This window comes from Coregonus clupeaformis, chromosome 8 (assembly GCF_020615455.1).
Source record: "Coregonus clupeaformis isolate EN_2021a chromosome 8, ASM2061545v1, whole genome shotgun sequence".
Taxonomy (NCBI): Eukaryota; Metazoa; Chordata; class Actinopteri; order Salmoniformes; family Salmonidae; genus Coregonus; species Coregonus clupeaformis.
This window is the reverse complement of record NC_059199.1, coordinates 29,608,977-29,681,065: the sequence shown is the minus strand read 5'-3', so window position 1 is coordinate 29,681,065 and position 72,089 is coordinate 29,608,977. Positions and strand designations below refer to the sequence as shown.

The 72,089-nt window shown below is 42.7% G+C and overlaps 2 protein-coding genes and 1 long non-coding RNA gene across 3 annotated transcripts in view; 1 reads left to right on the top strand and 2 right to left on the bottom strand.

Moving 5' to 3' along the window:
• The window catches only part of LOC121561702 (histone H4), a 311-nt gene extending 75 nt beyond the window's left edge, over nucleotides 1-236 (bottom strand). The window contains 2 exon segments of the mRNA XM_041874225.2: nucleotides 1-204; nucleotides 207-236. The exon segment at nucleotides 1-204 is cut by the window's left edge and continues 75 nt beyond it. Coding sequence (XP_041730159.2) covers nucleotides 1-204; nucleotides 207-236 — 234 coding nt within the window.
• Nucleotides 237-32,571: 32,335 nt separating this feature from the next.
• On the bottom strand, nucleotides 32,572-43,601 carry LOC121571373 (zinc finger and BTB domain-containing protein 22). The gene is made up of 4 exons (XM_041882780.2): nucleotides 43,567-43,601; nucleotides 36,962-37,179; nucleotides 34,647-35,418; nucleotides 32,572-34,016 (listed from the first exon to the last, which is right to left on the bottom strand). Exons 2-4 carry the CDS (start codon nucleotides 37,172-37,174, stop codon nucleotides 32,920-32,922), a joined length of 2,082 nt encoding a protein of 693 aa, XP_041738714.1. The 5' UTR covers nucleotides 37,175-37,179; nucleotides 43,567-43,601; the 3' UTR covers nucleotides 32,572-32,919.
• A 610-nt stretch (nucleotides 43,602-44,211) lies between these two features.
• LOC121571374 lies at nucleotides 44,212-56,028 on the top strand. The gene is made up of 5 exons (XR_006001708.1): nucleotides 44,212-44,253; nucleotides 49,317-49,530; nucleotides 50,793-50,877; nucleotides 54,557-54,678; nucleotides 54,858-56,028. It is a non-coding gene; the product is annotated as an uncharacterized LOC121571374 (long non-coding RNA).
• The last annotated feature ends 16,061 nt before the right edge of the window (nucleotides 56,029-72,089 follow it).

Here is a 72,089-nt window from a genome sequence, read left to right as displayed (position 1 = left end):
CCTCTTGGCGTGCTCGGTGTAGGTGACTGCGTCATGGATCACGTTCTCCAGGAACACCTTCAGGACACCACGGGTCTCCTCGTAGATCAGACCGGAAATCCGCTTCACGCCGCCGCGGCGAGCCAGACGGCGGATAGCGGGCTTGGTGATTCCCTGGATGTTATCGCGGAGAACTTTGCGGTGACGCTTGCGCCTCCTTTTCCGAGTCCCTTGCCGCCTTTGCCTCTTCCAAACATGGTGTGTTCGCTAGTTGAGTTCAAGTGAATGAATGACTTCAGCGCCGGTGCATGGTGCGCTATTATCTGCGTTTGGTCGACCTGATTGAGGCCAGCGGCACAGAAAGCGCGCCTCTGTTATATGTTCGGAGGCCTTGCAAAGGGGTATGCCATACACATTGTATGCCATGTCAAAAAAGGTATTATTCTTTAGCCTGACACATAGGCCTATAAACTGAAGGTAGGAGGTGTGTCAAACTAAATCTGCACATTGCTAATTGTTCACTGCATGCTGGTCATAAGAGTCAAAACTCCATGAGAACAACAGACTGTGGCTTGCACAACAGTTCATTCAAACTGTTACAGTTCATTCTATAAGGACCAGACTCACTGACATTGTAGAACAAACCACATAGGAATCATGAAGGAATGTGAGGAAGCGTTAGAGAATTCGATAAAGTTATGCTATTCCATAGTTATGATGTTCATGGGTGAACGCGTTTCTTCTTTTACTACACATGTGCCTCCTTACTATGTGGCCTAGATGGTGCCTAAATTTTTTTTTTTTTATTTTATTTTTTTTATTTAACCTTTATTTAACCAGGTAAGCCAGTTGAGAACAAGTTCTCATTTACAACTGCGACCTGGCCAAGATAAAGCAAAGCAGTGCGATAAAAACAACACAGAGTTACATATGGGGTAAAAAAAACATAAGGTCATAAAATACAACAGAAAATATATATACAGTGTGTGCAAATGTAGCAAGTTATGGAGGTAAGGCAATAAATAGGCTATAGTGCAAAATAATTACAATTAGTATTAACACTGGAATGTGCAAGAGATTATGTGCAAATAGAGATACTGGGGTGCAAAAGAGCAAAATAAATAACAATATAGGAATGAGGTAGTTGGGTGGGCTAATTTCAGATGGGCTGTGTACATGTGCAGTGATCGGTAAGGTGCTCTGACAACTGATGCTTAAAGTTAGTGAGGGAGATAAGAGTCTCCAGCTTCAGAGATTTTTGCAATTCGTTCCAGTCATTGGCAGCAGAGAACTGGAAGGAATGGCGGCCAAAGGAGGTGTTGGCTTTGGGAATGACCAGTGAGATATACCTGCTGGAGCGCAGACTACGGGTGGGTGCTGCTATGGTGACCAATGAGCTAAGATAAGGCGGGATTTGCCTAGCAGTGATTTATAGATGGCCTGGAGCCAGTGGGTTTGACGACGAACATGTAGTGAGGACGAGCCAACAAGAGCGTACAGGTCACAGTGGTGGGTAGTGTATGGGGCTTTGGAGACAAAACGGATGGCACTGTGATAGACTACATCCAATTTGCTGAGTAGAGTGTTGGAGGCTATTTTGTAAATGACATCGCCGAAGTCAAGGATCGGTAGGATAGTCAGTTTTACGAGGGCATGTTTGGCAGCATGAGTGAAGGAGGCTTTGTTGCGAAATAGGAAGCCGATTCTAGATTTAACTTTGGATTGGAGATTCTTAATGTGAGTCTGGAAGGAGAGTTTACAGTCTAACCAGACACCTAGGTATTTGTAGTTGTCCACATACTCTAGGTCAGACCCGTCGAGAGTTTGATTCTAGTCGGGTGGGCGGGTGCCAGCAGCGTTCGATTGAAGAGCATGCATTTAGTTTTACTAGTGTTTAAGAGCAGTTGGAGGCTACTGAAGGAGTGTTGTATGGCATTGAAGCCCGTTTGGAGGTTTGTTAACACAGTGTCCAATGAAGGGCCAGATGTATATAAAATGGTGTCGTCTGCGTAGAGGTGGATCTGAGAGTCACCAGCAGCAAGAGCGACATCATTGATATACACGGAGAAAAGAGTCGGCCCAAGAATTGAACCCTGTGGCACCCCCATAGAGACTGCCATAGGTCCAGACAACAGGCCCTCCGATTTCACACATTGAACTCTATCTGAGAAGTAGTTGGTGAACCAGGCGAGGCAGTCATTTGAGAAACCAAGGCTATTTAGTCTGCCAATAAGAATGCGGTGGTTGACAGAGTCGAAAGCCTTGGCCAGGTCGATGAAGACGGCTGCACAGTACTGTCTATTATCGATCGCGGTTATAATATCGTTTAGGACCTTGAGCGTGGCTGAAGTGCACCCATGACCAGCTCGGAAACCGGATTGCATAGCGGAGAAGGTACGGTGGGATTCGAAATGGTTGGTGATCTGTTTGTTAACTTGGCTTTCAAATACTTTCGAAAGGTAGGGCAGGATGGATATAGGTCTGTAACAGTTTGGATCTAGAGTGTCACCCCCTTTGAAGAGGGGGATGACCGCGGCAGCTTTCCAATCTCTGGGGATCTCAGACGTTACAAAAGAGAGGTTGAACAGGCTAGTAATAGGGGTTGCGACAATTTCGGCGGCTAGTTTTAGAAAGAAAGGGACCAGATTGTCTAGCCCAGCTGATTTGTAGGGGTCCAGATTTTGCAGCTCTTTCAGAACATCAGCTGTCTGGATTTGTGTGAAGGAGAAGCGGGGGGGGGGGCATGGGCAAGTTGCAGCGGAGGGTGCAGAGTTGGTGGCCGGGGTAGTGGTAGCCAGGTGGAAAGCATGGCCAGCTGTAGCAAAATGCTTGTTGAAATTCTCGATTGTTGTAGATTTATCGGTGGTGATAGTGTTTCCTAGCCTCAGTGCAGTGGGCAGCTGGGAGGAAGTGCTCTTATTCTCCATGGACTTTACAGTGTCCCAAAACTTTTTGGAGTTAGTGCTACAGGATGCAAATTTCTGTTTGAAAAAGTTAGCCTTTGCTTTCCTGACTGCTTGTGTATATTGGTTCCTAACTTCCCTGAAAAGTTGCATATCGCGGGGGCTATTTGATGCTAATGCAGTACGCCACAGGATGTTTTTGTGCTGGTCAAGGGCAGTCAAGTCTGAGGAGAACCAGGGGCTATATCTGTTCTTAGTTCTGTATTTTTTGAATGGGACATGTTTATTGAGATTGAGAGGAAATTACTTTTAAAGAACAACCAGGCATCCTCTACTGACGGAATGAGATCTATATCCATCCAGGATACCTGGGCCAGGTCAATTAGGAAGGCCTGCTCGCTAAAGTGTTTTAGGGAGCGTTTGACAGTGATGAGGGGTGGTCGTTTGACCGCGGACCCGTTACGGACGCAGGCAATAAGGCAGTGATCGCTGAGATCCTGGTTGAAGACAGCGGACGTGTATTTAGAGGGTAAGTTTGTCAGGATGATATCTATGAGGGTACCCATGTTTACGGATTTAGGGTTGTACCTGGTAGGTTCGTTGATAATTTGTGTGAGATTGAGGGCATCTAGTTTGGATTGTAGGATGGCCGGGGTTTTAAGCATATCCCAATTTAGGTCACCAAGCAGTACGAACTCTGAGGATAAATGGGGGGCAATCAATTCACATATGGTATCCAGGACTCAGCTGGGGGCTGAGGGGGGTCTGTAGCAAGCGGCAACAGTGAGAGACTTATTTCTGGAAAGGTGGATTTTTAGAAGTAGAAGCTCAAACTGTTTGGGCACAGACCTGGATAGTGTGATAGAGCTCTGCAGGCTATCTCTACAGTAGATTGCAACTCCACCCCCTTTGGCAGTTCTATCTAGACGGAAAATGTTATAGTTGGGGATGGACATTTCAGAATTTTTGGTGGCCTTCCTAAGCCAGGATTCAGACGCTGCTAGAACATCAGGGTTGGCGGAGTGTGCTAACGCAGTGAATAACTCAAACTTAGGAAGTAGACTTCTGATATTTACGTGCAAGAAACCAAGACTTTTGCGATTACAGAAGTCAGCAAATGATAGCGCCTGGGGAGTAGGAGTGATACTGAGGGCTGCAGGGCCTGGGTTAGCCTCTACATCACCAGAGGAACAGAGGAGGACTAGAATAAGGATACGGCTAAAGGCTTTAAGAACTGGTCTTCTAGTGCGTTGGGTACATAGAATAAAGGGGGCAGATTTCCGGGCGTTGTAGAAAAGATTCAGGGCATTATGTACAGACAAGGATATGGAAGGATATGAGTAAAGTGGAGGTAAACCTAAGCGTTGGGTAACAATGAAATAGATAGCATCACTGGAGGCACCAATTGAGTCGGTCTCCGCGTGTATGGGGGGTGGGACAAAGGAGCTATCTAAGGCAGGTTTAGCTGGGCTGGGGGATCTACAGTGAAATAGTACAATTAGAAATAACCGAAACAACAATAAGCTAACCATATTGACAAGGGAGAGAGGCATAAAGCAATTAAGGTGTAATTTGAGAGCTAAGACAACAGCTGGTAATGACGACACAGTTTGGGCTGAGGCTAAACATAAACAGGATGCAGTACCGTAAAAAGGAACAGTCCAGCAGACATCAGCTGTATAGCTGAGTTACCATAAGGTCCGGTGAACAGCAATAGGATAGTTCGGAGGTAGTTCGGGGGCTGCTAAAGCACTAGCGAGCAAGAGGGCACGGCTAGCGTGTGCTAGCAGGCCGGGGCTAGCAGATGGAATCTTCGTGGTCAACGTCGTAACGGGAAGCCTGTTGTAAAATCTACCTCATCAGACGATTTCGTCGGCAGACCAGTCGTGTAGGATCGGCTGGGCTCCGTGTCAACACTAGGTGGTCCCGTCCGGTTGACAGAGAGGTAGATAGCCGGGAGATGGGAGATGGGAGATGGGCCTAGCTCAGGATGATTAGCCAGACCTCAACGTCCATTTTGTTGCAGCTAGCTGGTAGCGATGAATCCGGAGTTAAAGGTCCAGTGATTCAGTGATTCCGGCAGAAAAACTGATATGTTCTGGGTCGATAACGCGCTGTGCAGACAGTGCAGACTGGCCGAATAATAGTCCAGACTAGAGCTGGCTGGTAGGTGGTGCAGGCCACGGACAATGGTGAAAAACCGCTAACGGTAGCTGATAGCAAGTAGCTAGTTAGCTGGCTACTCCCGTCCGGTAGACCTAGAGGTAGATAGCCGGGATATGAGCCTGGCTCTAGGCTAGCTCGAGGCTAACTGGTGCTTGCATCGGGGGCAGTGGTGATTAGCCAAACAGCAACATCCATTCGGTTGCGGCTAGCTAGTTGCGATCCGGTGATTAATGTCCAGTGATTAAATTATTTCGGCAGAAAATCCAATGTTCTGGGTGAAATAGCAACTGTGGCTAATAGCAAGTAGCTAGTTAGCTGGCTAGCTAGTTTCAACTGGAGATTCTAGATAAAAGGTAAGTCAATAATAGAATCCGTTGCACATCGAGTGAGGCGGGTTGCAGGAAAGTATATTTTGTAGAAGGATGAAAAGTCTGATAGGAAAATATGTACGAAAAATAAAAATAAAACAGGGTATTTACAGGCTATTTACAGACACACGACAAAAACAGGACTGCACTACTACGCCATCTTGGATAGAAGGTAATAGTAGCATGGTTTGAATGGCCTTTGGCCACTCTATAAATGGAGTACACTTGGAGGGAGACATGTTTGTCCAATATGTAATGTCTACAGTAGTCCATCTGTTTTGTCAGGGAGGGTCTCTGAACAGCGCCCACAGACCTGACAGAGATAGAGAGCAGGAATGCACAGAGTGGGTCGACTGCCCTGGTATCCAGAAGACTCTTGTCCCTCCATTTTGAAAGTTGAGAGACTGCGGGGGAAACAATACGGGCCATGGAGGAAGATAACCTTGAACCACGAGAAGAATGTAGATCTAGAGACCAAGACACCCACCTAGGGTAGCAGCTGAGAATCGGAGAATCTGCTACTTCACAAGGCATTGTGTTGCCACTGTGCCTTAGCAGCCCACCAGCCAGGGAGACTCCTCTGTTTCATCACGTGTGGCTGGGGAAAGAGAATATAGGAGGTTGTTTGGTTGGCCTCTTATTACAACAGCAGTTATACTGGTTGTAACTTAAACATACTGTATCACTACAGAAAAAATAACTCAAACAGCAGCAAGGCGACATATTTGGGGGCTCGTCCATTGTAACAGGTTAGTTCGTGGAAATGATTAAGTAGCCCAGTGTAGCTCAGTTGGTAGAGCATGGCGCTTGCAACGCCAGTGTTGTGGGTTCATTTCCCACGGGGGGCCAGTATGAAACATTTATGCACTCACTAACTGTAAGTTGCTCTGGATAAGAGCGTCTGCTAAATGACTAAAATGTAAGTTGTGTCACCAAGATCATAAACTGAAACACATTATCATTTGAAATTCAAAGTCTTGACTGACCATTAGGTCTGTAATTATAACTGGGATTTCAAATGATAAACTTGATAAGAGATATTCATGTACTGTATAACTGTCATCTGTCTGTTATCATGAGTACGATAATGTCACAACTCTAAGAAGAGTTTAGGATTTTTTTTATTAGTCATTTATTTGCACTGGGTTTTTTTCATAGCGTCTTGTAGCAGCAGCACAAATATATTCTTCAGCTTTTGGTTAGAAACAAAAGAACATGATATTGTTGTGACAAAAAACAAATGGCAGCATTATGCTTGGGCCCGGGCAGTGGCCGCTGCCAAGCGTTGATGGAATCGCTGGCTTTCTTGATTTAACCAGCCAAAAGGATCTGAGGACACTTTCTGGGAAAAGCTAAAGTCTTACAGCTGATCTGATGAGTTCAAAGGTCTTAAAGGAAAATTCCACCCAAAAACTATATTTTGGTGTTTGTTTCAGTAGTCCATTGTTGATATACAGTACCAGTCAAAAGTTTGGACACACCTACTAATTCAAGGGTTTTTCTTTATTTTGACTATTTTCTCAATTGTAGAATAATAAAGAAAACAACAAAACTATAAAAATCATGTAGTAACCAAAAAAGTGTTAAACAAATGAAAATATAGTTTATATTTGAGATTCTTCAAATAGCCACCCTTTGCTTTGATGACACTCTTGGCATTCTCTCAACCAGCTTCACCTGGAATGCTTTTCCAACAGTCTTGAAGGAGTTCCCACATATGCTGAGCACTTGTTGGCTGCTTTTCCTTCACTCTGCGGTCCGACTCATCCCAAACCATCTCAATTAGGTTGAGGTCAGGGTATTGTGGAGGCCAGGTCATCTGATGCAGCACTCCATCACTCTCCTTCTTGGTAAAATAGCCCTTACACAGCCTGGAGGTGTGTTGGGTCATTGTCCTGTTGAAAAACAAATGATAGTGGGACTAAGCCCAAACCAGATGGGATGGCGTATCGCTGCAGAATGCTGTGGTAGCCATGCTGGTTAAGTATGCCTTGAATTCTAAATCAGCAAAGCAACCCACACCATAACACCTCCTCCTCCATGCTTTACGGTGGGAAATACACATGCAGAGAACATCCGTTCACCCACACCGCGTCTCACAAAGACACGGCGGTTGGAACAAAAAATCTCAAATTTGGACTCCAGACCAAAGGACAAATTTCCACTGGTCTAATGTCCATTGCTTGTGTTTCTTGGCCCAAGCAATTCTCTTCTTATTATTGGTGTCTTTTAGTAGTGGGTTCTTTGCAGCAATTCAACCATGAAGGCCTGATTCACACAGTCTCCTCTGAACAGTTGATGTTGAGCTGTGTCTGTTACTTGAACTCTGTGAAGCATTTATTTGGGCTGCAATTTCTGAGGCTGGTAACTCTAATGAACTTATCCTCTGCAGCAGAGGTAACTCTGGGTCTTCCATTCCTGTGGCAGTCCTCATGAGAGCCAGTTTCATCATAGCGCTTGATGGTTTTTGCGACTGCACTTGAAGAAACTTTCAAAGTTCTTGAAATGTTCCATATTAACTCACCTTCATGTCTTAAAGTAATGATGGACTGTCGTTTCTCATTCCATTTTTTAGCTGTTCTTGCCATATCACAACACAACTGATTGGCTCAAACGCATTAAGAAGGAAAGAAATTCCACAAATTAACTTTTAAGAAGGCACACCTGTTAATTGAAATGCATTCCAGGTGACTACCTCATGAAGCTGATTGAGAGAATGCCAAGGGTATGCAAAGCTGTCATCAAGGAAAAGGGTGGCTATTTGAAGAATCTCAAATATAAAATATATTTTGATTTGTTTAACACTTTTTTGGTTACTACATGATTCCATATGTGTTATTTTATAGTTTTGATGTCTTCACTATTATTCTACAATGTAAAAAATAGTAAAAAATAAAGAAAAACCCTTGAATGAGTAGGTGTGTCCAAACTTTTGACTGGTAGTGTAGTCCCAAAATGTTTTGCATGTCAGCAATCTACTTTTCAAGATAAACTGAACAAAAATATAAACACAACAGGCAACAATTTCAAAGATTTTACTGATTTACAGGTCATATAAGGAAATCAATCAATTGAAATAAATAAATTAGGCCCTAATCTATGGATTTCACATGACTGGGAATACAGATATGCAGCTGTTGGTCACAGATACCGTTTTTAAAAAGGTAGGGCGTGGATCAGAAAACCAGTCAGTATCTGGTGTGACCAGTCAGTATCAGTAACCAGTCAGTATCTGGCCTCATGCAGTGCGACACATCTCCTTCGCATAGAATTGATCAGGCTGTTGATTGTTGCCTGTGGAATGTTGTCCCACTCCTCTTCAATGGCGAAGTTGCTGGATATTGGCGGGAACTGGAACACGCTGTCGTACACGTCGATCCAGAGCATCCCAAATATGCTCAATGGGTGAGTATGGGACATTTCCAGCATCCAGGAATTGTGTACAGATCCTTGCGACATGGGGCCGTGCATTATCATGCTGAAACATGAGTTGATGGTGGCGGATGAATGGGCCTCAGGATCTCGTCACGGTATCTCTGTGCATTCAAATATTGAAATGCAATTGTGTTCGTTGTCCGTAGCTTATGCCTGTCCATACCATATGGACAGGCACCATGGGGCACTCTGTTCACAATGTTGACATGAGCAAACCGCTCGCCAGTGGAGGCTCCTCAGAGGAGGAAGGGGAGGACAATCCTCCTCAGTGAAACATTAAAAAGTTATCATTTCTATAATAAACTATACTAAATATATGCACGTCACCAAATAATTGATTAAAACACACTGTTTTGTAATGAATGTCTACAATAGCCTCAGCAGCACTCTGTAGGGTAGCACCATGGTGTAGCTGGAGGAGAGATAGCTTCTGTCATCCTCGGGGTACATTGACTTCAATACAAAACCTAGGAGGCTCATGGTTCCCACCCCCTTCCATAGACTTACACAGTAATTATGACAACTTCCGGAGGACATCCTCCAACCTATCAGTGCTCTTGCAGCATTAACTGACATGTTGTCCAGCCAATCAAAGGATCAGAGAATGAATCTAGTACTGAAAGCGTAGGCTACAGCTAGCTAGCACTGCAGTGCATAAATGTGGTGAGTAGTTGACTCAAAGAGAAAGACACAACAGTTTTGAACAAATTAATTTCTTCCAAAATTAAGAAGAAGCAAGATAACTTTCATTTACTTAGCTAGCATCGAATGCAGCTAGCTAGTTTAGGCTATTCAAACACCTGGCTCAAACAGAGAGGGATGCTATGTTAGCTAGCTGGAACTCTTCCAAGTCAAGGTAAGCTTTTGGTTTGATTAATTTAGTGCCTCTAGGGCCTGCCGGTGTAACTGCTAAACTGCTTGCTGCTGACTGTACAATGTATTGCATGATTATAACGGATTTACTAACGCGTTAGTTCTAGTAGCTATGTTGACTATGACATGACAACGATGCAGGCTGTGTATAGTGGTTAGTGCTCCTGATATGAAGGTTTGGCTTGGAAAGGTTTTTTCGCCTGGTCACAGATCAGATCAAATTTTATTTGTCACATGCGCCGAATACAACAGGTGTAGACCTTACCGTGAAATGCTTACTTACAAGCGCTTAACCAACAATGCAGTTCAAGAAATAGAGTTATGAAAATATTTACTAAATAAAATAGAGTAAAAAATAAAATAAAAAGTAGCACAATAAAATAACAATACCGATGCTATATACAGGGGGTACCAGTACCGAGTCAATGTGCGGGGTACAGGTTAGCCAAAGTAATTTGTACATGTAGGTAGGGGTAAAGTGAGTATGCATAGATAATAAACAGCGAGTAGCAGCAGTGTAAAATCAAAGGCAGGGGGGTGTCAATGTAAATAGTCCGGGTGGCAATTTGATTAATTGTTCAGCAGTCTTATGGCTTGGGGGTAGACGCTGTTAAGGAGCCTTTTGGAACTAGACTTGGCGCTCCGGTACCGCTTGCCGTGAAGTAGCAGAGAGAACAGTCTTTGACAATTTGTTGGGCCTTCCTCTGACACAGGCTAGTATATAGGTCCTGGATGGCAGGAAGCTTGGCCCCAGTGATGTACTGGGCCGTACACACTACCCTCTGTAGCGCCTTACGGTAGGATGCCGAGCAGTTACCATACCAGGCAGTGATGCATCCGGTCAGGATGCTCTCAATGGTGCAGCAATGGTATGGGCAGTCAATGAACAGCATTCTCACATACCCTTGAATGAGTAGGTGTGTCCAAACTTTTGACTGGTACTGTAGGTGTTCCTTTTGTCCAGGTGGGAAAGGGCAGTGTGGAGTGCGATTGAGATTGCGTCATCTGTGGATCTATTGGGGCGGTATGCGAATTGGAGTGGGTCTAGGGATTCCGGGTTGATGGTGTTGATGTGAGCCATGACCAGCCTTTCAAAGCACATCATGGCTACCGACTTGAGTGCTACAGGGCGGTAGTCATTTAGGCAGGTTACCTTCGCTTTCTTGGGCACAGGGACTATGGTGGTCTGCTTGAAACATGTAGGTATTACAGACTTGGTCAGAGAGAGGTTGAAAATGTCAGTGAAGACACTTGCCAGTTGGTCCGCGCATGCTTTGAGTACACGTCCTGGTAATCCGTCTGGCCCCGCGGCCTTGTGAATGTTGACCTGTTTAAAGGTCTTGCTCACATCAGCTACGGAGACCGTGACCACACAGTTGTCCGGAACAGCTGGTGCTCTCATGCATGCTTCAGTGTTGCTTGCCTCGAAGCGAGTATAAAAGGCATTTAGCTCGTCTGGTAGACTCACGTCACTGGGCAGCTCGTGGCTGTATTTCCCTTTGTAGTCCGTAATAGTTTGCAAACCCTGCCACATCCGACCAGCGTCAGAGCCGGTGTAATAGGATTCAATCTTAGTCCTGCATTGACGATTTGCCTGTTTGATGGTTTGTCTGAGGGCATAGTGCGATTTCTTAGAAGCATCCGGATTAGTGTCCCGCTCCTTGAAAGCCTTTAGCTCGGTGCGGATGTTGCCTGTAATCCATAGCTTCTGGTTGGGATATGTACGTACGGTCACTGTGGGGGGGACGTCGACGATGCAGTTATTGACGAAGCTGGTGACTGAGGTGGTATATTCTTCAATGCCATTGTATGAATCCCGGAACATATTCCAGTCTGTGCTAGCAAAACTGTCCTGTAGCGTAGCATCCGCGTCATCTGACCACTTTCGTATTGAGTGAGTCACTGGTACTTCCTGCTTTAGTTTTTGCTTGTAAGCAGGGAGCAGGAGGATTGAATTATGGTCAGATTTGCCAAATGGAGGGCGAGGGAGAGCTTTGTATGCGTCTCTGTGTGTGGAGTAAAGGTGGTCTAGAGTGTTTTTCCCTCTAGTATAAATGTTGCATTAAAGTCCGCGGCCACTAGGAGCGCCGCTTCTGGGTGAGCATTTTCTTGTTTGCATATGGCCTTATACAGCTCGTTGAGTGCGGTCTTACTGCCAGCATCGGTTTGTGATGGTAAATAGACGGCTATGAAAAATATTGATGAAAACTCTCTTGGTAGATAGTGTGGTCTACAGTTTGTCATGAGGTACTCTACCTCAGGCGAGCAATACCTCAAGACCTCCTTAATATTAGACATCGCGCACCAGCTGTTACTGACAAATAGACACACACCCCCACCCCTCGTCTTACCAGACGTAGCTGTTTTGTCCTGCCGATGCATGGAAAATCCAGCCATCTGAAGATTATCCGTGTAGTCGTTCAGCCACGACTCGGTGAAACATAAGATATTACAGTTTTTAATGTCCCGTTGGTAGGATAGTCTCGAGCGGAGATCATCCAGTTTATTTTCCAGTGATTGCACATTGGGCAATAGAGCGGATGGTAGAGGCGGGTTACCACCTCGCCGACGAATTCTCACAAGGCACCCCGATCTCCACCCCCTGTATTTCCATCTTTTCTTCGCGCGAATGACGGGGATTTGGGCCTTCGCATCGGACTCATTAAAGAAAAAATATTAGTCCAGTTCAAGGTGAGTAATAGCTGTTCTGATATTCAGAAGCTCTTTTCGGTCATAAGAGAAGGTAGCAGCAACATTATGTACAAAATAAGTTAAAAACAACAAAAATGAAACCGGGATAAACATACCTGATTTTGTCCAATAGAAACTCTCGTTTGCAACTGTTGGACTAATGATTACACTCATCAGCTAGATGCAGGCAAGAGTGTGCAAGGCGGAATTGAATATGTCACTGTCTGTCACTTTGATTACCGTATTTTCCGCACTATAAGGCGCACCGGAGTATAAGCCGCAGCAGCTAAATTGAATGATGTGTACATATATAAGCCGCACTGGACTATAAGCCGCAGGTGTTTTAATGTTTAATTACCATATGTAAGGGTTCGTGCACAGAGGGGATTGTCGGGAAAGAGATGGCTGCTTGAGGAAGCTCCCATTTAGAACATATTCTGTGCTGTGTAAACTGTACTGTATCACATAGCGTTTCAGACACACAAACTTTTCAACTTTCAAACTTAAACGGTGCGCTCCCAGCGCACATACCGGCAGTGATCTACAGCAGTGGTTTTCAACCAGTGGTCCTTGAGGGAGTGCTAGGGGTTCCCCAGCAAAATTAGTTAATAGCGTCACAATCATTTAACCACTTAACTTTGGTTATTTTTGAAAAACCTTGAAAAAGTGTGCACATCTTTGAATATTTATCTACATTATAGCCTACAGTAGTACCATAACAAAAAACAAAGCTTACAGCGCTTGACGAGGCAATATCAATGGCTAAATTAAATGTGTTTTTTTAAAAGTGCAAAATAAAGTGCCTGTAACACGACAGTAAGCACGTAAGCCTAAAGTTGCAGCAACACGGCTGCTTAAAATATACGGTAATCAGCCTACCAGAAAAGTCATTAATCCTCGTCTTCATCTTTTAGGCTAAGGTGCAGTACACGGCTGTAACCAGAAAAGTCAAGTCATTAATCCTCATCTCCGTCTTCTTCCTGCGTACTAAAACCACCAAAGTCCTCATCTTCAGTGTCGGAAACGAACAGGCTCAGGGTGGCTTCGTCAGCCACTCTCCTCTCTCCTTCGTTGTCGCTCTCAAAACCAACGAACTCCTCTTCGTCACTGTCGGAATCGAACAGCCTCTGAAGGGCCTCAGCTGTGGCGGCGTCCTCCTCTTCATCACGCAGCAGTCCAGCCTTTCGGAACCCGTTAATGATCGTGGATGTTTTGACACTCCTCCACGCTATCAGGATCCACTCGCAAACTTGAGCGAAAGTTGCTTTTCGCATGCGACCAGTTTTGGTGAATGATTTATCGCCGCTAGTCATCCACGCCTCCCACTGAACGCGTAGTGCCACTTTGAACGCACGGTTGACACTGATGTTGAGTGGCTGCAGATGCTTCGTTGTGCCCCAGGAATCACAGCTGGAATCGAGTTTGTGCTCTTGATGGCTGCTTTCACATAATCCGTTATATGGGCCCTCATGCTGTCCAAAACGAGCAAAGCTTTTTTTTGGCGAAAGAATCCTCCAGGGCGCTTGACGTAGCACTCATTCAGCCACTCATTCATTACGCTTTCCATCATCCACCCTTTCTTGTTGACTTTAAAGGAGATGCCGTTCAGGATCTTTTCTTTTGGCATTGTAATCCGCTTAAAAATCACCATTGGCGGAAGCTTTAATCCAGATGCTGTGCAGCCAAGAAGACAAGTGAAATTCGTTCTCTCGTGGCCAGTGGTTCTCAACGTGCTGGACGATTCACCTTTCTTGTTAACAGTCCTAGTGAGAGGCAGGTCAAACGTCAAAGGCACTTCATCCATATTTATGATCTGGTCCGGTCCGATAGAGGAATATTCCATCTTTCTTTGTGTGAATTCGCCTAAGTTTATTTTTTTCCTGGTAGTCGGGAGGGAGTTGCTGACACACAGTCGTCCGCGCCCTGATGGACAGTCCCTTTCGTCTCATAAATCTGAAACACCAGGATGGTCCACCTCTACAATTTTCAATTTTCATTTCGGTGGCGACTGTTTCAGCTTTCAGTCGGATCTGCACGGTGAAAACACCTCGGCCGTCTGCTCTCTGTGTGTTCACCCAATCTTCAAGAAAGTCTTCAAGTTCGGGCCATCTGCTTTTATTACCTCTGAAAGCTTTTCTTGACTTTTTGCATTGAGACAGTTCTTCCCGCTGGCGTCTCCAACGTCTCACCATTGACTCATTGATGCCAAGGCTACGTGCAGCAGCTCTATTTCCTTCTTTTACAGCCAGATTGACTGCCTTTAACTTAAAAGCTGCATCATATGCATTTCTACGTTTGTTTTCCATAATGAGGGTTTGTGCATGAAAACTTCCTTTGCACAAACTGTCTCGCTCTCATAATGTCTGTCTGTCTTGCTCTCGTTCTGTCTCTCGTACCACTCTCGGTTCCACTTTTACTTTTGCGCGCTACCTGTCTCACTCTTTTCCGGCCTCCAGCTTTTCCTGCTGGAGCCCGCCGCTTAAAGGTGGGGGGCGCGGACCGGTCATAGAGCCCATAGAGTTAAAGTTGGTGGACTGTAACCTGTAAAATCCATAGATTTAGGAGGTCTTCTAGTGGCCGTTAGCTGTAAAAATCCATAGATTAGCCGCACCGTTATATAAGCCGCAGGGTCGAAAAATGGGGAAAAAGGCACGGCTTATAGTCCGAAAATTACTGTACTCCAAATTCTCTCGACCTGTGCACCTACGTTGTAAACTTTAATTCATAGGTTAGGTGTAGCAACCTCATGATGGGTACATGGACGTACTGCCAAATTCTCTAAAACAACGTTGGAGGCAGCTTATGGTAGAGAAATTAACATTAAATTCCCTGGTAACAGCTCTGGTGGACATTCCTGCAGTCAGCATGCCAATTGCACGTTCCCTCAAAACTTAAGACATCTGTGGCATTGTGTTATGTGACAAAATTGCACATTTTATAGTGGCCTTTTATTGTCCCCAGCACAAGGTGCACCTGTGTAATGATCATGCTGTTTAATCATCTTCTTGATTTGCCACACCTGTTAGGTGGATGGATTATCTTGGCAAAGGAGAAATGCTCACTAACAGGGATGTAAACAAATCTGTGCACAAAATTTCAGAGAAATACGCTTTTTGTGCATATAGATTTGTGGGTGAACATTTCTGGGATCTTTTACTTCAGCTCATGAAACATGGGACCAACACTTTACATGTTGCGTTTATATTTTTGTTCAGGGTATATAACCAAAATACAGAAATACAGCCGGTATGATCAAGCGTCAATTGAACCACATAGTGGTGAATGGTGAAAGCTAATGGCCATGCCCATGTCCTCATCTACAGGCTGCCTACAACATGGGCAGGTCCTGTAGTTCTAGGACACTAATGTCACATGTATTAAGGCCTCAAAGAGGAAGTTAATTGGACCAGCGTGTCATCCAGGTCATATTGAGGGGCATCAGCAAGGCACCTCAATCAGCATAGATGTATAGCAAGGCCTCATAGTGATCCTTTAGTGTGGCTCATAAACAATAAACATAAGTGTTGTTCCCCTGTATTTGCTGGGACTGACAGTAGCAGTGGTTGGACTGTAACCTCAGAAACCCTCTCTGAAATAGAGGATAAACAAGAAAGCAAGCTTTATCTACCAGCTGTTGAACATATTATTTATTGAAACTCCTTGATGGCAACTTTAGCTTTACACCATAGCTATTGCTGAATAGCTTAATATCACCACCAGACATTATAAGATTTAGCAAGGCAGCCAATGACTGATTAATTGCACAAAAGAGCAGCTCAGTATACAACATACGGCCTCCTACTGACTTATCGAGTCATGCGTATATCTGTAAATATTATAATACAATTACTGTACACTTAGTCAATATATTGCATATTTAATGTCCTACAGTACCTCCACAGTGCTGTTTTATAATAATGTTAATTGTTATATCCAGAGTACATACACTGAGTATACAAAATGTTAAGAACTCTTTCCATGACATAGACTGACCAGGTGAATCCAGGTGAAAGCTATGATCCCTTTTTGATGTCACATGTTAAATCCACTTCAATCAGTGTAGATGAAGGGGAGGAGACAGCTTAAAGAAGGATTTTTAAGCCTTGAGACAATTGAAACATGGATGGTGTATGTGTGCCATTCAAAGGGTGAATGGGCAAGACAAAAAAATGTAAGTGCCTTTGAACGGTACATGGTGGTAGGTGCAATGCTGCTGGGTTTTTCACGCTCAACAGTGGTCCACCACCCAAAGGACATCCAGCCAACTTGACACAACTGTGGGAAGCATTGGAGTCAACATGGGCCAGCATCCCTGTGGAATGCTTTCGACACCTTGTAGAGTCCATGCCCTGATGAATAGAGGCTGTTCTGAGGGCAAAACATCCACTCTGTCACACCCTGATCTGTTTCACCTGTCTTGTGCTTGTCTCCAACCCCCACCAGGTGTCTCCCATTTCCCCCATTATCCCCTGTGTATTTATACCTGCGTTTTCTGTTTGTCTGTTGCCAGTTTGTCTTGTTTTGTCAAGTCTTACCAGCGTGTTTCCCATTTCTACTGTTCTCAAGTTCTTGTTTTCTAGTCTTCCTGGTTCTGACCTTTCTAACTGTCCTGACCCTGAGCCTGCCTGTCATTCTTTCCCTGATTGACTATGCCTTGGATTACGAACCTCTGCCTGCCCTCGACCTTCCCTTTGCCTGCCCCTTTGTTATAATAAATATTCTGAGAACCAAACTATCCGCCTCCAGTGTCTACATCTGGGTCATATCCCATATCCTGAGTGGTGATAAACTCTAAGAAAAAAAGTGCTATCTAGAACCTAAAAGGGTTCTTTGGCTGTCTCAATAAGAAAAGCCTTTTAAGAACCCTTTTTGGTTCCAGGTACATGGAACCAAAAAGGGTTCTCCTATGGGGACAGCCGAAGAACCCTTTCGGAACCCTTTATTCTAAGAGTGTAACAACAAAGAACCTGTAATCTAATATGTAGGGTCTGTGGGGATAATGCATGGCCTTAATGTACTTATGATTCAGTCTGAGTCGTATTCCAATGGCAAAGCAATAGCGTTGGTAAAAGAGATAGGGTAGGCAAGAGCCCAGGGTGGTACTTCAAAAATGTCATAGGTGGACCTAACCTACTATATTATGCATACAACAGTTGGTGAAATATTCCTCATAAACATGATTATACAGTGGGGGAAAAAAGTATTTAGTCAGCCACCAATTGTGCAAGTTCTCCCACTTAAAAAGATGAGAGAGGCCTGTAATTGTCATCATAGGTACACGTCAACTATGACAGACAAATTGAGGAAAAAAATTCCAGAAAATCACATTGTAGGATTTTTTATGAATTTATTTGCAAATTATGGTGTAAAATAAGTATTTGGTCACCTACAAACAAGCAAGATTTCTGGCTCTCACAGACCTGTAACTTCTTCTTTAAGAGGCTCCTCTGTCCTCCACTCGTTACCTGTATTAATGGCACCTGTTTGAACTTGTTATCAGTATAAAAGACACCTGTCCACAACCTCAAACAGTCACACTCCAAACTCCACTATGGCCAAGACCAAAGAGCTGTCAAAGGACACCAGAAACAAAATTGTAGACCTGCACCAGGCTGTGAAGACTGAATCTGCAATAGGTAAGCAGATTGGTTTGAAGAAATCAACTGTGGGAGCAATTATTAGGAAATGGAAGACATACAAGACCACTGATAATCTCCCTCGATCTGGGGCTCCACGCAAGATCTCACCCCGTGGGGTCAAAATGATCACAAGAACGGTAAGCAAAAATCCCAGAACCACACGGGGGGACCTAGTGAATGACCTGCAGAGAGCTGGGACCAAAGTAACAAAGCCTACCATCAGTAACACACTACGCCGCCAGGGACTCAAATCCTGCAGTGCCAGACGTGTCCCCCTGCTTAAGCCAGTACATGTCCAGGCCCATCTGAAGTTTGCTAGAGTGCATTTGGATGATCCAGAAGAGGATTAGGAGAATGTCATATGGTCAGATGAAACCAAAATATAACTTTTTGGGAAAAACTCAACTCGTCGTGTTTGGAGGACAAAGAATGCTGAGTTGCATCCAAAGAACACCATACCTACTGTGAAGCATGGGGGTGGAAACATCATGCTTTGGGGCTGTTTTTCTGCAAAGGGACCAGGATGACTGATCCGTGTAAAGGAAAGAATGAATGGGGCCATGTATCGTGAGATTTTGAGTGAAAACCTCCTTCCATCAGCAAGGGCATTGAAGATGAAACGTGGCTGGGTCTTTCAGCATGACAATGATCCCAAACACACCGCCCGGGCAACGAAGGAGTGGCTTCGTAAGAAGCATTTCAAGGTCCTGGAGTGGCCTAGCCAGTCTCCAGATCTCAACCCCATAGAAAATCTTTGGAGGGAGTTGAAAGTCCGTGTTGCCCAGCGACAGCCCCAAAACATCACTGCTCTAGAGGAGAGCTGCATGGAGGAATGGGCCAAAATACCAGCAACAGTGTGTAAAAACCTTGTGAAGACTTACAGAAAACGTTTGACCTGTGTGCCAACAAAGGGTATATAACAAAGTATTGAGAAACTTTTGTTATTGACCAAATACTTATTTGCCACCATAATTTGCAAATAAATTCATAAAAAATCCTACAATGTGATTTTCTGGATTCTTTTTTCTCATTTTGTCTGTCATAGTTGACGTGTACCTATGATGAAAATTACAGGCCTCTCTCATCTTTTTAAGTGGGAGAACGTGCACAATTGGTGGCTGACTAAATACTTTTTTCCCCCACTGTATTTGGAACAGGAGAATCTTTACCACCATGGTAAATTAGTAGTCATACTGTACATTGGACCCTGAATTTTTCTGGCCTCAGAAGTTCCCCTGTTCATGACTCAGAGTAGTTGACTGAGAGTAGTCAGGCGAAAGTGCAGATTTTTTTTCTCCAATTTACGACAGATTTTCATGCAAATATTATAAAAACTGACAAAGCGTGATGATGTAGTGCACATAAAAACCACTTTTGTGCTAAAGATCTCATGTGCCGAATAATAACCATTAAATATAGTTTTTTTCACACAAACTGTTGCAATAAAAGGGAAACTTGTCCAATCTGTTTTTTTTGCATGCTCTCTAGAGCAGGTTTTCCCAAACTCAGTCCTGGGCTGGCAAACTCAGCTCATTGAATCAGATGGCTCATTCATCACAAAACCCACTGATATTGCCAATTACTTTAATGATTTTTTTCATTGGCAAGATTAGCAAACTTAGGCATTACATGCCAGCAACAAACGCTGACACTACACATCCAAGTATAACTGATCAAATTATGAAAGACAAGCATTGTAATTTTGAATTCCGTAAAGTGAGTGTGGAAGAGGTGAAATAAGTATTGTTGTCTATCAACAATGACAAGCCGCCGGGGTCTGACAACTTGGATGGAAAATTACTGAGGATAATAGTGGATGATATTGCCACTCCTATTTGCCATATCTTCAATCTAAGCCTACTAGAAAGTGTGTGCTTCAGGCCTGGAGGGAAGCAAAAGTAATTTCGCTACCCAAGAATAGTAAAGCCCCCTTTACTGGCTCAAATAGCCGACCAATCAACCTGTTACCAACCCGTAGTAAACTTTTTGAAAAGAATTGTGTTTGACCAGATACAATGCTTTTTTACTGTAAACAAACTGACAACACTTTCAGCACGCTTATAAGGAAGGCCATTCAACAAGCACGGCACTTACACTAATGACTGATGATTGGCTGAGAGAAATTGATGATGAAAAGATGGTGGGAGTTGTTTTGTTAGACTTCAGTGCAGCTTTTGACATTATCGATCATAGTCTGCTAATGGAAAAACGTATGTGTTATGGCTTTACACTCCCTGCTATATTGTGGATAAAGAGTTACCTCTCTAACAGAACACAGAGGGTGTTCTTTAGAATCAGGATTGCCCCAGGGCAGCTGTCTAGGCCCCTTACTTTTATAAATCTTTACTAATGACATGCCACTGGCCTTGAGTAAAGCCAGTGTATCTATGTATTCGGATGACTCAACACTATACACGTCAGCTACTACAGCAAGTGAAATCACGGCAACACTTAAAGAGCTGCAGTTAGTTTCAGAATGGGTGGTAAGGAATAAATAAGTCCTAAATATTTCTAAAACTAAAAGCATTGTATGTGGGACAAATCATTCACTAAACCCTAAACCTCAACTAAATATTGTAATAAATAATGTGGAAATTGGGCCAGTTCAGGTGACTAAACTGCTAGGAGTAACCCTGGATTGTAAACTGTCATGGTCAAAACATGTTGATACAACAGTAGCTAAGATGAGGAGAAGTCTGTCCATAATAAAGCGCTGCTCTGCCTTTTTAACAACACTATCAACAAGGCAGGTCCTACAGGCTCTAGTTTTGTCGCACCTGGACTACTGTTCAGTCGTGTGGTCAGGTGCCACAAAGAGGGACCTCGGAAAATTACAATTGGCTCAGAACAGGGCAGCACGGAGAGATTGACTTCATCACTACTTGTTTTTGTAATAAGTGTTGACATGCTGAATGCACCGAGGTGACTGTTTAAACTACTAGCACACAGCTCGGACGCCCATGCATGCCCAACAAGACATGCCACCAAAGGTCTCTTCACAATCCCTAAGTCAAGAACAGACTATGTGAGGCACACAGTAATACATTGAGCCATGGCTACATGGAAGTCTATTCCACATCAGGTAACTGATGCAAGCAGTAGAATCAGATTTTAAAAACAGATAAAAATACACCTTATGGAACAGCGCAGACTGTGAAGAGACACACAAACACAGGTACAGACACACATACACATAGGACACACACTCTACACACATGTACACATGGATTTTGTATTGTAGATATGTGATAGTAGAGTAATGGCCTGAGGGAACACACTTAATGTGTTGTGAAAAGTGTTATGTAATGTCATGTCATGTAATATTTTAAATTGTATATAACTGCCTTAATGTTGCTGGACCCCAGGAAGAGTAGCTGATGCCTTGGCAGCAGCTAATGGGGATTCTTAATAAATACAAATACAAATAAATACAAAAACAAAAACAAATACTAGCATACAAATTAAGAGACTCAATATTTATTGGAAAGGAGAATCAGGCTCATCACTGTGCACTGTGAAGTTCAACATTATAACTTATGTCATCTGTAGCCTAATGTGCATGCTAGCCTAATTTGCATAGTCGGAGGACCACACAACACAGCATCACGTGACTGCAAATTTACCTCGACATTATGGTTATTCTATCAACAATTGAGCAAGAAGTAGTTTCCACTGCAATTTGTTGAATAATTAATTTTACAGACACAAAAAGATCCCAACATGTCAAACAAACAAATTGTGTGTCTACATTTCTGAAATTGTATCAACACTTCCTATTTCCATCACAGCTGTTGTGGCGTGGATGTGTCGCCGGAGGATCTGGAGCGATGCGATTGGATCGGCGTGAAGCAGAAGAATGCTAAATACCCTCGCATGGTCATCTTTAAGATGTGAAACTTTCAGAACAAAGTCAACATTCTTAGGGCACAGGGGGGAAAGGAGATTAAGGTCCAGGGCCAGTCTATTCGAATTTGTCCAGGACCTATCTGCTAGACTGAGGAAAAAACGTCAGCAATTCATTCCGATCAGACACTCACTGGTGGAAAAAGGGATCAAGACTCCGATTCCCAGCAGGACTATGGGTATGGAAGGGAACACAGAGAATGGAGTTCACAAGCGCAGATGAAGCCATGAACAGGATGCAGGAAACCTTTCGAGTTGAAAGAGAGCGGAGATTGGGATAAACTGGGCTTGGGTGGGTAAAGGACGGTAGGTGGTGATAAGCTTGGCTTGCGGGGGCAAGGGTGGGTAAGGATGGGAGGGTGGGACAAGCTTGGCTTGGGGGGGGGCAAGGGGGAGTAAAGATGGGAAGTAGGGATAAGCTTGGCTTGGGTGGCATAAAGGGGGAGAACAGGGAGGGGGTGGTGGAGAGGGATGGATTTAGTTTGGGAGAGAGAGAGAAGGAAGGACTTAATGACACTACAATGTAATTGTATTTTTTTTTTAAATTTAAGACTTATAAACCTGTGGTAAAATGAATACGATTTCTGGACAGATTATCAAAAGTATGTACAAAATATGTACAATGTATACCTCCACAGTACATTAGGAGAGGAGTCAGAGCTAAAAAGCCCCAAAAAGGCATGGCGCCTCAAGTACATTTCGAATAAGGAGAAATTGAACATTTAAAGAGTAGCTGGGTTGGAGAGGCCTATGCTGCCACCTACTGTAGTAACAGCAGAGGTGTAGACATTCTGATAAATAAGAATACAACATTTTCCCTTATATCGCAGCATATGGACCAAGAAGGCCATTTTCTAATATTGAATTGTACCCTACATGTTGAAGAATACACATTGATTTCATTGTATATCCCACCAGGGGCAAACCTGGTGTTTTTAGATATAATTCAAGCTATATTAGATCAAATCCAGACAGGAACTATTATTTTAGCAGGTGACCTAAATCACACGTTTGATAAGATTAACAGACCGAGTTATAAAAAAGGCACATTTAGGGAGCCTCCAAAGAGGCAAAAAAATGTAATCTCTACAAATAATTTACAGGACACCTGAAGATTACTATACCAACTACAAAATACTATTCTTTTTTTTCTCAAAGTAAGAAAAGCTATTCAAGAATTGACAATTTTTATTTATTTACTGGATTCAAAATTGTATGATATAGTGATATTGGATCATTCTCTGGCATCATGCTTAATTACACCAATAGAAAATAAATTTTGCGACAGAATTTGGAGAATAAACAGATCCTGGACCCGAATTGTAAGAAATATGTAAGTGAAAATGTTTAAATCTTTACCATCACAAATGTAGACAGAGGACAGAGAAAAGCCGACCCCCGATATAATTTGGGATGCCTTTAAGGCGTACATTAGGGGAATGACAATTTCATCCTCTGATAAAGTTAAATATGATTTAGATATTAAAATGATAGAAAAATTTAAATAAATCTTTACAAGGTAAAGACTAAAATAAAATGTCTGAAAATACGATATTCTACTTCTGAAGAGAGTCAACCACTATAGGTTAAACTCAAATAAAGCATACTACTTAATGGCAAATAAACCTGGTAAATATCTCACAGCTCTCACAAAATGAATACATACATGCTAAAACAGTTATAATTTTAAAAGATAAAGATACAAAAGTGGTAATTAGAAACAACAATGCGATTAATGACAATTTTAAAAGTTTCTATGAAATCCTATAACCTTCTTAGACTCAACAACAACTGTCATGCCCTGACCTATAGACTCTAGTTAGTTTGGTCAGGGTGTGAATATGTGTGTGTGTTTTTCTATGTGGGGGATTCTATGTTTGTATTTCTATGTTTGGCCGGGTGTGATTCCCAATCAGAGGCAGCTGTCGCTCGTTGTCTCTGATTGGGGATCATACTTAGACAGCCAGTTTTCCTGCCTGTGTTGTGGGATCTTGTTTGTGTTCGGTGTTTGGCTTGTTAGTGTATAGCCTTCCGACGTCACGTTTCGGTGTTTATTGTTTTGTTGTATGTTTATTGTTTAATAAACATGTATGCATTTCACGCTGCGCCTTGGTCTGACCCGTTCTTCAACGACCGTGACAGAAGATCCCACCACCAATGGACCAAGCAGCGTCAACGGTTCCACTCCGGAGCCAGGGGAGTCCGCTCCACCGGTGCCTGATCCAGCTCCGGTCGGTTGCACCACTCCGGAGCCAGATCAGTCCGCTCCACCGGTGCCCAGTCCAGCTCCGGTCAACGGATCCACTCCGGAGCCAGAGCAGTCCGCTCCACCGGTGCCCAATCCAGCTCCGGTCAGCAGCTCCACTCCGGAGCCAGAGCAGTCCACTCCACCGGTGCCCAAGCCAGCTCCGGTCAGCGGCTCCACTCCAGGTCCAGACGTCAGCCCCTCTCTAGGTTCGGAGTCTCCCACACCAGGGTCCAGACAGGGTTCGGTGCATCGTGGGAGGACTGAGAGGGGAAGCTCCGCGTTGAGGTCCAGACTGGTCCAGGGGTGCAACGCGGAGATGGTAAGGGAGGAGAGATCAAGCCCGGAGACAAAGTCACCGAGGCTGGAAGCCCACCCGGACCCTCCCCTGTTAAGTCAGGTTTGTGCGGCCGGAGTCCGCACCTTTGGGGGGGGGTACTGTCACGCCCTGACCTATAGACTCTAGTTAGTTTGGTCAGGGTGTGAATATGTGTGTGTGTTTTTCTATGTGGGGGATTCTATGTTTGTATTTCTATGTTTGGCCGGGTGTGTTCCCAATCAGAGGCAGCTGTCGCTCGTTGTCTCTGATTGGGGATCATACTTAGGCAGCCAGTTTTCCTGCCTGTGTTGTGGGATCTTGTTTGTGTTCGGCTTGTTAGTGTATAGCCTTCCGACGTCACGTTTCGTTGTATATTGTTTTGTTGTATGTTTATTGTTTAATAAACATGTATGCATTTCACGCTGCGCCTTGGTCTAACCCGTTCTTCAACGACCGTGACAACAATTCTGTAGCAACTATCAGCAGACAAAAAAAGATTTATTAAAAACAGAAATCACCCAAGAAGAAATATTAGATACTGTTAAAACATTTGCATGGAGAAAAGCACAAGGAATGGATGGCTTTCCCGTAGAATTCTATTCAACATTTTGGGACAAAGTAGCCCCCCTATTTACACAAATGTCAACACACGTCACTTAATTCAGTACTTCCTAGTTCCATGTATCAAACTGTTATTTCAGTTATATTAAAACCAGGAACATTTGGAGAGTCCCCTGCTGATTATAGACCCATACATTTAATAAATTGTGACAAAATAATAACAAAGCTGATAAGCAATAGAATGGCAAAAGTATTACCAGACTTGATACATATCAATCAAACAGGGTTTATTAAAAATAGACATTTACAAACAAATACAAAAACATGTTTCAGTTTAATACAATTCAAAAGAAAAACGAGATATAGATTTATCAATAATGGCTGTTGATGCCGAAAAGGATTTTGATCGTCTTGAATGGCCTTTTCTATTCAAAACTTTGGAAGCTTTCAACTTTCCAGCTGAAATAATACATTTAATAAAATTATTGTACAAATATCCTAAAGCAAAAATATACACGAATAATACATTATCTGATTAAATTGCTTTATAAAAGGGCACAAGACAGGGATGTCATATCTCTCCCCTCCTGTTTACACTGACAATTGAACCGCTTGCAGAAAGAATTAGACAGGACTCAAATGTAACAGGTATCAATATTGGTAAACATGAATACATACTAAACTTATTTACAGATTATCTCCTGATATATCTGACCAATACTGAAAACTCTGGCCCCCTTAGCTAAAAATATTCTCAGAATACTCAAAAATCTCAGATTATAAACTTAATGTGGAAAAAACACTCACAATTTCCAGCAATCATTTAAGTGGACCACAAAATATATTAAATATTTAGGATGCTTAATAAGTGAAAACAAACAAAAAATGATATAAAGGTAACTTTATTCCATTACTTAACAATATGAAAGTGTCAAACCCTGATCTGTTTCACCTGTCTTTTTGATTGTCTCCACCCCCCTCCAGGTGTTGCCCATCTTCCCCATTATCCCCAGTGTATTTATACCTGTGTTCTCTGTTTGTCTGTTGCCAGTTCGTTGTTTCGTCAAGCCTACCAGCGTTTTTCCCCTTGCTACTGTCTTTCTTAAGTTCCTGTTTTCTAGTTTTCCCGGTTTTGACCATTCTGCCTGCCCTGATCCTGAGCCTGCCTGCCGTTCTGTATCTTTTGGACTCTGATCTGGATTACTGACCTCTGCCTGCCCTTGACCTGTCGTTTGCCTGCCCCCTGTTTTTGTAAAATCTTTTGTTACTTCGACACTGTCTGCATCTGGGTCTTCTCCTGAAACGTGATAGTACGAACTGGCCATGACTAACCCAGTAGACTCGGACCAGCTCCACAACGCCATCTCCTCCCAAGGAGCCACCATTGGAAGGCACGAGGAGTTGCTTCGTGGTCTCATGGAAGGGTTCCAGACCTTGGCCGAACGCCATGACCGAGCGTTTAACACATTGCTGGAGCAATTCCGCGGGTTGTCTGTTAGGCAGCCTACCACAGCGGTAACCTCCCAGCCCCTCAGTAACCTGGCTGTTAGCAGCGCGGCCTCCCCGGCCACCCCGGTTTAGAGGCTGCCTGGAAGTTTAAAAAATCCAGAAAATCACATTGTAAGTAATTAATTTGCATTTTATTGCATGACATAAGTATTTGATACATCAGAAAAGCAGAACTTAATATTTGGTACAGAAACCTTTGTTTGCAATTACAGAGATCATACGTTTCCTGTAGGTCTTGACCAGGTTTGCACACACTGCAGCAGGGATTTTGGCCCACTCCTCCATACAGACCTTCTCCAGATCCTTCAGGTTTCGGGGCTGTCGCTGGGCAATACGGACTTTCAGCTCCCTCCAAAGATTTTATTTTGGGTTCAGGTCTGGAGACTGGCTAGGCCACTCCAGGACCCCTTGAGATGCTTCTGACGGAGCCACTCCTTAGTTGCCCTGGCTGTGTGTTTCGGGTCGTTGTCATGCTGGAAGACCCAGCCACGACCCATCTTCAATGCTCTTACTGAGGGAAGGAGGTTGTTGGCCAAGATCTCGCGATACATGGCCCCATCCATCCTCCCCTCAATACGGTGCAGTCGTCCTGTCCCCTTTGCAGAAAATCATCCCCAAAGAATGATGTTTCCACCTCCATGCTTCACGGTTGGGATGGTGTTCTTGGGGTTGTACTCACCCTTCTTCTTCCTCCAAACACGGCATGTGGAGTTTAGACCAAAAAGCTCTATTTTTGTCTCATCAGACCACATGACCTTCTCCCATTCCTCCTCTGGATCATCCAGATGGTCATTGGCAAACTTCAGACGGGCCTGGACAAGCGCTGGCTTGAGCAGCGGGACCTTGAGTGCGCGGCAGGATTTTAATCCATGACGGCGTAGTGTGTTACTAATGGTTTTCTTTGAGACTGTGGTCCCAGCTCTCTTCAGGTCATTGACCAGGTCCTGCCGTGTAGTTCTGGGCTGATCCCTCACCTTCCTCATGATCATTGATGCCCCACGAGGTGAGATCTTGCATGGAGCCCCAGACCAAGGGTGATTGACCGTCATCTTGAACTTCTTCCATTTTCTAATAATTGCGCCAACAGTTGTTGCCTTCTCACCAAGCTGCTTGCCTATTGTCCTGTAGCCCATCCCAGCCTTGTGCAGGTCTACAATTGTATCCCTGATGTCCTTACACAGCTCTCTGGTCTTGGCCATTGTGGAGAGGTTGGAATCTGTTTGATTGAGTGTGTGGACAGGTGTCTTTTATACAGGTAACGAGTTCAAACAGGTGCAGTTAATACAGGTAATGAGTGGAGAACAGGAGGGCTTCTTAAAGAAAAACGAACAGGTCTGTGAGAGCCGGAATTCTTACTGGTTGGTAGGTGATCAAATACTTATGTCATGCAATAAAATGCAAATTAATTACTTAAACTCATACAATGTGATTTTCTGGATTTTTGTTTTAGATTCCGTCTCTCACAGTTGAAGTGTACCTATGATAAAAATTACAGACCCCTACATGCTTTGTAAGTAGGAAAACCTGCAAAATCGGCAGTGTATCAAATACTTGTTCTCCCTACTGTATTTTCGGTAATACCAATTACCCCACCGAAGACATTCTTTAAAAAAGTATACTTGGTCTTAACAGACTTTATATGGGCAAATAAAATTAATCAAATAAAATGGAACGTTTTGAGGGTGGTTTTAACCTCCCAGACTTGGGATTGTATGATCTCGCTACCCAAGGCTTCTACTTGCGAACTATAGTTGAATGCACAAAAGACGAACAATGGGTACATAATGAAGATGCACATGCTCATCCCCAGAATATTTGTACGTGTCAATTTTCAATGGATAAAGATAAGAACATTAATAACGTCATAGTTAAGAACATTATAACGATATGGAAGAAAATGAAACGTATTCTACAAGAACCAATATCACTCCTTAAAAATACAACCCTATGGAACAATCCTTGGATAGCTTTTCAGAATTCACCGATAAATTGGCCCACATGAAAAGCTAAAGGAATAGAACCCGTAATGGCTTGGTAATAGGAAATACAATTATTTCCATGACAGAATTAAAAACCAAATTTGGACTGACCAATGTAGACATTTTCAAATACAATTTAAAAGTTTTATATCACAAAATTTGAACTGAAATCTTTTGGACAGCAGAGCAAATTTTAAGGGAATCGTATTTGACTCAGAAAAGGATACACATACAGTGCATTCGAAAAGTATGCACACCCCTTCACCTTTTCAACATTTTGTTACATTACAGCCTTATTCTAAAATAGATTAAATTAATAAAAATCCTCATCAATCTACACACAATACCCCATAATGACAAAGTGAAAACAGGTTTTTAGAAATGTTACATAAGTATTCAGACCCTTTACTATGAGACTCGAAATTGAGCTCAGGTGCATCCTGTTTCCATTGATCATCCTTGAGATGTTTCTACAACTTCATTGGAGTCCACCTGTGGTAATTTCAATTGATTGGACATGATTTGGAAAGGCACACACCTGTCTATATAAGGTCCCACAAAAACCAAGCCATGAGGTCGAAGGAATTGTCCGTAGAGCTCCGAGACAGGATTGTGTGGAGGCTGCCTTGAGGCAAATCTGGTGGCCAACTACAAGAAACGTCTGACCTCTGTGATTGCCAACAAGGGTTTTGCCACCAAGTACTAAGTCATGTTTTGCAGAGGGGTCAAATACTTATTTCCCTCATTAAAATGCAAATCAATTTATAACATTTTTGACATGCGCTTTTCTGGATTTTTTTGTTGTTATTCTGTCTCTCACTGTTCAAATAAACCTACCATTAAAATTATAGACTGATCATTTATTTGTCAGTGGGCAAACGTACAAAATCAGCAGGGGATCAAATACATTTTTCCCTCACTGTAGGAACAAGATGTGTTGGAACATAACTAACGAAATTATAGTTAACGAAAATGTACGCTTAATACAGTATAAACTAATGTATAGAATGTATTATACAAGAGACAAAATGCACATTCTACAGCACAACGTCAGAGTCATGTCTTAAGTGTAAAACTAACAAGGACTCAATAGTTCATGCATTTTGGGAGTGCTATAAAGGCCAAAAGTTATGGGCGGAGTTAGAACATTGTCTGTCAGAAGTTTTACAATGTAAATGTTATTTTAATCCGTCTATCTGCATATTTCAAGACATGGCATATGAGGGTGCTGTGAAATACCCAATGGGGTGGACCATACTTTTCTCGTCAATGATTTTGAAAAAACTTCTACTAAAAAAACTGGAAATCAAATTATCCTCCATCACTACGACAGTGGATGAATCAAATGTATTATTATTTAAATAGGCCTATTGGAAAGGTTTGGGTTACAGAGAAATATAGAACTGCAATTTGAGCCAAACGACATAGAGTGCTACAAGCACTGAAAAGTTCCAGGGGATGAAGGATGAGGGGGAGTGTGGTTGAGACGTACGTGATGTGCATGGTTGCGGCGGAAACATGTGGGTCTGAGCAGGTGTGATGTCATTGATGTTGGTTGAATTTGTGTGCGTCTGTTTATTGTCATTTGTTTATGTATGGGTGTTATTGTTTGAGAAAATAAAAAAATCCTTTAAAAATATAAGTTATGATGGGCAAGTTTGCAATTTATTGCAGCAGTTTTTGTGACAAAACCATCTGTAGAGTTGAAAATGTGATTAAAACCCATTTTAGTTTTTTATTCAGTACATGGGAACTTAACCGCAAAAGTGTTTTTTATGTGCACTACGACATCACGCACAGCCTTTTATCTGCAACAAGTCTGATTGATGGAAACACCTTTGGTGGGAAAATGTGCATATTGTTTTTATGCAGTTCTGATTATTCGCATGAAAATCTGTCGCCAATTGGATGGAAACCTAACTATAGATATTTTACACATCTCAGGAGAAGAAGCCGCATGTGAGCATTGCTAATACTGAAGTGATAATGCACGATAAGCCTGTGTTTGGAGGATATATTGGCACGGGTATTGCCAATATATCCTCCAAACACCGGCTTCGAGTGCATTATCACTTTTATACAACGGGTTACCAACATATTAAAATAATGATTGACATATTTTCATTAAAAACGTTATTTTGATTAATTTATTCATACAACTTCATCCTTCCACAAGATATAGTCCCGACACAAATCTAGGTTTGCTACCCAAGCCGGCTGGTCGTTCGTTCTATTGGTTCGGTTACCAGAGACGCTACCCAGTCGTTCAGTCTTTTTGTTCTGTATCTACGGACGCGACCCAGTCGTTTGTTCTAAATGTTCCATTGCCATACTGGCTGGCAACGTTCTTATCCCTTGCTTGCTAGCTAGCCAACTACGGCTAACTTACAGTCACGTCAAATGTCAAAAAGAATAACAACAGTAGCTGCATTTGCATTTGTTTAAGCTGTTTTCTAGTGACATTTATTTGGATACATCCATAACAATGAGATAATGAGGCACAATTTCGCCTGGCATAGAAAATGTGCTCTCCCGTCAGTACACTGTTGTTCAGAGGAGCTAGCCAACAACACAGCTAACACAATCACTTAACACTGAAGCTGTAAAGACTGCAAACTAGCTGCACTTCATTTCATTTTACCTTTTTTCAATTGACATTTCTTTGTATATATCCATAAAAATGATGCCAGCTGATTCATGATTTCGACTGGCTGAGAAACGCTGCCTGCCTGTCTCGTCCCGACTCCCGATCCCTAAACGTTCATTACTATGGGACAGCTGGAGATCGAATTTGAATATTGAAACTATGCTGCAAATGTCGGAGAGACAGACAGTAAGGTTTACACAAATCTCTGTTGTAAACTAAATGTTATTCTAAAAGAAATGTGAGATCATGTCTAGATGCTTTTTATAGTGGAGATCAAGTTCATAATTTGCCTGGCTGGGCTGATGAAACAGTGGATTGCGCAGTCAGATGGAGCAGAGTAAATAGGCATGTTAACATCATAGATTTAGCCAGTGGTAACTTGTGGAATAGACACTGGCTGGAATGCGCTTTTAACACATCAGCATTCAGGATTAGACCCACCAGTTGTATAAAGTAGGCTAAACCTCAAAAGGAAAATCCCTGAAATGGATGACTCAGTCCCTGTACGAAATGACAATAGCGAAAATATGAAGGCTCTTTTTCTCTGAAATGCTGTGACCTTGAAAAGCTTTCCCCCCTTAGAAACATAATGTGGAACTGAAAAAGGTATTACAGAATTTTCATGAGAATTACACGAGTACATAGCTAACGTTGGCCATACAGACCTTACTCAATCACAAACAGAACACTACAATAATATATACAATAACTTAATTCACAACCGGACCCCTATGTATACGCATAAGCTCAGCTAATACCAACTCAGAACCCCATTGTAGGATCGTATAGGGGTCCTCTTTTCAAAGGCTTTATCCTAATACTGCATCTCCCTTTGAAGTGGAAACATCTATACCCCCTGGTATAAACTGTGCACCTGAACACATCAAAACACTATCAGTCCATTATCTCCAACTCTTACTGGCCCACACTGTCTAGTATTTATGCTCAAGGCTTTCTTGGCATCGTGTCCTAGTATAGGTTTTGATCAACTCTGTGTGTACTATGTGTGCATCCCAAATGGCACCCTTTCCCCTATATAGTGCACTACTTTTGACCAGATAGTGCACTACATAATGCATATGGTGTCATTTGGGCCAAAACCTGTGTGTGTGTTTGATCATGGAAACAGACCTAGACGCAAACTATGAAGATAACAAGACATCATCCTTTTTCTCCTTGCGTTTAGCAAGAGAGACCCCTTGTGTTCCCTGTATTTACCCTGCATACACTTTCAATTAATATTCAGTAATTTCTTCAATATTCCTGGGAAGCAAACCCCCCACAGTTATGGCATTCTGTTAGTTACCCAATATGACATGATTGAATATGACTGATAACTTCTTGTTCAAACCACATCTGTGCAAACAAGATTTTATTGTATCTCAAATACATTTCACAAGACAGCTCATAAGATCAGTTGATTCATTTAAAAATACAAAATGTACACAGACTCACATCACGTCGAGCAAATTACATGTTTGTGCCATCTTTCGAGATATTAATAGCATGATGGGATAGTCCTTTAAATAAATAATAAAACATAGAAATGTCCCTCGTAGAATAGTTCACAAACAGGTGCATTAACATGGATCAGAGTGTTAATGGTTTAGACATGGACCATTATGAGCGTAATCATCAACCCATCTTATAACCAATTCAAGTGCTGTGGGACCTATATTCCACCAGTCTTCCTCCTTTAGCTTCAGCTAAACCTGTCGCTGGCTTCCTCCTTAAAGTTGTGACTAACCAGAGTCCTTGACTGAGAGCCTAACTCAGCCCCACCCCCTAACAACCCACTCATCCCAGACTCCGCCTCCCCCTGAAAGTCTGCCTGCTCCACTTTCACCTGCCCGCCCTGTGAGAGAAACCCCTCCCCGAACCCATAAGCATAACCATCGTCCATGTCGGCAGCCGCTCTGGTGTTACTACTGGCAGCGGCTCCATCACAGCTGGCGGCCAGTCTCTCACAGCGGGCCTGGTGGCGCAGGAAACTGTCCCTCCAGATTACCTTCTTCCCACACAGGCCACACTCATAGGGCCGCAGCCCACCGTGGGTCTTCAGGTGCTTGGTCAGGTGGTGCTTCATCTTGAAGCTCTTGGTGCACACAGGGCAGGCGAAGGGCCGCAGGTTGAGGTGCTGCATCTTGACGTGGCGGTCACGCATGCTCTTCAGGGTGTAGGCCTTCCCACAGTGGCAGAAGTGCACTTTGCCCATGTAAGGGGCCCCGGCAAGGGAGAGTGAGGAGGAGGAAGAGGGGATGGGGGGTGAGGAGGAAGGGGGGAATGGAACAGGGGATGGGGACAGGTGGCAGCTGGAGGTTGGGGTACCACCACCATGGGTCATGTTCACCCCAGAGGGCCAGTTCAACTCTTGGGCCCCCAGGATAAAGTCATTGTCATCAGGAGAGTCAGGTACTAAGGGTCTCTGAGAAACTTGCCCGGTGCCATCCTCAATCTCATCATAGGTGCCCCTTCCAAAAGCACCATCTGCAAATCGGCCAAAGTCCACTTCCTCCTCATCTTCTTCGTCGTCTTCTCTTCTGTAGTCTTCCTCTCCAGCTTGCGGCCTAGCTACTTGCTGAGACCAGGGACCGGCCTGCCACTGCATCCGGGTCGAGGGTGTAGGAGCTGGGCAGGAAGGGCCAGGAATCACATCATCTGGATCCCCAGCATGGGGAGAAGTCAGGGCTGAGCTTCTCCCCAGGTGTCTCTCCTCTTTCTTCTGAAGCTCCCCTGAGCTCTTTTTCCCCTCTGGCTGTCCTCCCTCTTCAACTTGGTGTACACTAGTGTGGAAGTCTCCTGGAGAAATACAAAACAGAGATATGTACAATGTACAAAGGACATACATATAATGGTACTGTATTTAAGGTACTGGGATGTGTGCTTATCACATATTAGTGTTTATCATCTCATAAATAGGAGACAAATGTTTAAAAGGGAGTTGAAACAATAGAGCGTACTCCCCACCCCGGTCTCAGTAAAAAGCTGATTGATGGGGCTGGATAAATGTAACTACTCTCAAAAAACACAAACAGAGCAATGGGTGCATCCAATATTTAAAAATTATAGTTTTAACCATGTTGAGGCTGTGTAGTATTTGTTTAGATTACTTTTGTTTACAAACATTTGAGTAAAACAAGCTTATATTTGGGGTTCTGAGGGGGTATGACAGTTGAACTAAGCTCAAGTGGATTTTATAAGTTATATTCTTCAAGAATTAATGGGTACATGTCATTAATTTATAAGTCCCAAAATGTATGTAGCAACTGCAGAATGCCCCTTTAAGAGAGAGAGAGAGAGAGAGAGAGAGAGACAGAGACAGAGACAGAGACAGAGAGACAGAGACACTTTTATAAACACAGATATCAACCAACCCAGGCATATCAATGTCCAAGTCCGGTTTACATTTCACATTCTAGGACTACATACCAGAGTTTCCTCTCCGCTCAGGCCCCTCCCTCTTCTCCTCTTCCCCCATTTCTTCAATCCCTCTTTCAGTCCCTCTTTTCTCCTGAGGCTCTTCCCCAAAGCCCCTTCCACTTCCTATATCCCTGCCATGCAGTTTCTCAGCACTTGGTGGCACTGCCCTCTGTCTCAGTCTAGCTCTCAGTATCAACGTCTCACCAGGAAACCCCCCATGCCTGGTGTGTCCTAGGGGGCTGGCTTTACTGTGGCTCGACATCCACACCTCCTCACAGCTGGAGTAGTCACTCTCCCCAGCAGGGTGGTAGTCCCGCTGTGAGTCAGCTAGGCGCTGGGCAGGCATGGACATGACTGTCTGGGGTGAGGACCTGGGGCGGCCCCACCTGGGGAACTGCTGGGGCCTCCTCCACGTGGCCAATGGAGGCAGAGAATTCTGCTCCTGGCCGTAGGGCCTCCTCTCCTTACCTTTCCCCTCTTTCTCCATGTATAGGCAGTTGGTGCTGCTTGGGGACTGCTGCCTTGAGGAGGCACCATGGTGTGTGGCTGCTGCAGCATCCCCAGGGTTGCATTCTTCTGGGGGTCCAGGTCTCTTCAGGATCTCTGTGCACTTGTCAACAATATGCCACATCTGGAGGAAGCTGGCTACCGTCACGTAGTTGACAATGTCATCACGCACTATGCTCAGTTGGCCGGTGTAGGCTGAGCTCAGGACACTCTCAAAGGCCACGGGGTCCATGACAGAGGGCAGAGACACTGTCGTCACATTCTTCAGCAACACCTGGTGAAAGTGATTTGTTTTTTAAACGTTCAAACTAGGATTTCACAATAGAGGTCTTCACGGCTCCACCTGTAGTTGAATACCTGAAACGGGATCCGAGCGGGTCCGGATCCAGAATCCTACATAATGTCACGGGTCTGATATGATTGTCACAGGTATGTGTAATTTTAACTGACTTGTCCGGAAGGACCCATATAGATCCGAATGCGACTGCTGCGCGAGAGCGAGAGAGAAATTGTATTATTTATGCTGTTGCTCTTTGCTTTTCACGAGAGTGGCGCGTGTAGCTTGTTGTTAGCCAATCGTAAGTCATCAAAGCAGCAATAGGCTACAGTCAGAGCCTTCCTGTGGGGCAAAAGGAGAAGGATAGGCTACAACGACCAAGAGCCAACAGGTAGGCTGCTACTTTATATTCTGAATGGAGTTGTTGTTGTTTGTAACTGTGTAGGATGAGAAAGCGCATGCAGCCTCCATTAGCCTAGCTAGCTAGCTAGCTCCTCCCGGTTTGATCCAGTCAAGACAGGTATTATGTAATCATTTTCGATGAGAAATAACCTAGCTATGGCAACTAATAGTCTACTATAGCACGAGTCGGCTTGGTTGGTTGTGGTCTTTCGTCTCTCCCTCCCTCCTCCCTGTTCCCCGTGCCACTCGCTCACACTCACACTCACAGTAGCCTACACACACACAGCACAGCCCCTGCTAGAGCTACACCTCTCTCTACCTCACGCTTTATTAGCTCTGGTTAATAAAGTAGCTTACAAATAGACTTTTCTGCTGCTTCCCTCACTCGGATCCGACCAGTTCTATACGGAACGGTTCTAGTTGTCCTCGGGTCCATTTGGAATGGGTCTCTAAATTGTAAAAAAAAGTATTTATGCATATCGGGTCCGGTTGGGAAAGTACCAGGTCCATTTCAGAACGGGTCCTACTTTTCAGACCCGTGAAGGCCTCTATTTTACAGTAAATCTATTTTTCCAGACAACAATGTAGAATAGAGGTACCCATGACAGAGCAAAGACAAACTCTTCCTGTGTAGAGACAGGTAAAGACAGACATGTCCAGTGGCGACCCGTCATTCAGTTTGTGGGCATCGTTTTTTTTACCGTTATAGTGCAATTAATGGATAGTTTAGTGTTGTGTAGTGTAGTGGCTTTGCTGGCATGCATCCCCCACCCCAATTTTTTCACGGAAACCCAGACCTAGGCAACAGCAGTGACTATGTCTGGGATTAATGACGGACTATCTTGGTAAATTCGAAAAGGGAAAAACAAATTCGGGGGAGGGTCCTCTTCAGAAAGACAACTCTCCCAACAAATCGCAAGTTTGTGTAGGCTTAAAATGTGGGCGGGAATTGTGCTAGGGCAACAAATGGATAAGGCAGTGACGTAGGAAAGCCGGATGTCCCAACACTGCCTTTTTCTCTATGCCAAACTGACCTTGTTAACGAACAGACGTGTAAGCCGGAACATTGGTACATTGTGGGAGGCAACTTGAGAGAGACTACTAGTACACACACTCATATGCACACAGACAGACAAACCTGATCGTGAAAGTATGGCGAGGAGGCAGCCAGCACACAGCGGTGGGCCCTGAACACCTGTCCCTGCACCTGGATGGAGAGGTCACAGAGCCGGCCTTCCTCCCGCTGTCGATTTAGGCTGTCCAAAACTGCTGCACGCACACTGGGGAAGCATACTTGGACCATCAGGCCAGCAGGGGCACCAGTGACAATGCTAATGCAGCCCTGATCCATTGAGTCTAAAGCCAGGGAAGAAGAAAATGCTGTTAGCGCCATCCGGGAATCCTTGGTACGTCCCTACCCAAAACCTTAAATCGATACAGTTACATATCGGGATATTATTCTTATGTTTTCAGCATAAAAGCTCGTCGTACAAGATAACTTACCGTATACAGTGCCTTCGGAATGTTTTCAGACCTCTTGACCTTTTCCACATTTTGTTACGTTATAGCCTTATTCTAAAATTGATTAAATAAAACAATTTCCTCAGCAATCTACACACAATACCCCATAATGGCAAAGTGAAAACAGGTTTTTAGAAATATTTGCTTATTTATAAAAATCAAAAAACAGAAATACCTTTTTTACATAAGTATTCAGACCCTTTGCTATGAGACTCGAAATAGATGGGAGAACCTTCCAGAAGGACAACCATCTCTGCAGCACTTCCCTGCTCCCTCTGAACAGCAGAAATACAAACAATTATCACCAGGCCACTTCTGGTTACCTTCACCGATTCCACAACACCTAACTCTGTTTTCACCCACCCTGAAACCACAAAGGGATCAGCCAAAAGGAAAGGGTCCACTTTTCTAAAAGATGTCACTCCTACAGTCACAGACTCATCTTTATCCTGACCCTCAGTGCAAGCCTCGGGCTCCGAGAACTTCACCACACCTACCCCCTCCATACTTCGCCCTCACTCACTTCCATTTCTCCTCCTGTCTTCGATCCGGCATACAGCTCACTCTGCTTACACTTTCTACCATGCTTCTTTAACAAACCATAAATTTTTAACCGATTCAAGCTCACCCTCTTCCTCCCTCTCTCTCTTCGACCTCCTCTGTCTCTCTTTTTCCCTCCATTCCTCCTCCGTATTCCAAGAATACTTCTCCTTATAATAATACTGAACTTCTCCTGACATACATCTTGTTCTTGCCCTCTCAAGGGACACCATTTCCCTAATCTCCAGCGCGTCCAGTCCAGACAACATCAGCTCCCTTCGTCCCGGTTTTTCCCCCATCAGTCCATAGTTGGACGGCTGCCCTACCCAAAACAGGTTTGGACCAATCACTGCCTCATTCTGGCACATATATACCCTTAACCCAAACTCAAAGTAGACAGCCCTTGGACCTCAACCCTAACCCTATAAAAAGGTGTATCAATTTAAGCTTTTGTTTATAAAAAAAATAAATGGGAAAGATAAGGTTCTTATGCTTTCCAAAACCGTACTGCAAGCGAAGCGTGTTAATGTTCAGACCGACCGTCAAGGCGCTTAACAAAACTCCCCCCACAGAAGACGCCTTCTTCCAATGACTTATGTGTAATGTAAACCGAGTCATGATCAAGGGCTAGTCCCTCTGCAGTAGGCTGGACAATAGAACAAGTCAAAATTCACCCAAGGCTGAAAAAGAGCAAAAGAACATTGGTTGAGCTGGAACACTCGCGTGAGGCCATAGAAAATGAATTGAAACTAACCATCGCTGAGCCCCTTCTTACTGCAATGATCCTTAGAATTCAATTTTCCCTAAATGGCACCAAAAAATGTCTACCTTTTTATTTTACCGCTACAATCTTTTCTTAGGACGAAACTGAAAAATAACTTGTGTAGAAAGTAAACATCCGCACCTCAATAGTGCCAAGTGTGCTAATGTCTGCATAACGAGGAAGTAGGAAAGAATGTAAACTTCTGACTATTTCTGGTCTAGCGATCGATGACAGCAGAGTACGCTGCCCAACCTTATGTCATTAGAAAGAGGAGATTATCCTGATTAAACTGGTGTCCGACATGAAAAAAAAACTAAATATACACATTGTGAGATACTTGGCGAAATATACCAGCATGCCTCTCCCTAGGAAAACAATAGGGGTAGCTCAGAGTTCCAAAAGCAAAAAGTATTTTGGGGCTAGCGTTTGATGACAACGGAATACGCTGCCCAGAAAGAGGATATTCTCATGACAGTCCTGTGTAGCTCAGTTGGTAGAGCATGGTGTTTGCAACGCCAGGGTTGTGGGTTCGATTCCCACGGGGGGCCAGTATGAAAAAAAAAGATGTATGCACTCACTAACTGTAAGTCGCTCTGGATAAGAGCGTCTGCTAAATGACTAAAATGTAAAGTGGTGTCTGACTTGAAAAAATCTAAATATACACATTGAGATATTTTGTGAAATAAACAGGCATACATATATTTCCCCTATAGGAAACAATGGGATGACCTCAGAGTTCCATGAGTACATTTTAACATTTTGTAGTCAAGCGGTTAAGAGCGTTGGGCAGTAACCGAAAGGTGGCTGGTTCAACTCCCCGAGCAGATTAGGTGAAAAATCTGTCGATGTACCCTTGAGCAAGGCACTTAACCCTAATTGCTCTTGTAAGTCGCTCTGGATAACAGCGTCTGTTAAACGACTAAACTAGCTTAGCACTAACTTTTCATTATTCATAGATCTACTCCTCTGATGACATGGCAGGCAGACTCCTCTGATGGCAGGCAGGCAGGCACACTCCTGAAAACAAACTGCTCAGCAAAGCAAAGGCTCTTTTGAGTGTTACCAGATGTGTGTATATATATATATATATATATATATATATATATATATATATATATATATATATATATATATATATATATATATAAAGCTCATTTTCAGTGTATGTGGTTATATGTTGAGGGGGTGTTACTTTGGCAGACAATGTCACCCATCTAAATAAATAGTATTTTTGTTTTAAGTTAACTAAATGTATGGTGTTTTGGGTTTATGTCAGTTTCATTGTTTACTGTTATGCTATAAATTGTTATTTTATGGTTGTAAGTGATAAAATGAACTAGAATATTTTTTATTTTGCAATTCTGAGTAATTACTACTTTAGTAAGGATATACACTTTATTCAGTACTACTGCAATTGCTAAATAATTCCAATAGATGGCAACATAAGACCACAAATGAAATTTCAGAATATTAGTTTACTCCCTGGATACACCACTCCCCCTCACAGGAAAAATGCTGCCCGCGCTTTTTTCAGTCCCTTTCCACACTGCTAATGCAAGAGGAAGGACTAAAAAAGCATTTAACAGATTACTGTGAAGTAATATAATGATTAATGTTCATTATTACCTGTTTGAATGCTCATGTTTTGAAATTATACTTGATTACTATCCCGATTGTCGATAATCCTGAACATCAATTCAGTCACCTCTGGTCGACAAGAACATATTTCCCTAGTACATTCATTGTCAAATTCATCAACCAGCATCGAGCCACTCTGCCTTCTCGCACAAGTAGCCAACTCAACAAGCTCCGCCACAAGCTCGTGCCATCAGCGAGCACTCTGCATTCTCGCGCAAGCAAGGGGCATTTGCTAACCGCGAGGGTTGCATGATGTAATCTCTTGGCAGCCTGTAGAAAATGCACTTTTGTCTTTTCTATTCCAAGGCTGTCCACTCGCACTGTCATATGAGAGACATTACAGACATCCAGTATCCAAATGTAGGCACTCACTAACTGTAAGTCGCTCTGGATAAGAGCGTCTGCTAAATGACTAAAATGTAAATGTAATTACGATGCTAGGGTTGTTTGGCCAGGGTTCAATACCTGCTATAGTTAAATGTTTTGCTCTCCCAAAAGCAACACAGGCCTAATACAAGAGCGAGAGAGAGATATAGCTAACTAAAGTAATGAGTGACCATTTTAGAAAATCATGGGAGATAGTCTTTGGTTGAATGCTTTTTTATGTCAATCATATTGCTGCTTGTAGCCTATAACTGATGCTTTGTAGTCTTATGCTGCCATCTATTGGAAATATTTAGCAATTAAAAGTTATTAATTCACATAAAGACATTGGTGAGGCAGCTGAGAAATAAAGTGTATTTTTCTTATCAATTCCTGAGATCAGTCTCAAACCTGCCCCACGTATCCCTCGCCGATTGCTAGACTTTCACATAGACGTTACTAGGTCACACCCAGTTCAAACCACATAAAAAAATTAAAAATAATGTGCCTTGTTTATCAAGTGCTCTGCCTTGCAATAATAAATATAATATAATAAAATAATTAATAACCAAATGCTTACATAGGTTTTGATTTAAAAATAATGAAACTGCTATTTAGTAATATAATGGTATTTACGTACATAATATTATTAATAAAATAGTTTCTAAAAGTGTTGTAGGCTACCCTACCCTAGAATTAGGGCTAAGGCTAAAATAGGTTACACCTAGGGTTAGGTTTAAGGTTTTTAAGGAATAAAACGGTATGGATTTATATATATGCTCCTCCCTGTGGCCTTCGGCGGGTACTACATACCTAATTCGAGACACTTGCTAGCCTCATAATCTGAGGTGGCAACTGCGTTACATCTACAAATCAATGAACTAGACCAAACCATTTGGTTGCAACTCCGTGAACCTGCGCAGCATTCGCTCAATTCGATGCCTACGAACAAACAGATTTCGACACATATCAAATTACCCAGCAGCCATTTAGAAACAACAAACCTTAAAAATAAAAATAAAAATATAAAATATATTATTTCTTAATAAAAAACATGTCTTCTGGCTGTTTAAATCGGCCACATCTTGAAAAAGAGGACAGGGACATGCGTTTAGGTTTTACACTTTTTTCTGAAAAAAAAAAAAAAGGTTAACTATGACCAGAAAATGTTTAACAAGCCAGGCATCTCTAGCACTGTGGGTCACCACAACGTGTACCCAGGCGAACAGTGAGAGCGCTCACCAAGTAGCCGTAACGTTGTTAATAATAAGTTACCTGAGGTAAGCCTACAGGGTTAACGAGGGCAGGTCTCATTGCCAACAATAGCGAAACTGGCATTGTGGCGCAGAACAATGGGCTTGGAATAGAACGTTCCGAAGGCAAGTTGGCGCTCAATAGAACTAATAGGAGCTGGCAGGGTGAAAAATGTCCTAAAATAAGGCGTTTTTTTTTCGCGATTACTTGAAAACTACGGCAAATATATGGGACATATGGTAATAATATAAAACTGGCATCCATGGCGGATGCGATGAACTATTTTCTATCAGAAAAAAAGCGTTTTTATAAATGTCATGTTTCTAGCCTATCTGCAGCTGATATGGTGAGCAACATGTTTGGAACATCGAATCGCATATAGAAATCGTGAGAATCACAATACATATCGTATCGGAACCTAGCTAAGTATCGTGATAATATCGAGGTCCCTGGCAATTCCCAGCCCTAACATTTACCTCAAATTTCAACTTCAAATGGGTTAGGGACGTCCCAAGGATCCCTAATAGCAAGGACCTAGCAGTTAGCTACCTGTGCTTTTTAGCTAGTCAGCTAACTATCTGAGCCATGAAGATATAGCTAGCTAGCAGTCTGACTGGTGGTGGAGCATAATTTACCCAAGATGTTATTGACCTAGTGCCTTTCATATTCATAGGTTTATGATCATCTTCAATTTACTGGCAATTTATCTAGCTATATTAGCTAGCTAGCTAGCTACAACCAGAAAGGGTTGAAAAGCCTCTTTATTCGCAGCCCTAACCTTACGCACATTCATTGCCAGTCTGATATTATAGCTAGGAATAGTGAACATTAGAAATACCGAAAATGGTCTAACGTCAGCTAGTTAGTTTGCTAGTCCATTCATCTCAGTGCACTCAACTCGTAGCTAGTTAGCTAGAAAGCTAGCTAGTCAGGCTAGCTAAATTAGTATGAAACAAAATGTGTGCAATTCCACAGTAGCTTTAGCTAGATAATTACCTATGTTCTCAGGATCTCCAAGCGGAATGAGTCTTCAAAATATGCCAGCAATTTCAGCTAAAGCACATTCTATGCAACGTTGTTCAATCACCCTGTCCTCGACAGTTCCATCATGTCAACAGGGTGTAGGGTGGGAGAGCTTGTCTGTGACTATGCCAATGTAGCTACCAACCATGGCTAACTCTTGTAACTACTAAAAACGTCTAGGCATCTGCCCCTCGTTATTTACTGTCTCCTATATCGATACATTCATTATCAGAGGCACTCTAAGTAATTCATTATCTATTCATTAATCTATTAGGAGTTTAGGCCTAGTATCATCACTGAGCATACTAAAAAGACAAGAATACTCGGGACTGTAGTAAGTAATGGCTACTAATAGTAATAAAGGTTGTCCACTATTGGCATATCTATTTATTATTGCCATCGAAATGTTAGCTGTTAAAATCAGATCCAACAATAATATCAAGGTGTTAGAAATCCAGTGCTTAAAAACAAAGGAGTCAGTGTATGCTGCTAATTCATGTTTTCTTTTAAATCCACAATTTGGATCCCTCCACAGCCTCAGAGGATCTAGATACTTTTTCTAACCTCTCTGGATTACAACAAAATTATGATGTGTACTATATTACGTATTGGATCACAAAAAAATACAACTTTTACATTACCTTGTAGTTTACCAATAAAATGGTCTGACGGTGATGTGGACATACTCGGTATACATATCCCGAAAAAAAGAAATGATCTCACTCAATACATTTTTATAGAAAATTAGCAAAAATACATAAGATCTGTATGCCATGGAAAGGAAAATACCTGTCTATTTGTGGAAAAATTAACTCTTTAGTCATATCTCAGTTAACTATTTGCTTATGGTCTTGCCTACACCTAGCGACCTGTTTTTTTTGTTAGATGAGCAAAAAATATTCAATTTTATTTGGAATGGCAAGATAGACAACATTTAAAGGGCCTATTTATATAATGAATATGAATTCGGAGGGCCTATTTATATAATTAATATGAATTCGGAGGGCAGAAATTATTAAATATTAACGCATTATACCTTTCACTAAAGGCGTCAGTCATACACAAGTTATACATAAATCCGAACTGGTTCTCTAGTAAATTTAGTAAGAATGTCTCACCCCATGTTCAAGAATGGCCTTTTTCCCTTTATTCAGATTACACGGCTCTCCAGAGGGTGGTGCCATCTGCACAACGCATCACCGAGAGCAAACTACCTGCCCTCCAGGACACCAACAGCACCCGATGTCACAGGAAGGCCAAAAAGATAATCAAGGACAACTACCACCCGAGCCACTGCCTGTTCACCCTGCTATCATCCAGAAGGCGAGGTCAGTACAGGTGCATCAAAGCTGGGACTGAGAGACTGAAAAACAGCTTCTATCTCAAGGCTATCAGACTGTTAAACAGCCATCACTAGCACAGAGAGGCTGCTGCCTACATACAGACTTGAAAATCACTGGCCACTTTAATAAATGGACACTAGTCACTTTAATAATGTTTACATATCTTGCATTACCCATCTCATATGTATATACTGTATTCTATACTGCCTTAATAATGTTTACATATCTTGCATTACCCATCTCATATCTATATACTGTAGTCTATACTATTACATTTTAGTCATTTAGCAGACGCTCTTATCCAGAGCAACTTACAGTTAGTGAGTGCATACATTTTTCATACTATCTATTGCATCTTAGCCTATGCCACTCTGACAATGCCATTGCTCATCCATATATTTATATATTCTTATTCTATTCCTTTACTTAGATTTGTGTGTATTAGATATTTGTTGTGAAACTGTTAGATATTACTTGCTAGATATTGCTGCACTGTCGGAACTAGAAGCACAAGCATTTCGCTACACTCGCAATAACATCTGCCTACCATGTGTATGTGACCAATACATTTGATTAGATTTTGATTTGAACCTCTCATGTTCAGTTATTTGAAAATGAAATAATCTCCAAAATATTGCTATTTTTAAAACAAGCCATACAAAGTTGGTTGCAATTTGAGTTTAATCGACCAGAAAAGACCAAACAAATATTACAACAAATATTATGGTTAAACTCAAATACACAAATGTATTTATTTTTAAACCCAAAAAAGGTATAATCTTTGTAAATTATCATGAATAGGACTGGTGGAGTTATGTCACACATGCAGCTAACAAAAATATATGGAAATCTCTGCTCTACCCAAAATTACAACCAACTAATTGCAGCATTACCGCAAAAATGGAAGATGGAAGGAGGAAAAAGTAAGGAACTTGTCTGTCGGCCCTGCATTAAAGACCAACATTGGTTAAAGAAAATTGTTATAAATAAAAAAGTATACCAGTTTCATTTAAGGACCGATATACAGTGGGGAGAACAAGTATTTGATACACTGCCGATTTTGCAGGTTTTCCTACTTACAAAGCATGTAGAGGTCTGTCATTTTTATCATAGGTACACTTCAACTGTGAGAGACGGAATCTAAAACAAAAATCCCATTGTATGATTTTTAAGTAATTCATTTGCATTTTATTGCATGACATAAGTATTTGATCACCTACCAACCATAAGTATTTGATACATCAGAAAAGCAGAACTTAATATTTGGTACAGAAACCTTTGTTTGCAATTACAGAGATCATACGTTTCCTGTAGGTCTTGACCAGGTTTGCACACACTGCAGCAGGGATTTTGGCCCACTCCTCCATACAGACCTTCTCCAGATCCGTCAGGTTTCGGGGCTGTCGCTGGGCAATACGGACTTTCAGCTCCCTCCAAATATTTTATATTGGGTTCAGGTCTGGAGACTGGCTAGGCCACTCCAGGACCTTGAGATGCTTCTTACGGAGCCACTCCTTAGTTGCCCTGGCTGTGTGTTTCGGGTCGTTGTCATGATTGGAAGACCCAGCCAAGACCCATCTTCAATGCTCTTACTGAGGGAAGGAGGTTGTTGGCCAAGATCTCGCGATACATGGCCCCATCCATCCTCCCCTCAATACGGTGCAGTCGTCCTGTCCCCTTTGCAGAAAAGCATCCCCAAAGAATGATGTTTCCACCTCCATTCTTCACAGTTGGGATGGTGTTCTTGGGGTTGTACTCATCCTTCTTCTTCCTCCAAACACGGCGAGTGGAGTTTAGACCAAAAAGCTCAATTTTTTTTTCATCAGACCACATGACCATCTCCCATTCCTCCTCTGGATCATCCAGATGGTCATTGGCAAACTTCAGACAGGCCTGGACATGCGCTGTCTTGAGCAGGGGGACCTTGCGTGCGCTGCAGGATTTTAATCCATGACGGCGTAGTGTGTTACTAATGGTTTTCTTTGAGACTGTGGTCCCAGCTCTCTTCAGGTCATTGACCAGGTCCTGCTGTGTAGTTCTGGGCTGATCCCTCACCTTCCTCATGATCATTGATGCCCCACGAGGTGAGATCTTGCATGGAGCCCCAGACCGAGGGTGATTGACCGTCATCTTGAACTTCTTACATTTTCTAATAATTGCGCCAACAGTTGTTGCCTTCTCACCAATCTGCTTGCCTATTGTCCTGTAGCCCATCCCAGCCTTGTGCAGGTCTACAATTTTATCCCTTATGTCCTTACACAGCTCTCTGGTCTTGGCTATTGTGGAGAGGTTGGAGTCTGTTTGATTGAGTGTGTGGACAGGTGTCTTTTATACAGGTAACGAGTTCAAACAGGTGCAGTTAATACAGGTAATGAGTGGAGAACAGGAGGGCTTCTTAAAGAAAAACTAAAAGGTCTGTGAGAGCCGGAATTCTTACTGGTTGGTAGGTGATCAAATACTTATGTCATGCAATAAAATGCAAATTAATTACTTAAAAATCATACAATGTGATTTTCTGGATTTTTGTTTTAGATTCCGTCTCTCACAGTTGACGTGTACCTATGATAAAAAGTACAGACCTCTACATGCTTTGTAAGTAGGAAAACCTGCAAAATCGGCAGTGTATCAAATACTTGTTCTCCCCACTGTAGATTGCAAAATAGTTGGGAAGAGATTTTTTATTTACCAAATCCATGGCACATGGTTGAACTGATACGCAAAACGACGCCGGATTCAAAACTTAGAATTTTTCAATTCAAATTATTATTCAAAATTCTTGCAACCAATATAATGTTTATATATATATATATATATATATATATATATATATATATATATATATATATATATATATATATATACAACCTTCCCATCTCTGCAGATGTTGCTGCGAAGAGACAGAGTCATTAGATCATTTATTTTGGTACTGTCCATATGTAGCTTGTTTTTGGTCACAGGTCCAGGAATGGCTGAAGAATTGCAACATTTACCTGGAGCTAACTCTGCAGAAAACACTACTGGGTGATTTGAAAAGTCATAGTCAATCGATCAATAATCTAATAAGACTTTTATCAAAAATGTTTATCTTTAATTTACAATCTGTAGAAACTATGAGAATAGAAAGGTTCAGAACTTTTGAGAAACATCACAGCACAGTTGAAAAATATATGGCAAATAGAAATCCAATATGGATGGTGTTAAGAGATAGATGGGAGGGGTTGAATGGAGTTGAAGGTGGGACTAATAACAAGATAACTCATGTAAATATACTGTGTCCGTAAAATGACTTGACTTTTTTCACATTTTGTTACGTTACAGCCTTATTCTAAAATTGATTAAATAATTTTTTCCCCTCATCAATCTACACACAATACCCCATAATGACGAAGCGAAAACAAGTTTTTAGGAATGTTTGCTAATTTATTACAAATAAAAACAGAAATACCTTATTTACATAAGTATTCAGACCCTTTGCTATGAGATGCGAAATTCAGCTCAGGTGCATCCTGTTTCCATTGATCAACTTGATTGGAGTCCACCTGTGGTAAATCTAAGTGATTGAACATGATTTGGAAAGGCACAAACCTGTCTATATAAGGTCCCACAGTTGACAGTGCATGTCAGAGCAAAAACCAAGCCATGAGGTCGAAGGAATTGGTCGTAGAGCTCCGAGACAGGATTGTGTCGAGGCACAGATCTGGGGAAGGGTACCAAAAATGTCTGCAGCATTGAAGGTCCCCAAGAACACAGTGGCCTCCATTATGCTTAAATAGAAGAAGTTTGGCCCCACCAAGACTCTAGAGCTGGCCGCCCGGCCAAACTGAGCAATCGGGGGAGAAGGGCCTTGGTCAGGGAGGTGACCAAGAACCTGATGGTCACTCTGACAGAGCTCCAGAGTTCCTCTGTGTAGATTGGAGAACCTTCCAGAAGGATAACCATCTCTGCAGCAGTCCACCAATCAGGCCTTTTATAGTAGAGTGGCAAGACGGAAGCCACTCCTCAGTAAAAGGCACATGACAGCCCACTTGGAGTTTGCCAAAAGGCATCTAAACTCAGACCATGAGAAACAAGATTCTCTTGTCTGATGAAACCAAGGTTGAACTCTTTGGCCTGAATGCCAAGCGTCACGTCTGGAGGAAACCTGGCACCATCCCTACGGTGAAGCATGGTGGTGGCAGCATCATGCTGTGGGGGTGTTTTTCAGCGGCAGGGACTGGGAGACTAGTCAGGATCGAGGGAAAGCTGAACAGAGCAAAGTACAGAGATCTTTGATGAAAACCTGCTCCAGAGCGGTCAGGACTTCAGGCTCATTCCCCTGAGGCTCATTCCATGGTAAATGAAATGTGTAGGCCTATTTGATCCGACCCCCTTTTGCGAAATTTTTTAAAGTTGACTACCCATCTGCAACTACCACTATCTTCTTCCTTCCCATCCTGACTGTGATTTACATTTTTTGTCATTTAGCAGGCACTCTTATCCAGAGCGACTTACATGAGCAATTAGGGTTTAAAAGTGCCTTGCTCAAGGGCACATCGACAGAATTTTCACCATTTCGGCTCGGGGATTCGAACCAGCGACCTTTCGGTTACTGGCCCAATGTTCTAACCGTTCATGTAGGATACCTGCCTTTTTAATATTCTCTCTCATCTTCTCTAACATAGTAGAGGTTAGTCAGAAAAATCATTGATGTAACTGAGGGGAAGTAGAGATTATTTACCTTGTCTGAAATATTTCCCCTGAGGGGTAAGAAGCTATGGCAACACAGATAGGCGGAGAGATATCTCCCACTGTTCTGTTCTCGCCACCACATGCTCTTCCACACACTCTCTCTCTCTCACACACACACACATACCTCACTGCTGCAGACCTTAGCCTGAGTCCCAGTCTGTTAGTGCCATCATTCCAACTCCTTGTCACTCATTGTGATGCCAGATGTTTGACTTGACAATGAAGTTGTCAAGAGCACACAACTGGAACCAGACTACAACTTGCACTGCACCACAAACACACACACTAACCCCACTACATCTATGACCCCCTCCGTCTAGGAGCAGTAACTGTGTGGGTCTCTCGGCCTCACCCCTCTCGGCCCTCAACACCCCGGAACCTGTCCGTTACTCCCTGATCCCTGACCTCCCATTGGACAGCAGCCTGATGTTTGAGTTCCTGCTCGTCCTCTACCTGCTGTTCATTCAGTACATCACTATCTAAAGGACCGTGTGGTGGTATCCTTACAATCATCCTGCAGCCTCCATGTCTCTGGTGGGTTTTAGTACAAACCACACACACAGTACATTAATATCTACAGGACCGTGTGGTGGTAACCCTATAGTCGTCCAGCTGCCTCAACGTCTTTTTTTTTTTAGTAGTAATATAGACAATCACTCTCACACGCAGTCACGCACACAGTCTCACACACACACACACACACACACACACAGCTACCTGCTGCCTCTACCTCTCTGGTGAGCAAATTCACATACACGCACACACACACTCATTCCTTCAGTCTGTTTATGTTGTCTCATCTCTCTGCAGAACTTCCATCTGATGGACCTCACTGTGATGCTGGCCAGGAGACTAGTGTAGACTATAGTGTCAGGGGTACTACCTTCTATCTATCTCTAGATCTCGCTTTCTCTCTATCTATCGCTAGGGTCCAGGAGACTGGTTATTACATTAGAAATTAAAAAGCTAATACATTATTGGCAGTTATTACATTATGGACTAGTCATAAATGGGGATTGTCCACTCCTGGTTAGGGCTGGGAATTGCCAGGGGCTTCATGAGGCGATATTATCACAATGCTTTGGTGCCAATACGATATGTATTGCGATTCGATACTGTGATTTTATTGCGATTCGATGTTCCAAACATATTGGTCACCATATCTCTGCTGCAGAGGGACAAGAGAGCCATGAGAAAAAGTTTTGATCAGTCATGGAAATAAAAGTGCTGAAAACGAATTGGCTCCCTAAGAAGATGGACAACAAGCTATGAAGGAAACATACTGGAGTTTTGGTGTAGGTACAGCAAACTAGTGCAAAAATAATATTGCGATATTGTCAAAACAATGCAATATATAATCAAAAATAATATCCCAATATGTAACTATCAATTTCTTCCCCCCAACACTACTCCTGGTTTAAGTATTTCCAGTCTTTCGTCTTTTACATCTTGTTTAACTGGAAGTATTTGTCTATCATTATATTGACATTTCACATGTCCCTCTCTCTCCACCCCCTTTCTCAACGATATCTTCAACTCCGGTACGGTAGTCCTCCACTCTCAGATGAGAGTGACATAAATTGTTGTGTGTGTCCCTGTGGTGTTCTTTAGCTAAATACTTTATAGTCCACCTGATAGAGATGGACCAAAGTGTACGCTACACATGTGACCAGGCTCTTCAGCACCCCTGGTACAGTGCACCCGCATGCATACACACACACAAACACACACCTTCTTGCACATATTCTTGTGCCACCCAACAGAGCCTGGCCCTCATGTCTCTCTCCCTCCCTCAGGCTTGCCGGAGACACAGCCCTGGATAAAAACATACATGAGTCTGTCAGCGCCCAGATCAAGAACTTTACCAAGAGCAAATGGATGGTGGGTTACTCTTACTGCACTCTCCTGCTATCAACTATTACAACTTCATTAACATTTTGTGAGCTTTATTGTGCAAAATAGCATTTTACAATAAGGGTCCCTTTACAAGGGTTTTATAAAGGGTTAATAAAATCAAATCAAATTTTATTTGTCACATACACGTGTTTAGCAGATGTTATTGCGGGTGTAGCGAAATGCTTGTGCTTCTAGCACCGACAGTGCAGTAATATCTAACAAGTAATATCTAACAATTTCACAACATATACCCAATACACACAAATCTATGTAAGGAATGGAATTTAAGAATATATAGAGTTGAAGTCGGAAGTTTACATACACCTTAGACAAATACATTTAAACTCAGTTTTTCACAATTCCTGACATTTAATCATAGTAAAAATTCCTTATCTTAGGTCAGTTAGGATCACCACTTTATTTTAAGAATGTGAAATGTCAGAATAATAGTAGAGAAAATTATTTATTTAAGCTTTTATTTCTTTCATCACATTCCCAGTGGGTCAGAAGTTTACATACACTCAATTAGTATTTGGTAGCATTGACTTTAAATTGTTTAACTTGGGTCAAACGTTTCGGGTAGCCTTCCACAAGCTTCCCACAATAAGTTGGGTGAATTTTGGCCCATTCCTCCTGACAGAGCTGGTGTAACTGAGTCAGGTTTGTAGGCCTCCTTGCTCGCACACGCTTTTTCAGTTCTGCCCACAAATGTTCTATAGGATTGAGGTCAGGGCTTTGTGATGGCCACTCCAATACCTTGACTTTGTTGTCTTTAAGCCATTTTGCCACAACTTTGGAAGTAGGCTTGGGGTCATTGTCCATTTGGAAGACCCATTTGCGACCAAGCTTTAACTTCCTGACTGATATCTTGAGATTTTGCTTCAATATATACACATAATCTTCCTTCCTCATGATGCCATCTATTTTGTGAAGTGCACCAGTCCCTCCTGCAGCAAAGCACCCCTACAGCATGATGCTGCCACCCCCGTGCTTCACGGTTGGGATGGTATTCTTCGGCTTGCAAGCCATCCCCTTTTTCCTCCAAACATAACGATGGTCATTATGGCCAAACAGTTCTATTTTTGTTTAATCAGACCAGAGGACATTTCTCCAAAAAGTACGATCTTTGTCCCCATGTGCAGTTGCAAACCGTAGTCTGGCTTTTTCTGGCGGTTTTGGAGCAGTGGCTTCTTCCTTGCTGAGTAGCCTTTCAGGTTATGTCGATATAGGACTTGTTTTACTGTGGATATAGATACTTTTGTATCTGTTTCCTCCAGCATCTTCACAATGTCCTTTGCTGTTGTTCTGGGATTGATTTGCACTTTTCGCATCAAAGTACGTTAATCTCTAGGAGTCTCCTTCCTGAGCGGTATGATGGCTGCGTGGTCCCATGGTGTTTATACTTGCGTACTATTGTTTGTACAGATGAATGTGGTACCTTCAGGCGTTTGGAAATTGCTCCCAAGGATGAACCAGACTTGTGGAGGTCTACAATTATTTTTCTGTCTTGGCTGATTTCTTTTGATTTTCCCATGATGTCGAGCAAAGAGGCACTGCGTTTGAAGGTAGGCCTTGAAATACATCCACAGGTGCACCTTCAATTGACTAAAATGATGTCAATTAGCCTATCAGAAGCATCTAAAGCCATGACATCATTTTCTGGAATTTGCCAAGCTGTTTAAAGGCAGTCAATTTAGTGTATGTAAACGTCTGACCCAATGGAATTGTGATACAGTGAATAATAAGTGAAATAATCTGTCTGTAAACAATTGTGTCATGCACAAAGTAGATGTCCTAACCAACTTGCCAAAACTACAGTTTGTTAACAAGAAATGTGTCGAGTGGTTGAAAAACAAGTTTTAATGACTCCAACCTAAGTGTATGTAAACTTCCGACTTCAACTGTATATGGACAAGCAATGACAGAGCGGCATGGACTAAGATATAGCAGAATATTATAGAATACATTATATACGTATGAGATGAGTAATGCTAGATATGTAAAAATTATTAAAGTGACTAGTGTTCCATTTCTTGAAGTGGCCAGTGATTTCAATAGGCAGCAGCAGCCTCCAATGTGCTAGTGATGGTTATTTAACAGTCTGATGGCCTTGAGATAGAAGCTGTTTTTCATTTTCTTGGTCCCAGCTTTGATGTATCTGTACTGACCTCGCCTTTTGGATGATAGCGGGGTGAACAGGCAGTGGTTCGGGTGGTTGATGTCCTTGATGGTCTTTTTGGCCTTCCTGTGACATCGGGTGCTGTAGGTGTCCTGGAGGGCGGGTAGTTTGCCCCCAGTAATGCGTTCTGCAGACCACCCTGTATCACCACCCTCTGGAGAGCCCTGCGGTTGCGGGCGGTGCAGTTGCTGTACCAGGCGGTGATACAGCCAAACAGGATGCTCTCATTTGTGCATCTGTAAAAGTTTGTGAGGGTTTTAGGTGCCAAGCCAAATTTCTTCAGCCTCCTGAGGTTGAAGAGGCTCTGTTGCGTCTTCTTCACCACACTGTCTGCATGGGTAGACCATTTCAGTTTGTCAGTGATGTGTACGCCAAGGAACTTGAAGCTTTCCACCTTCTCCACTGCAGTCCCGTCGATGTGGATAGGGGTGTGCACCCTCTGCTGTTTCCTGAAGTCCACGAACATCTCCTTTGTTTTGTTGACGTTGAGTGAGAGGTTATTTTCCTGGCACCACACTCCCAGAGCCCTCACCTCCTCCCTGTAGGATGTCTTGTCATTGTTGGTAATCAAGCCTACTACTGTTGTGTCATCTGCAAACTTGATGATTGAGTTGGAGGCGTGCTTGACCACACAGTCATGGGTGAACAGGGAGTACAGGAGGGGGCTTAGCACGCACCCTTGTGGGTCCCCAGTGTTGAGGATCAGCAAAGTGGAGATGTTGATTCCTACCTTCACCACCTGGGGGCGGCCCGTCAGGAAGTCCAGGATCCAGTTGCACAGGGCGGGGGTCAGACCCAGGGCCTCGAGCTTAATGATGAGCTTGGAGGGTACTATGGTGTTGAATGCTGAGCTATAGTCAATGAAGATAATTATTACGTAGGTATTCCTCTTGTCCAGATGGGATAGGGCAGTGTGCAGTGTGATGGCGATTTGCATCGTCTGTGGATCTATTGCGGCGGTAAGCAAATTGAAGTGGGTCTAGGGTGACCGGTAAGGTAGTGGTGATATGATCCTTGACTAGTCTCTCAAAGCACTTCATGATGACAGAGGTGAGTGCTACGGGGCGATAGTCATTTAGTTCAGTTACTTTTGCTTTCTTGGGTACAGGAACAATGGTGGCCATCTTGAAGCATGTGGGGACAGCAGATTGGGATAGGGAGAGATTGATGTCTGTAAACACACCAGCCAGCTGGTCTGCGCATGCTCTGAGGATGCGGCTAGGGATGCTGTCTCGCCGGCAGCCTTGCGGGGGTTAACATGCTTAAATGTCTTACTCACGTCGGCTACGGAGAAGGAGAGCCCACAGTCCTTGGTAGTGGGCCGCGTCAGTGGCATGGTGTTATCCTCAAAGCGGGCGAAGAAGGTGTTTAGCTTGTCTGCAAGCAAGACATCGGCGACGTGGCTGGTAATAATTAGTTTATTAATGTTTAATGAATCATTTATAATTGGGTAAGTCTCTGATGGGGATATGTTTGGTCCTGCAGCAAGTGTTTAATGCCACAGCAGTGGTCCGTCACATGAGGCGTCTCTAGCTGGGACCATGTCAGGAGGCTCTGAGCTAGACCACCCTAGAAGCCATCTACAGGGGCTGAGGAGGAACACACAGGTCAGTGGCTCACAGCACCACCCATTAGGATGACATGTAGTGGAATAGAAAAACAAGTCTCTCACTTACTAAAACTATGATAGTTCTCACTCACTAAAATTAATAACGTTTTAGTAAATAGCCTTGATTTCCAAGATCAGTGTGTCTGGTCCTGAACTTTCCCTGGCCCTCTGTTTCAGAGTCTCCCGTTGAAGGGGGCTGCTCCCAGAGTGCGAACCTGTGGGACAGAACGAGACCCCCTGGCCAACTGTACCTCCAGGAGACCTACAGCACCCGCTGCCATCCAACCAGCTGCATCTGATCCCCCGGCCACCTGGAGTGTGGCCAACCAATGACTTTCCCACGATTTACCTGTGGAGTCCAGAGAAACTTCCCAGTCTGGCCCGGAACACAGAGTTGTTGTTCCAGCGCCCCGCCACCAGATGGGGCAGGCATGTTAAGAACCCAGGGTGGGGAGGAGGGAAGAGGGACTCCCTGATGCCATTGCCAACAGAGGAGGTATCTTGACCTAGATTGGGGTGAGAGTGGAGGATGAGCTGAGAGAGGAGGCGAGCTTAAGGAGAGGTGTTGTACCCAGTGTATTCCTGGGTGATATTAGTTTGGGAGTGGGACAGAGCTTGGACAGTGTTCCGGGCCAGACTGGGAAGTTTCTCATGCTTTTAAAAAATGTACGTCTGCTTTTTTTCATCTCTGTATTTCTATATATGCTGTTTTTTTCCATTGTCATTATCCTTCCCCCTTGACAACGTATAGAGGATTGATCCGCTGTTACCTGCATGATCAGAGGACAGGCAGACAGGTCCTCATGCATGTTGACTGGCAACAGGTGTTTTTATAGCATAAGGAGTCTACTGCAGAACTATGTGTATGTGGGACCACCCATTGTGGATAGTTTCTGTACAGCAGATATTGTAGCTAATACCTCACAAGAGATGGACTTACATGCAAAGCCGTTCCTCTAAAAACTAAGAATAGGTCTCAGTTAACCCACAGTTTTACTCCCTGGTGTTTAAACCACATTCTAACCTGAAAGGGCAATATGATCCTGTTGATAAAGACTATTTTGGGGGAGAGTTTCAGCCTGGCTTTGAACTGGTCAAAACTTAATCCATTTAAGTTATTAAGACCATGGAAGATGTAATGAGCTCAGCCCTCTTGCTTAAGAGCAGGGAATCGATGTGTGTGGATACAAAGCCAAATGTGGATATGTTTTTCACTGTGTAGATGCAACCAACTATCATTGGATCACCCTTCCATGGATCTTTTCTTCATTCATATTGGGGTTGTTTTTTCAACCAATTGTATGTGTACAGAGATAACTTGAATTAAAGAATGTAAATAACAATCCAATTGTCTCGTCTCACTTCATCATTACATCTGTCACTCTCGCACACCTGTTAATTTAAATGCATTCCAGGTGACTAGCTCATGAAGCTGGTTGAGAGCCATGGGGCGGCGCACAATTGGCCCAGCGTTGTCCAGGATAGGGGAGGGAATGGCTGGCAGGGATGTAGCTCAGTTGGTAGAGCATGGCGGTTGCAACACCAGGGTTGTGGGTTCGAAAAAAATAAAAATATATAATGTATGCACTGAATAAGAGCGTCTGCTAAATGACTAAAATGTAAAAAATGAGAGAATGCCAAGGGTGTGCAAAGCTTTCATCAAGGTAAAGGGTGGCTACTTTGAAGAATCTTTTAAAGTATAATATATTTTGATTTGTTTAACACTTTTTTTGGTTACTACATGATTCCATATGTGTTATTTAATTTTTTATTTATTTATTTTATTTTACCTTTATTTAACCAGGTAAACCAGTTGAGAACAACTTCTCATTTACAACTGCGACCTGGCCAAGATAAAGCAAAGCAGTGCGATAAAAACCACAACACAGAGTTATATGGGGTAAAACAAAACAAAGTCAAAAATACAACAGAAATACATATATATACAGTGTGTGCAAATGTAGCAAGTTATGGAGGTAAGGCAAAATAATTACAATTAGTATTAACACTGGAATGATAGATGTGCAAGAGATGATGTGCAAATAGAGATACTGGGGTACAAATGAGCAAAATAAATAACAATATAGGGATGAGGTAGTTGGGCGGGCTAATTTCAGATGGGCTGTGTACAGGTGCAGTGATCGGTAAGGTGCTCTGACAACTGATGCTTAAAGTTAGTGAGGGAGATAAGTGTCTCCAGCTTCAGAGATTTTTGCAATTTGTTCCAGTCATTGGCAGCAGAGAACTGGAAGGAATGGCGGCCAAAGGAGGTGTTGGCTTTGGGGATGACCAGTGAGATATACCTGCTGGAGCGCAGACTACGGGTGGGTGTTGCTATGGTGACCAATGAGCTAAGATAAGGCGGGGATTTGCCTAGCAGTGATTTATAGATGGCCTGGAGCCAGTGGGTTTGGCGACGAATATGTAGTGAGGACCAGCCAACAAGAGCGTACAGGTCACAGTGGTGGGTAGTATATGGGGCTTTGGAGACAAAACGGATGGCACTGTGATTGACTACATCCAATTTGCTGAGTAGAGTGTTGGAGGCTATTTTGTAAATGACATCGCCGAAGTCAAGGATCGGTAGGATAGTCAGTTTTACGAGGGCATGTTTGGCAGCATGAGTGAAGGAGGCTTTGTTGCGAAATAGGAAACCGATTCTAGATTTAACTTTGGATTGGAGATTCTTAATGTGAGTCTGGAAGGAGAGTTTACAGTCTAACCAGACACCTAGATATTTGTAGTTGTCCACATACTCTAGGTCAGACCCGTCGAGAGTAGTGATTCTAGTCGGGTGGGCGGGTGCAAGCAGCGTTCGGTTGAAGAGCATGCATTTAGTTTTACTAGTGTTTAAGAGCAGTTGGAGGCTACTGAAGGAGTGTTGTATGGCATTGAAGCTCGTTTGGAGGTTTGTTAACACAGTGTCCAATGTATACAAAATGGTGTCGTCTGCGTAGAGGTGGATCTGAGAGTCACCAGCAGCAAGAGCGATGTCATTGATATACACAGAGAAAAGAGTCGGCCCAAGAATTGAACCCTGTGGCACGCCCATAGAGACTGCCATAGGTCCAGACAACAGGCCCTCCGATTTGACACATTGAACTCTATCTGAGAAGTAGTTGGTGAACCAGGCGAGGCAGTCATTTGAGAAACCAAGGCTATTTAGTCTGCCAATAAGAATGCGGTGGTTGACAGAGTCGAAAGCCTTGGCCAGGTCAATGAAAACGGCTGCACAGTACTGTCTATTATCGATCGCGGTTATAATATTGTTTAGGACCTTGAGCGTGGCTGAAGTGCACCCATGACCAGCTCGGAAACCGGATTGCATAGCGGAGAAGGTACGGTGGGATTCGAAATGGTCGGTGATCTGTTTGTTGACTTGGCTTTCAAAAACTTTTGAAAGGCAGGGCAGGATGGATATGGGTCTGTAACAGTTTGGATCTAGAGTGTCACCCCCTTTGAAGAGGGGGATGACCGCGGCAGCTTTCCAATCTCTGGGGATCTCAGACGTTACGAAAGAGAGATTGAACAGGCTAGTAATAGGGGTTGCGACAATTTCGGCGGCTAGTTTTAGAAAGAGAGGGTCCAGATTGTCTAGCCCAGATGATTTGTAGGGGTCCAGATTTTGCAGCTCTTTCAGAACATCAGATGTCTGGATTTGTGTGAAGGAGAAGCGGGGGGGCATGGGCAAGTTGCAGCGGAGGGTGCAGAGTTGGTGGCCGGGGTAGTGGTAGCCAGGTGGAAAGCATGGCCAGCCGTAGCAAAATGCTTGTTGAAATTCTCGATTATTGTAGATTTATCGGTGGTGATAGTGTTTCCTAGCCTCAGTGCAGTGGGCAGCTGGGAGGAAGTGATCTTATTTTCCATGGACTTTACAGTGTCCCAAAACTTTTTGGAGCTAGTGCTACAGGATGCAAATTTCTGTTTGAAAAAGTTAGCCTTTGCTTTCATAACTGCTTGTGTATATTGGTTCCTAACTTCCCTGAAAAGTTGCATATCGTGGGGGCTATTTGATGCTAATGCAGTACGCCACAGGATGTTTTTGTGCTGGTCAAGGGCAGTCAAGTCTGAGGAGAACCAGGGGCTATATCTGTTCTTAGTTCTGTATTTTTTGAATGGGGCATGTTTATTTAAGATTGAGAGGAAATTACTTTTAAAGAACAACCAGGCATCCTCTACTGACGGAATGAGATCTATATCCATCCAGGATACCTGGGCCAGGTCAATTAGGAAGGCCTGCTCGCTGAAGTGTTTTTGGGAGCGTTTGACAGTGATGAGGGGTGGTCGTTTGACCGCGGACCCGTTACGGACGCAGGCAATAAGGCAGTGATCGCTGAGATCCTGGTTGAAGACAGCGGAGGTGTATTTAGAGGGTAAGTTAGTCAGGATGATATCTATGAGGGTACCCATGTTTACGGATTTAGGGTTGTACCTGGTAGGTTCGTTGATAATTTGTGTGAGATTGAGGGCATCTAGTTTAGATTGTTGGATGGCCGGGGTGTTAAGCATATCCCAATTTAGGTCACCAAGCAGTACGAACTCTGAGGATAGATGGGGGGCAATCAATTCACATATGGAGTCCAGGGCACAGCTGGGGGCTGAGGGGGGTCTGTAGTAAGCGGCAACAGTGAGAGACTTATTTCTGGAAAGGTGGATTTTTAGAAGAAGAAGCTCAAACTGTTTGGGCACAGACCTGGATAGTATGATAGAGCTCTGCAGGCTATCTCTACAGTAGATTGCAACTCCACCCCCTTTGGCAGTTCTATCTAGACGGAAAATGTTATAGTTGGGGATGGAAATTTCAGAATTTTTGGTGGCCTTCCTAAGCCAGGATTCAGACACTGCTAGAACATCAGGGTTGGCGGAGTGTGCTAACGCAGTGAATAACTCAAACTTAGGAAGGAGGCTTCTGATATGTACGTGCAGAAAACCAAGACTTTTACGGTTACAGAAGTCAACAAATGATAGCTCCTGGGGAGTAGGAGTGATACTGGGGGCTGCAGGGCCTGGGTTAGCCTCTACATCACCAGAGGAACAGAGGAGGACTAGAATAAGGATACGACTAAAGGCTTTAAGAACTGGTCTTCTAGTGCGTTGGGTACATAGAATAAAGGGGGCAGTTCTCCGGGCGTTGTAGAAAAGATTCAGGGCATTATGTACAGAAAAGGATATGGAAGGATATGAGTACAGTTCAGGTAACCCTAAGCGTTGGGTAACAATGAAAGAGATAGCGTCACTGGAGGCACCGATTGAGCCGGTCTCGGCGTGTATGGGGGGTGGAACAAAGGAACTATTTGAGGCAGTTTGAGAGGGACTAGGGGTTCTACAGTGAAATTGTATAATAAGAACTAACCCAAACAGCAATAGGCAAGGCATAATTGACATGGGAGAGAGGCATAAAGCAGTCACAGGTGTTATTAGAGAGAGCTAAGACAACAACTGGAAATAGCGATAACGTTTGGGCTAAGGCTAAACAGAATAAACAGGACAGGGTACCGTGTAAAGGAACAGTCCAGCAGGCATCAGCTGTGCAACTGAGTGATCATAAGGTCCAGTGAACAGCAATATGTGAGTCCGAGAGCAGTTCAAATTGGTGCTTCAGGACAGCTAGCAGGGAGCACAGTTGTAGTTTGCGTGTGCTAGCGGGCCGGGGCTGGCAGATGGATCTTCGTGGTCGTCGCAACGGGAAGCCTGTTGAAACCACATCAGACTATTTCGTCGGCAAACCAGTCGTGTTGGATCGGCGGGGCTCAGTGTCAACACTAGGAGGTCCCGTCCGGTTGACAGAGAGGTAGATAGCCGGGAGATGGGCCTGAGGCTAGCTCAAGGCTAACTGGTGCTTGCTATAGGGCAATGGTAATTAGCCAACAACAGGTTGCAGCTAGCTAGCTGGTTGCGATGATCAGGCGCTAGGGTCCACTGATTCCGGCAGAAAGTCCAATAAGCTCTGGGTCGATAGCACGCTGTGCAGACTGGCCGACGAATTGTCCAGGCTAGAGCTAGAGCTGGCTGGTGGATAGTGTAGGCCACGGACAGTGGTGAAGACGCTAACGGTGACTAATAGCAAGTAGCCATTCAGTTGCAGCTACACTAGCTACGCTAGTTTCAGCTTAAGGTTCTTGATGAAAGTTATAAAGAAATAATAGAATCCTTTCCACGTTGGGTGAGGCGGGTTGCAGGAAAGTATATTTAGTTAAAGAATGAAAAGTAAAAATTGAGAAATATATACAAAAATAGACAAAAAAACAAGAAACGGGATATTTACACAAGGACAATGAATAAAAGCGACCGCACTGCTACGCCATCTTGGAACAAAGATGTCTTCACTATTATTCTAAAATGTAGAAAATAGTAGAAATAAAGAAAAACCCGGGAATGTGTAGGTGTGTCCAAACTTTTGACTGGTACTGTAGGTACAGCAGATCCCCTTATTGTATGGGACACTTTTAAATTTACTTTTAGAGGCAATTCAATACAATACTCATCATCACTCTGCCCCTACACAGATGGTAATGCGCCGCCGCAACCTTCGCTCTCTCTCTCCCACTACTCTCTCCTCTTCCATCCTATCATCTCTTCCCTCTGCTCAATCCTTCTCCCTCCAATCTCCTGATTCTGCCTCCTCAACCCTCCTCTCCTCCCTTTCTGCATCCTTTGACTCTCTGTGTCCCCTATCCTCCCGGCCGGCTCGGTCCTCCCCTCCAGCTCCGTGGCTTGATGACTCATTGCGAGCTCACAGAACAGAGCTCCGGGCAGCGGAGCGGAAATGGAAGAAAACTAAACTCCCTGCCGACCTGGCATCTTTTCACTCCCTCCTCTCTACATTTTCTTCATCTGTTTCTGCTGCTAAGGCCACTTTCTACCACTCTAAATTCCAAGCATCTGCCTCTAACCCTAGGAAGCTCTTTGCCACATTCTCCTCCCTGCTGAATCCCCCCCCCCCCTCTCTCTCTGTGGATGACTTCGTCAACCACTTTGAAAAGAAGGTTGATGACATCCGATCCTCGTTTGTTAAGTCTAATGACACTGCTGGTCCTGCTCACACTGCCCTACCCTATGCTTTGACTTCTTTCTCCCCTCTCTCTCCAGATAAAATCCTGCGACTTGTGACTGCAGGCCGCCCAACAACCTGCCCGCTTGACCCCATCCCCTCCTCTCTTCTCCAGACCATCTCCGGTGACCTTCTCCCCTACCTCACCTCGCTGATCAACTCATCCTTGACCGCTGGCTATGTCCCTTCCGTCTTCAAGAGAGCGAGAGTTGCACCCCCTTCTCAAAAAACCAACACTCGATCCCACTGATGTCAACAACTACAGACCAGTATCCCTTCTTTCTTTTCTTTCCAAAACTATTGAGCGTGCCGTCTTTAGCCAACTCTCTTGCTATCTCTCTCAGAACGACCTTCTTGATCCAAACCAGTCAGGTTTCAGGACTGGTCATTCAACTGAGACTGCTCTTCTCTGTGTCACGGAGGCTCTCCGCACTGCTAAAGCTAACTCTCTCTCCTCTGCTCTTGTCCTTCTAGACCTGTCTGCTGCCTTTGATACTGTGATCCATCAGATCCTCCTCTCCACCCTCTCCGAGCTGGGCATCTCCGGCGCGGCTCACTCCTGGATTGCGTCCTACCTGACCGGTCGCTCCTACCAAGTGGCGTGGCGAGAAGCTGTCTCCGCACCACGTGCTCTCACCACTGGTGTCCCCCAGGGCTCAGTTCTAGGCCCTCTCCTATTCTCCCTATACACCAAGTCACTTGGCTCTGTCATATCCTCACATGGCCTCTCCTATCATTGCTACGCTGACGATACACAACTAATCTTCTCCTTTCCCCCTTCTGATAACCAGGTGGCGAATCGCATCTCTGCATGTCTGGCAGACATATCAGTATGGATGACGGATCACCACCTCAAGCTGAACCTTGGCAAGACGGAGCTGCTCTTCCTCCCGGGGAAGGACTGCCCGTTCCATGATCTCGCCATCACGGTTGACAACTCCGTTGTGTCCTCCTCCCAGAGTGCGAAGAGCCTTGGCGTGACCCTGGACAACACCCTGTCGTTCTCCGCTAACATCAAGGCGGTGACCCGATCCTGCAGGTTCATGCTCTACAACATTCGGAGAGTACGACCCTGCCTTACACAGGAACGGCACAGGTCCTAATCCAGGCACTTGTCATCTCCCGTCTGGATTACTGCAACTCGCTGTTGGCTGGGCTCCCTGCCTGTGCCATTAAACCCCTACAACTCATCCAGAATGCCGCAGCCCGTCTGGTGTTCAACCTTCCCAAGTTCTCTCACGTCACCCCGCTCCTCCGCACACTCCACTGGCTTCCAGTTGAAGCTCGCATCTGTTACAAGACCATGGTGCTTGCCTATGGAGCTGTGAGGGGATCGGCACCTCTGTACCTTCAGGCTCTGATCAGTCCCTACACCCAACCGAGGGCATTGCGTTCATCCACCTCTGGCCTGCTGGCTCCCCTTCCTCTGCGGAAGCATAGTTCCCGCTCAGCCCAGTCAAAACTGTTCGCTGCTCTGGCACCCCAATGGTGGAACAAGCTCCCTCACGACGCCAGGACAGCGGAGTCACTCACCACCTTCCGGAGACATTTGAAACCCCACCTCTTTAAGGAATACCTGGGATAGGATAATGTAATCCTTCTAAAAATTACAAAAAAAGTCATTTTCTTTTTAAAATAAAAAATAAATAAAATAAAATAAAATAAAACTTATTGTAAAGTGGTTATCCCACTGGTTATAGGGTGAATGCACCAATTTGTAAGTCGCTCTGGATAAGAGCGTCTGCTAAATGACGTAAATGTAAATGTAAATGTAATTAAAACAAAAGCAGTTTAGGTCAAAAGAGATTAGACTAATAAAAGAAATAACAGCGCAGGTAGATGGTAATGGGAACTGTACTATAGAGGCACAAAATAGGTTAGAGGAAAAACAAAAATAATTGGAGGTACTTATTCAAGAACGATCAAGTGTAATGTATTGCAAAAATAAAGCTAATTGGATGGAAAATTGTGAAAAATTCACAAACTTTTTCTTGAATCTTCAACATAGAAATGCTACCAAAAATAATTTACAGAAACTCGTTACAAATGATGTCATCCATGATTCACCAAATTATATTTTGAAAGAGGAAGCAAAATATTGTAAGCATATGTTTTCTTTTCAGTCTCTTCCATTTCCACTGAATTATGTTAATGCTAAGGATTTCTTTCCTAATAATAATTAACACATTTACAGAAAGACCTGTGTGAAGGCCAACTTACAGAAGAGGAACTTTAAGGCAATTAAATATTTTCAGTCTGGAAAAACACAGGGGCTTGATGGTATACCAGTAGAGGTTTATCAGACCTTTTTTTTTTTTTTTTTTTTATGTGCTCAAAGATCCATTATTGCCATGTTTTAATTACTCCTATAAAAATGGTAGACTTTCAGGGACTCAAAAAGAAGGTCTGATTTCATTACTACTAAAACAGGACCCAGGTGGTAAGTATAAAGATCCAGTCCATTTAAAAAACTGGAGGCCTCTTACACTTCAATGTTGTGATGCGCAAATCCTGGCGAAATGCATAGCACATAGAATAAAAAAGCCAGATATTGTTCATCCTGATCAGACAGGTTTTTTACATTGACGATATATTGGAGATAATATTAGACACAATTTAACATTATTACATTTACATTTACATTTACATCATTTAGCAGACCCATTATGAAACATCAAAGATACCAGGCCTGGTCTTCATAGCAGATTTTGAAGGCTTTTGATAAAGTATGACTAGAATTTATATATAAATGCCTGGATTACCTTAATTTCAGTGAATCTCTTATACAATGGGTTAAAGTTATGTACAGCGACCCCAGATGTAAAATACTAAATAATGGTTACTTCTCAGAAAGTATTGAGCTTTTAAGAGGAGTAAAACAAGGCTGTCCGTTGTCTCCATATCTATTTATTATGGCCATTGAAATGCTAGCTATTAAAATTAGATCCAACAATAACATCAACGGGTTAGAAATCCAGGGGATAAAAACAAAAGTGTCAATTATGCCGATGACTCAAGTTTTTTCTTAAATCCACAATCTGGATCCCTGCACAGTCTCAATGAAGATCACTTTTCTAGCCTCTTTGGACAAAAAGCTAATTATGACAAGTGTACCATATTATGTATTGGATCGTTAAAAGACACAGTGTTTACACTACCTTGTAGTTTACCAATAAAATGGGCAGATGGTGAAGTAGACATACTTGATATTCACATCTCAAAAAATATAAATGAACTTACCACAATCAATTTCAATAGAAAGTTTGCAAAAATAAATAAGATTATGCAACCATGGAGAGGTAAATACTTGTCTATTTATGGAAAAATTACATTGATTAACTCTTTGGTCCTATCACATTTTACTTACTTACTAATGTCACTGTCTACTCCAGACGACTCGTATTTTAAATAATATGAGCAAAACATATTTCATTTTATTTGGAATGCTAAGCCAGACAAAATTAAACGTGCCTATTTATATAATGAATATGAGTTTGGGGAGCTAAAATTACTCTAACAGGTCTGTGAGAGCCGGAATTCTTACTGGTTGGTAGGTGATCAAATACTTATGTCATGCAATAAAATGCAAATTAATTACTTAAAAATCATACAATGTGATTTTCTGGATTTTTGTTTTAGATTCCGTCTCTCACAGTTGAAGTGTACCTATGATAAAAATTACAGACCTCTACATGCTTTGTAAGTAGGAAAACCTGCAAAATCGGCAGTGTATCAAATACTTGTTCTCCCCACTGTATGTCATGCAATAAAATGCAAATTAATTACTTAAAAATCATACAATGTGATTTTCTGGATTTTTGTTTTAGATTCCGTCTCTCACAGTTGAAGTGTACCTTTGATAAAAAATACGGACCTCTACATGCTTTGTAAGTAGGAAAACCTGCAAAATCGGCAGTGTATCAAATACTTGTTCTCCCCACTGTATATCGGACGGCTGTCAATCCTTTGGTCCTTAAATGAAACTGATATACTTTTTTATTTATCACAGTTTTCCTTAACCAATTATGTTCTTTAATGCAAGGCCGACAGACAAGTTCCTTACTTTCTCCCCCTTCCACTTTCCTCTTCCATTTTTGCGGAAAGGCTGCAATTATTTGGTTGTAATTTTGGGTAGAGCAGACATTTCTATATGTTTTTGATAGCTGCATGTGCGACATAACTCCACCAGTCCTACCGATGATATAATTTACGAAGATTATACCTTTTTTAAACATTTTGTCAAAACAAAAAGGTTTTTTGTCAATTAGTATATTTGAGTTTAACCACAATATTTGTTGCATTATTTGTTCTGTCGTTTCTGGAGGATTAAATTGAAATTGCAACCAACTTTCTATGGCTTGTTTTAGAAATAGTGATATTTGGGAGATTATCTCCTTTTCAAATAACTTAAAGTGAGTGGTTGTAATCTGAATAAAGCGGAAAAGGCCATTCTTGAACATTGGGTAAGACGATCTTACTAATTTGCTAGAGAACCAGTTCGGATTTAAGTATAACTTTGTATGACTGAAGCTTTTAGTGATAGGTCTAATGCTTTAATATTTAATAATTTCTGTCCTCTGAATTCATATTCATTATATAAATAGGCCCATTTAATTGTGTCTGGCTTGCCGTTCCAAATAAAATTGAATATTTCTTTCTCATATAATTAAAAAAAACTGTTAGCTAGGCATAGGCAAGACCATAAGCAAATAGGTAAACTGGGATAATACCAAAGAGTTAATCAGGGTGATTTTTCCACAAATTGACAGGTATTTACATTTCCATGGTAGCAAGATCTTACCTATTTTTGCTAACTTTCTATTAAAATTTATTGAAGTGAGATCATTTATTTCCTTTGGGATATGTATTCCGAGTATATCCACATCACCATCAGACAATTTTATTGTAAACTACATGGTAATGTAAATATTTTATTTTTTAGTGATCCAATACGTAATATAGTACATTTGTCATAATTTGGTTGTAATCCAGAGATGTTAGAAAATGTATCTAGATCCTCTATGAGGCTGTGGAGGGATTCTAGTTGTGGATTTAAAAGAAAACATGAATCATCAGCGTATAATGCCACCTTTGTTTTTAAGCCCTGTATTTCTAATCCCCTAATATTATTGTTGGATCTGATTTTAATAGCTAACATCTCGATGGCCACAATAAATAGATATGCCGATAGTGGACAACCTTGTTTCACTCCTCTTGACAGTTTGAAACTTTCTGAGAAATAGCCATTATTTACTTCTTTACACCTAGGGTTACTATACATGATTTTGACCCATTTTATAAGAGATTCTCCAAAATTGAAATGCTCCAGGCATTTATATATAAACCCCAGTCATACTTCATCAAATGCCTTTTCGAAGTCTGCTATGAATAGCAGGCCTGGTTTCCCAGATTTTCCATAGTGTTCTATTGTTTCCAATACTTGCCTTATATTATCTCCAATGTATCTTCCATGTGAAAAACCTGAGAATATCTGCAAAGAGGAGTGGAACAAAATCCCTCCTGAGATGTGTGCAAATCTGGTGGCCAACTACAAGAAACGTCTGACCTCTGTGATTGCCAACAGGGGTTTTGCCACCAAGTACTGAGTCATGTTTTGCAGATGGGTCAAATACTTATTTCCCTCGTTAAAATGCAAATCAATTTATAACATTTTTGACATGCGTTTTCTGGATATTTTTTTATTTTTATTCCGTCTCTCACATTTCAAATAAACCTACCATTAAAATTATAGACTGATCATGTCTTTGTCAGTGGGCAAACGTACAAAATCAGCAGAGGATCAAATACTTTTTTCCCTCACTGTATATGGTCCAAATCAGGATGATCCATACTTCTTCGAAAATGTTTATACCAATTTATTGAATTTACAGGCAACAAATGGTCAAATCATTGTGTTAAGTGCCTTAATGGACCGTAAAGGAAATCACTCTACAAATTATCATCACCGTACACTTAAGGAGATCACAAATATTATGGACACATGAGAAATAGTGGATATTTGGAGACTAAAAAACCCTGACATAGAGAGTCATACATGGAGGACACTTAATCAAGCTAGTCGTCTTGACTACTTTCTTGTCTCTTTCTCTCTTGCATCAAAGGTTAAAAAAGTATTAGGAGACAGACTGCGATCGGACCATCATCTAATTGGCCTTCACATAACTCTTACAGAATTTCCACGTGGATGGGGATTTTGGAAATGTTATCAAAGTCTACTGGAGGACAATTCTTAACTAAGACAAAATAAGTGTCCTCCAACTGGCTTCCAGTTGAAGCTCGCATCTGCTACAAGACCATGGTGCTTGCCTACGGAGCTGTGAGGGGAACGGCACCTCCGTACCTTCAGGCTCTGATCAGTCCCTACACCCAAACGAGGGCATTGCGTTCATCCACCTCTGGCCTGCTGGCTCCCCTACCTCTGCGGAAGCATAGTTCCCGCTCAGCCCAGTCAAAACTGTTCACTGCTCTGGCACCCCAATGGTGGAACAAGCTCCCTCACGACGCCAGGACAGCGGAGTCACTCACCACCTTCCGGAGACATTTGAAACCCCACCTCTTTAAGGAATACCTGGGATAGGATGAAGTAATCCTTCTACCCCCCCTTACCCCAACCAAAACCCCAACCCCCCAATTTTTTTTTTTTTAAAGTGGTGATCCCACTGGCTATAAGGTGAATGCACCTATTTGTAAGTCGCTCTGGATAAGAGCGTCTGCTAAATGACGTAAATGTAAATGTAACTGGGGCCTCCCGAGTGCTGCAGCGGTCTAAGGCTGCAGTGCATTGCAGTGCTTGAGGCATCACTACAGCCCCGGGTTCGATCCTAGGCTGTGTCACATCTGGCCGTGACCGGGAGACCCATGAGGCGGCACACAATTGGCCCAGCATCATCCGGGTTAGGGGAGGGTTTGGCCGGCTGGGATTTCCTTGTCTCATCGCGCACTAGCAACTCCTTGTGGTGGGCCGGGCGCCTGCAAGCTGACTTCGGTCGCCAGTAGGACAGTATTTTCCTCCGACACATTGGTGCAGCTGGCTTCCGGGTTAAGCGAGCAGTGTGTCAAGAAGCAGTGCGGCTTGGCAGGGTTGTGTTTCAGAGGACGCATGGCTCTCGACCTTCGCGTCTCCCGAGTCCGTAGGGAAGTTGCAGCGATGGAACAAGACTGTAACTACCAATTGGATATCACGAAATTGGGGAGAAAAAGGGGTAAAAGTACATCAAAAATAAAGAATTTATAACTTAATTTGATCAGTACAATATAGGTTCAGCAAATCCCCTTAATGTTTGGAATACCTTTAAATGTACCTTCAGAGGTCATTCTCAATATTCATCAGCAAAAAACAAAACAGTTTCTGTCTAAAGAGACAAGACTAATAAGGGAAATACACTAACTAATAGTACAGGTAGATAGCAATAAAACGGTACTACAGAGATACAAAACAAGAATAAAACAAAAATAACTGGAGGAACTTATTCAAGAACAATCTAATGTAATCTGTTAGAATAATAAAGCAAACTGGATGGAATAAGGAGAAAAATGCAGCAAATTCTTCCTGAATTTCCAACACAGGAACACTACCAAAAATAATTTGCAGAAACTCGTCACCAAAGACAGAGTCATCTAAGATTCTCCGAATTATATTTTAAAAGAGGAAGCTAAATATTTTGAGCAGATGTTTTCTTTTCCGTCTCATCCCCACCCTCTGAATGATGATTACTGTAAGGAATTATTTCCAAATAATAATAAAAAAATGGAAAATTAACAATGCACAAAAAGATCAGTGCGAAGGCCAAATTACAGAGGAAGACCTTTTTGAGGCTATTAAATCCTTTTAGTCTGGAAAACCCCCAGGGCTTGATGGCATACCGGTAGAGGTACTGTATATCAAGCCTTTTTTTATATATTCAAAGCTCCATTATTAGCTTATTTTAACTAGAAATTATAGTATTCCAGGGACTCAACAGGAAGGTCTGATTTCACTATTATTCAAACAAGACCCAGGTGGCAAATATAAAGATCCAGTCCATCAAAAAAACTGGAGGCCTCTTACACATCAACGTTGTGATGCAAAAATACTTGTGAAATGCATAGCACTCAGAATTAAAAAGGTTTTACCAGGTATTGTTCAATGGGTAAAAGTCATGTATAGCAACCCCCAGAGAGTTTTGAATTGTCAAGAGGAGTTAAATAAGGGTGTCCGCTGTCACCATATCTGTTAGCTATTAAAATCAGATCAAATAACAACATTAGAGGATTAGAAATCCAAGGCTCAAAAACAAAGGTGTAGGCCCCGTGTAGCTCAGTTGGTAGAGCATGGCGTTTGCAACGCCAGGGTTGTGGGTTCGATTCCCACGGGGGGCCAGTATGAAAATATGTATGCTCTCACTAACTGTAAGTTGCTCTGGATAAGAGCGTCTGCTAAAATGTAAAAATGTAATGTATGACGATGACTCAAGTTTTATATTAAGTCCCCAATCTAGATCCCTGCAATGTCTCATTGAAGATCTAGATACATTTTCTGGACTCTCTGGACTACAACCTAATTATGATAAGTGTACAAAATCAGAAGGTGTGTGTGTGTCCTGATTAGAAGAAAATCAGAACGTATGTGTCCTGATCAGAAGGGGATCAGAAGGTGTGTGTGTCTTTTCCCGGAGGGGTATGATAAATGTTGTTGGAGGAACAGGTCACGTGTACGGGTGCGAGCGCATGACGTATACACATTGTATTTCGGCCAATCATTACATTTGGGAAATTTAGAAGTAATGTAGGATTATGGTAAAATTGACCATAGAAAAATGTCAAATGTGATAGGATTAACATTCCAAATTTGGCCACTTTTATAGAAGAAAATATTACTGCAGGTTAAACGAATATTGATTGTGTGTTGGAAAATAGCTTTGTGTGAATGTGATATGAGAGTCGTGTGAATATGGGAATTAGTTAATCTGAAGTTTGGAGAATAAGCTGTTGATATAATGATATTTTGGGGTTTGTACAACACTGCCTGTCATAGAATATTGTGAGATGTGTGAAGTGACCAGTCTATAAGATTCTGGGAGGAGTCTATGACTGTGGGGAAGGGTCAAGGTAGTTAAAGTTGTTGTTCCGCTGGGACTAGATTATGGCAAACTAACTAGCGGCAATAAAGAATCATTAGGAATATGAATGGTTTGGTTGATATGAATATATTAAAATATGACGAATGTTATGTGCGGGTAATTGATTACTAGAGATTGGATAAAAGACGTACGTAAGGGGTGGAAGACAGTACATAGATCATTTGATAGAAATAAGATTAAGCATTATAATAACTATCTATCATTTCGGAGCAGAGGTGATATAGTAAAGGAATGTTAGTATATTAGGGGGAAAAAACATAAATTGCATTTGATTAAATTCGTTAGATCTGTTTCCAAATCAATAAATGTAGATTTGACTCGTTAACTGCTAAGTCATTCCCTTTGAGTTTGTGAGATCTTTGTCCGGTAAAGCTATTTTCTGATAAGTGTGGTATGTGCCAGATGCTAAGACTACAGACCATTATAATTGGAATAAAGGAGGATTTACTTGTCATTTCAATAAAGTATAGATTCTGCATTACTGACTAAAATCTAGATTTTCTGATTATAGTTCAACTATGGTTATGGGTTGTGTAGATTGATAGAACAGTCAGTGTTGATTTTGTGATGTAAGGCTGGGATGTAGTAGTTTGCGGGGTTCAAATTGAATGACTCACTTACTCAACAGGAATAGTGGGAGGAGTAAGAGAGTAATTTTTTTGTGTTGGCTAATGAGTTGATAGTTTAAAAACGACTGAGAATAGAGTTGTAATGTGGACTATTGAATTGAATATGGATATGAATTATTTATGCTTGACAACTATAGCAAGTATTTGTTTTATTAATTAGAGCCTAATCATAAAGGACAGTTACATAAATGTAATAGCGGACTGGCAATTGCAACAGAGCTGTGGCCATTATCTTAATTGATAACATTATCGGAAAGGGGCACAAGGGTTATTCCGAAACGAGCGATTGTAATGGGTAGGCACAAATAGGAATGGTAAGAACAAATGGGCACAAATAGAATTACACAAATTGGTACATGAAATTCGAAGGTGGGGGCGCAGACTGGGAGAAAAGATAGTAGTCAAACCACGATTATTAAAACAGTGGTGGGAGTAAGAAATAGTAATAACATAGAAGGTAGGAGAAGTTAGGATATAAACTAGGCGTCCAGATATAGACAAGTAAGAGAGAAAGACGAAGATTAGAACGAGAACCAGCCACATTTAAGTATAGGATAAGGGGAGATACAATAGTGGATTACACAGGGAC

Bases quoted from the DNA above. Each gene is read 5' to 3' on its own strand.
- LOC121571373 (XM_041882780.2), bottom strand. From the start codon at position 37,174: ATGGATCAGGGCTGCATTAGCATTGTCACTGGTGCCCCTGCTGGCCTG. The intron at 35,419-36,961 runs GTTTGTCTGTCT...CACTTTCACCAG, and splicing joins CGCCATACTTTCACGATCAG to GTGTTGCTGAAGAATGTGAC. The intron at 34,017-34,646 runs GTATGTAGTCCT...GTATTTCTCCAG, and splicing joins TGAGCGGAGAGGAAACTCTG to GAGACTTCCACACTAGTGTA.